This window comes from Lolium perenne, chromosome 4 (genome assembly GCF_019359855.2).
Source record: "Lolium perenne isolate Kyuss_39 chromosome 4, Kyuss_2.0, whole genome shotgun sequence".
Taxonomy (NCBI): Eukaryota; Viridiplantae; Streptophyta; class Magnoliopsida; order Poales; family Poaceae; genus Lolium; species Lolium perenne.
The window spans coordinates 106,012,095-106,082,354 of NC_067247.2; the positions used below are offsets into that span (position 1 = coordinate 106,012,095).

Sequence of the window (70,260 nt, forward strand, 5' to 3'; positions counted from 1 at the left end):
TTAGTGTTTTCAGGAGTATTCATTTTAGCAATAGTAAATAAAGCAAACTAGATAAAGTAAATGCGAGTAACTAATTTTTTTTGTGTTTTTGATATAGAGAACAAGACAGTAAATAAAGTAAAACTAGCAACTAATTTTTTTGTGTTTTGTTTTAGTGCAGCAAACAAAGTAGTAAATAAAATAAAGCAAGACAAAAACAAAATAAAGAGATTGGAAGTGGAGACTCCCCTTGCAGCGTGTCTTGATCTCCCCGGCAACGGCGCCAGAAATTTGCTTGATGCGTGTAGTTGACACGTCCGTTGGGAACCCCAAGAGGAAGGTGTGATGCGCACAGTAGCAAGTTTCCCTCAGTAAGAAACCAAGGTTTAATCGAACCAGTAGGAGTCAAGAAGCACATTGAAGGTTGATGGTGGCGGAATGTAGGTCACGAGGGACTTTATAGGCGAAGAGGCGGCATCGGAGGAGCACCAGGGCGCCCTCCCCATAGGCCGGCGCGGCCAGGGGTCCACCCGCTCGGCCCTGTGGTCTGGGGGCCCTGGGCCTCCACTCCGTCTCCCCTTCGGTGTTCTGGTCCGTCTCGGTGAAATAAGATGTTTGGCTTACGTTTCGTCGAATTCCGAGAATATTGCTCGAACAGCCTTTCTGGAACCAAAAACAACAGAAAACAGGACTGGCACTGTGGCATCTCGTTAATAGGTTAGTTCCGGAAAATGCATCAAAACGATGTAAAGTATGGATAAAACATGTAGATTGATGCGTGTAGTTGACACGTCCGTTGGGAACCCCAAGAGGAAGGTGTGATGCGCACAGTAGCAAGTTTCCCTCAGTAAGAAACCAAGGTTTAATCGAACCAGTAGAGTCAAGAAGCACATTGAAGGTTGATGGCGGAGGAGTGTAGTGCGGCGCAACACCAGGGATTCCGGCGCCAACGCGGAACCTGCACAACACAATCACAGAACTTTGCCCCAACGTAACAACGAGGTTGTCAATCTCACCGGCTTGCTGTAAACAAATGATTAGATGTATAGTGTGGATGATGATGTTTGTTTGCGAAGAACAGTAAAGAACAATTGCAGTAGATTGTATTTCAGATGTAAAGAATAGGACCGGGGTCCACAGTTCACTAGTGGTGTCTCTCCCATAAGATAGCAGATGTTGGGTGAACAAATTACAGTTGGGCAATTGACAAATAAAGAAGGCATAACAATGCACATACATATATCATGATGAGTACTATGAGATTTAATCAGGGCATTACGACAAAGTACATAGACCGCTATCCAGCATGCATCTATGCCTAAAAAGTCCACCTTCAGGTTATCATCCGAACCCCCTCCAGTATTAAGTTGCAAGCAACAGACAATTGCATTAAGTATGGTGCGTAATGTAATCAACACAAATATCCTTAGACAAAGCATCGATGTTTTATCCCTAGTGGCAACAGCACATCCACAACCTTAGAACTTTACATCCTTTGTCCCAGATTTAATGGAGGCATGAACCCACTATCGAGCATAAATACTCCCTCTTGGAGTCACAAGTATCAACTTGGCCAGAGCCTCTACTAGCAACGGAGAGCATGCAAGAACATAAATAACATATATGATAGATTGATAATCAACTTGACATAGTATTCAATAGGGATTTCTATTTTCGTGCCCTCGGGTCGTTAGTTGTACTCAGTTTTCCCCAGCCCCTTAGTTTTTCCTCAGTTTTCCCCAAGCCTTTGTCTGAAACCCGCAGAAAGAGCTCAGACGGAAGGAATCCGTTTATTTGAACGTTCGGTGCTGACGTGTGGGGCCGCGTCGTATGTGGGGCCGCGTCGTGTGGGGTTGGTAGGAAGGGACCGTGTGGGACAGCACGAGACCATGTTTGGTTGTACGTGAGAGCTGGGTTTTGTCTCTCTCGACCCAAATTGGCATTTTTAACAGCACCTTTTCCCCTCTTTCTCTCTCCGTCTTTTTCACCAAATTAGTATCAAATCTAGAGAAGCTTCTATTTCTGTCTTTCTTCAATTATTTATGCCTTTTGGCCCTCGTTTTTCCCCAATATGGCAGCAAATCTAGTAGCAAATCTAGAAGCTATTATATGATAAATTCACGACATAATCAGAAAACTAAGTATAATACATAGGTAAACTGCATACAGCAGCCAAAAGCAGCCAATAACATTGTTAATGTTCACGACAAACTAAGCTGAAAAAAAATACAAGACGCACGCAATGTATGGCCAACAAGAAGATTAGGATACCCCAGGATGAATGAATTTGTTATTCATTCCTTATATATTTCTCCGTCGCTCCAGCCGTGCATTATCCCGAGGAAATATTCATTGAACTCCCGCCGTCTGCAGTGTGCGGCCAATACATCCTCCAAACGGTATGGCTTGTGTTCATTTCTCAGACTGTAGATTCCTAATCTATGCACATATTGTGGCGACTCATCCCAGGAATTTGTATCATGAAAGTACTCTCTGGTATAACCCAAATCCGCGTAGTAGATGCAGCCAGGTCGAAGAGTCGGGTGCACTCTGGTGTCGACGGAGATACACCGGATATAATGCACGAACAAGGCATGAATGCCAATGTTACTGACCGGATGGAGAGAGCGGCTCTGAGTGTCCACACGGTACACCACAGGCGTGTTTTTCATCAACACAAGCAGCAGATCACCATCCGACTTCACAAGGTAGAACTTGTCACGTCCAAGTTCTGGAAATGAAATTAGTGTCTCCATCTTGACACTGCTCGCGCGCTGCTGCTTCTGTACATTGGTGCACACTATTCTTCCGGACTCAAAATTGTCCGAAGCTATTGCATACAGTTCACCATTGAACGGGGTAATGCAACGCATACTATGGTTCTTGATCGAAAATCTTCCTTCTCCCCAACCATGTTCATATATATCCTTAGTTGGAGTGCTCTCATCGACCCAACCAAGTTCCTCCGGGTAATGTCTGCAAGCGAAGACCATAGTCGGGGAGTTGATTGCAGCGACTGAATCCAGAAAAACAGTTGGCATCTGCGCCTCAAACATAGTGTTCGATGTCTTTGTGAGTGGGTTCAGAAGCCGTATCTTGTGCGGTGGGTTCTTCTGGGCAAGCACGATGACGCCACGGGAAAAGCCGACGAAGTAGAATCTAAAATATATTGATGAAGATAACATTCAGCACTAAGATTGAAAATAAGAATAGATTAACCCTATAGATATGGAGGAATTTGAACCTTGCACGAACTGCAGATAGATCTATGGTGACGTAGCGGGATGTGCCGAGATGGAGGAAGGTGAACTCAGCGGCGCGTGGAAGGGCGTGGTCTAGCATGATCCATTCGTGCAGGTGCACGTCAGGATCAGGTAAACCTGAGCGCCAATTTCTACAGACTTGCCTCATAGCAGATTAGGTGTCCACGTACTCCTCATTCGCCAATAAGCATTTGCCGATCTTGTGAAGTGGTCCGTCAGCCGTGAGACAGGCCCAGTTCACGGAGGCGCCGCGCTTGGATGCGCCGCCCTCGGAGGCGACAGGCTCGGCGGCGACGGGCTCGGCGGCGACGGGCTCGGCGGCGACGGGCTCGGAGGCGACGGGCTGGGAGGCGACGGGCTCGGAGGCGACGGGCTCGGGGGCGATGGCCACCGGCGCATTCTTCTTCTCCATCGCCGGCAGGGGAGCACTCGTACGGCGGTTGGGGCTTTTTGGAGAAGTTGATGGGACGTGAGAGGGGTGGTTTCGTGCGTGAGCGAGAATGAGGCATCTTTGTGTCCGAGAGGGAGGGAGACTTACGCGTCCTAAATGCGACCCGCATCCTACGCATCCACTATTGCACGTCTGCACCGCGACACGCATCAACAATGGCACGTCTTCCACTTCTGCACCGCAACACGCGTCCTCGAGTCTAACCCTGGAAATTTAGATATACTCAGGAATACCCTCGAGTCATATACTAGCATTTTTTGTGTGCTCAGTTTTCGACTTGAGTGCTAATACTGGCTAGTGCAATATACTCAGTTTTACCCTCAAGTGGCTGGTCAACAGAGAGTCAACAAATGGGATTAACTAGTTAAATGAGTTATTTAATGTGCAAAAAATTCCCAAAAAGAGTGGCACTTACTCATGGAGTCTTTAGCACAAATTGCCACTTCTCAAATCATAGATAAATCATAGATAAATCAAGTTTTACCACCAATTGCCACTTCTCAAATCACCTAGTAGCTATGAAGGTGCATGGTTTTCCACAATAAGCCCTACCCAAAACAACTTTCCCCAAAACATACTTTGTCTGAATGAGGCCTTAATTTTCACACTCATGTATATTTGTATTGCAAATAGTTTGAGGTAGGCCAAGATGGGTTTCATTGTACCAAACACGCATTTTCCATTTTTTAAATCTCATATTTGAATCCCTTAGTCTGTTTACTACTCACTTGCCCTTGGTTTCTTGATACTACTCAGTTTTGCCCTCTCCCTTCACAAATTCTCACAGACGCCCAACATTGCCCTGATTGGTCTAGCCGATGTCACGCGGATCGTGCCCGCCGACCGTTGATCGTAGGATTTAACGGGCAGGATAACCCCTATCTCTCTCTTTCTCTGGTCGGGGCCACCACCCTCTCTCTCTCTGTCGGCGGTTAGCTTCCACCCTCTATGTATGCTTAAGGGCGGTTACCTAGTACGCTAAAGTTTGGTTTTCTGTATTATTTTTCACGAGCTAAATTATAAACTCTTTTAGCCATTATTTTCACGCAAAAAAATGATACACCATCACCAATTTGTTGTAGCCATTAATTTTCACGCAAAAAAATGATACACCATCACCAATTTGTTTAGCCATTATTTTTCACGCAAAAAAATGATACACCATCACCAATTTGTTGTAGCCATTACTTTTCACGCAAAAAATGATACACCATCACCAATTTGTTTAGCCATTACTTTTCACGCAAAAAATGATACACCATCACCAATTTGTTTAGCCATTACTTTTCACGCAAAAAATGATACACCATCACCATTTCTTTTAGCCATTACTTTTCACGCAAAAAAATGATACACAATCACCAATTTGTTGTAGCCATTACTTTTCACGCAAAAAATGATACACCAACACCAATTTGTTTAGCCATTACTTTTCACGCAAAAAATGATACACCATCACCATTTCTTTTATCCATTACTTTTCACGCAAAAAAATGATGCACCATCACCCATTTCTTGTAGCCATTTCACGCAAAAAATGATACACCATCACCCATTTCTTGTAGCCATTTCACGGTAAAATGATAAACTATCACGAATTACCATTTCTTTTAGGCATTACTTTTCACGGTAAAATGATAAACTAAATCACGAAGTTCCATTTCCGTCAAAATAGTCCGCATTACTTTTTTGTTGAGATATATACCCCCACAACGGTCATCTCCTCCTTAAATTATTGTGTAAACCCCCACAACGGTCACCTCCTCCTTAATTTATTGTGTAAACCCCTACAACGGTCATCTCTCCCTTATAAACACCCACAACGGCCATCCCTTGTGTCAATAGGTTCTGCCTCTCTCTTCTTCGTTCACATACACTTGATCATCCATTGCCATGGCTTCCACGTCTCGGACGCGGACCGGAAGGGGAAGGGGAAGGGGAAGGGGAAGGGGCGGCCGGGGTGGTGGATCATCATCATTGCCACCACCAACGTCGTCAACACTGTCATTGATCATAGAGGAGTTCTTCATCGTCATCTACGAAGACCCTTTGGTCAAGAAGGTACGTACGCGTTCACACATATATGATGCATGTGATTAATTATGGGCATGTTCTAAAAAACCTTTAATTTCAAACGATCGGCGCTCGATCTCTTTGCAGGCACTCCCAAAAAAGTTTGCCGACTATCTTGACGGCCGGGGAGCCACTAAGGTGTATCTGCGAGCAGCTGACTGCGGTCCTCGTCTCTGGACCGTGGAGGTCCTATTTGACGGACAAGGCCGGATGTATCTCGACAAGGGCTGGGAGAATTTCGCCATCGCGCACGGTGTGGATTTCGGCTGCTACGTACACTTCAAATATGAAGGCGATGATGTGCTCACAGTGAAGGTGTTCGACGGAACAATGTGCAGGAAGTACTACTACTCAGACGACGAAGATACTGACGATGAAAGTGACGACGACGTGAAGCCATGCATCCATCCCCTTTAGATAAGGGGATTATGACCAAGAATATATATGTAGCTTCATATGCATCGATTTAGAGATCTACTAGCTATTTTCTATATATTTAGAGATCTAGCTATTTTCTATATATTATGCACAATGTTTAGCATAAGAGTCACTTTAGATTAAGCTACGAAAATAGTCACCTGCCATGGGCTGAGGCAGCCCCACAGAGCGGCTCTATATTATATTCTCTAAATAAATAGACAACCCCAGCGGTCATTGGCTGCGGAGGCCCCACAGAGCGGCAATATATGATTTTCTATAAATAAATAGATGACCCCACTGGTCATTGGCTGCGGCAGCCCCACAGAGCGGCAAATATATGTCTTTTCCTGAAAAATAGATGACCCCACTGGTCATTGGCTGCGGCAGCCCCTCAGAGCGGCAATATATGACTTTTCCTGAAAAATAGATGACCCCACTGGTCAATTGCTGCGGCAGCCCTATAGAGCAGCCCCATGTGTCAGCACGAGACGGGTCAGAGAGGAACTACCCTCTGTGCAGCCCCACCAGTCAGATTAACGGTAACGGTAAGGCCTCTGACCTGACGGCAACCCTCCCGTCCGAGCGTCTGCGAGGGGTTTCAAACTAGAGGGAGGGGTAAACTGAGGAAAAACTAACGAGCTGGGGAAAACTGAGCACAACTAAGGACCCGAGGGCACGAAAATAGAAATCCCTATTCAATATTCATCGGATCCCAACAAACACAACATGTAGGATTACAAATAGATGACCTTGATCATGATAGGCAGCTCACAAGATCTAACATGATAGCACAATGAGGAGAAGACGACCATCTAGCTACTGCTATGGACCCATAGTCCAGGGGTGAACTACTCACACATCGATCCGGAGGCGATCATGGCGATGAAGAGACCTCCGGGAGATGATTCCCCTCTCCGGCAGGGTGCCGGAGGCGATCTCCTGAATCCTCCGAGATGGGATTGGCGGCGGCGGCGTCTCTGGAAGGTTTTCCGTATCGTGGCTCTCGGTACTGGGGGTTTCGCGACGAAGGCTTTAAGTAGGCGGAAGGGCAGGTCAGGGGGCCACACGAGGGCCCCACACAACAGGCCGGCGCGGCCAAGGGCCAGGCCGCGCCGCCCTAGTGTGGCATCGCCTCGTGGCCCCACTTCGTAAGTCCTCCGGTCTTCTGGAAGCTTCGTGGAAAAATAGGCCCCTGGGCGTTGATTTCGTCCAATTCCGAGAATATTTCCTTTGTAGGATTTCTGAAACCAAAAACAGCAGGAAACAGCAACTGGCTCTTCGGCATCTCGTCAATAGGTTAGTGCCGGAAAATGCATAAATATGACATATAATGTGTATAAAACATGTGAGTATCATCATAAAAGTAGCATGGAACATAAGAAATTATAGATACGTTTGAGACGTATCATAGATATCGTCATAAAACTAGCATGGAACATAAGAAATTATAGATACGTTTGAGACGTATCAACGGTGTTGCTGGACATGGCTCGCCTTCTCGTGCCTCTAAAGGTCTTGCTTCCCCATGGCTAAAACATTTTGAATGCCAAGCCGGCGCCGGCACTGGTGCCAAATGCTGAGATGAAGGACAAGGACAACAACTTCAACGAGGTGCGGGGTTGACAACGACGACTGTGATGGTTGTGATGGCGCTGACAACCTTGACTAAATCTCTTTCTACCAATAGTTAGTTTTTTTAAATGTTTTTTACTTCAAATTCCGCAAACTATGTACAAATTTGAATGGACTTCGGCTTCTTTTCAAGTTGTTGAAGTTTAAAATTTTTGTGGGACGACAGTATTGGGTTCGTCGGTGTGGAACACTCTCCGAGGGAGCTAGTGCCAGTGCCCCCAATAGTTTCGTTGCCGACTACTATATGGGGTGCGTCAGGGCATCTCCAACCGGCTGACCCAAACGGACGCGCTGGGCCGTCCGTTTTGGGCCGTTTGGGTGGCCGAGCGGACGCGCGGACGGAGCCCCGCGTCCGCGCGTCCGTTTGGGTCGAGCCCTGCGCCCAACGCGGCAGGTTTGGGTCGCGGCCCCGTACAGTACTTTTTCTTGTAAATCCACTATAAAAACACAAAATAAATTGTAGAAAATATATAAAATAGTTCAAATGCTCAAAATTTATTACACATTACATTGTCCACGTAATCAAGGATAAAGTATTATTCAAAAAAATGAAAAAACGATACAAATGATCTAGGCTTCCGGATTTCCTTCATCATTGTTGTTTGCAGCATTGTTGCCTACATCTTTGCGGATGTGCTCGATCAAATCTTCCTGCAGCTGGTTGTGTACAGCTAGATCTCGAATTTCATGGTGTGCATGAAGAATTTCCTGGAATGATGCCGGGCCACCTTGAGGAGTAACCAACTCTCCCTGGCCCTCCCAGTCATTATCATAGAGTGAATCATCCCGCTCTACCTCAACAATCATGTTATGCATGATTACACATGCGGTCATCACCTCCCACAGAGTTTGCACATCCCAGGCTCTGGCAGGGTGTCTGACGATAGCCCAACGAGCTTGGAGGATGCCAAACGCCCGCTCGACATCTTTCCGGGCTGCCTCCTGCTCTTGGGCAAACCTTGCCTCCTGCTCTGAGTTGGGTTTTTGGATTGTCTTCACGAGTGTAGCCCAAGGTGGATAGATACCATCAGCAAGGTAGTACCCCTTGGTGTAGTGGTGGCCATTGATCTCAAAATCCACATCAGGGGACTGACCGTACGCTAGCCTATCAAACACCGGAGAGCGCTGCAGCACATTGATGTCATTGTGCGAGCCAGCCATTCCGAAGAATGAGTGCCTAATCCATGTATCCTGTGAAGCAACAGCTTCAAGAATGACTGTGCACCCCTCAGAATGGCCACTGTATGCCCCCTGCCAACCAAAGGGGCAGTTCTTCCACTCCCAGTGCATGCAGTCTATGCTGCCAAGCATCCCAGGAAACCCCCTGAAAGCGTTGATTGACAACAGACGAGCTGTGTCCTCTGCATTAGGTTGCCGGAGGTACTGTTCTCCGAACGAACCGATCACAGCTCTGCAAAACTTGTACATCGATTCCAAGCCGGTAGACTCACTCATGCGCGTGTACTCATCTACGAAATCACCGGCAACGCCATATGCAAGCATCCTAATCGCTGCCGTGCATTTCTGGTACGAAGAGAGGCCTACCTTGCCAATTGCATCCATTTTCGCGTGGAAGTAGTCGTCGTAGAGCTTGACGCCATCCATTATCCGGCGGAACAACGGTCTGGACATCCGAAAACGACGGCGGCCGGCGTGTACAATGCCTTGGGTTGGAAGTAATCGGTGAAGAGCTGGTCCTGGCCGCGTTCTCTTTTGCGGTCCAAGGCGGCGGCGCGCCCCGGCAAGGACCCCGAGTGCACGGGGATCTGCGAGACAATGTGATCGTGGATGATCAGCGCAGCATCCGTGAAAAATTCGTCGTCCGAGTCCTCGTCGGACGACGTGTCGATGAAGTTCTTGAAGAAGTAGTAGTCGTCGCTGTCCACCATGATCTACAGATGAAAAGGGACAAATTTTAGTATGCCCATTTCATCGAACACGTCGCACGCGGAGGCCATCCTGGGCGTCCGTAGGGACCTGCAGGCCATGGCCGTCTCGGCTGACTTGCGGTCTACAAACACGGTGCACGAGAGCTCACCTCCGGCGGCGGGAGGTCTCGCAACGGTGGGAGGGCAGCGGCGACGGCGACGGCGTCCTCCGACTCTGCTACGACGCGGCGAAAGCAGCGCGGGGCCGCGACCTATGCTTCCGGCCCGCTTGTCGGCGTGTCGACGACGGTGGCCGGCGTCGACGCCTCTCCCAAATCGCCGGTCCTTGGCTGGCGGCGGAGCGGCGGGAGATGTGTGCGAGGGGTTTGTGTTTTGGGAGACAGACAGGCGGGCCAGGGGCGGACAAGGGGAGGACGCGAGCGACCAGCATCCGGCGTCCGCGGCCATGCAAACTCGTCCCAGATTTGGGCCGGGTTTGGGTCGTCCCGGACGCCGCGGCCATCCGTTTTAGGGATGGGTCCGCGCGCTGGGCCGCGTCTTTGTCCGGTTCGACCCATCCGAACGCGCGGGCGCGGTTTGGGTCGCCCCGTTGGAGATGCCCTTAGTGAAGATGCTCTTATATGTCCTAGGAGGAAGTCGAGTATGTAAGCATGGCATTAATGTTGAATGGATGACCTTGAATGCATAACAGAACTAGGAAGAAACACCCATAAATTAGAAGCAACAAGAGGGAATCTACAAGAGAGCCATTGAAGGCCGGTCATCAGGCTGTGACAATGAGGCGGGGCAAAGGAACTTAGGAGACTCACATGCCTTGTAAAATTGAGAAGAAAATGCACGTGTAGTACATCCTACAAGACCCCCCTCCCCCGTGATGTTGCCGATGCCCGGTGATGACGATGATATGGTAGGATAGAGGTGGCGTTTTGGGGCTAGGGCCCATGCCGCCTAACAGGGCATGTGGTGTACTAATTTTCACATGCCGCCTAAGAGGGCATATGACAATGAGGCGGAGCAAAGGAACTTAGGAGACTCGAATGCCTTGTATCATCGAGAAGAACATGCACGTGCAGTACAACCTCCAACCCCCCTCCCAACCAACCCCCTCGGGACGCTGCCGATGCTCGGTGACGACGATGGGATGGTAGGATGGAGGTGGCCCCTATGCTTTGGAGATAGGGCCCATGTCGCCTAAGGCTGGTGCCAACGCGGGCGAGAGCTGGGGCGGTATCACCCGCGACGGGGCGATAGCGGGGCGAGTTGGCGGCGAGACGGCAGCGCGGGGCGACGGATCCACCGCCCGGCGCCGCTTCGCTACCGCCCGATCGCCGCGCCGCCGGGCGCGAGAGGGAGGCGAGAGCGGGGCGAGAAGGGGGCGAGAGCGGGGCGAGAAGGGGGCGAGAGCGGGAGCGGCGCGCTGGCGGGTGGGGGCGGTAGCGGGGTGAGAGCGGGTGGCGCGATTTGATTCGTCCACGTCAGCAAGCCGTTGGGTGATGTGGAGGAGAGAGAAGTGAGAGCTGGGACTATAGCCCGTGCACTGGCACCGTGGGGTGAGAGTGGGGTGAGAGTGGGGTGAGAGTGAGGGTAAAAGCTGACGTGACGAGGCTATAACCTGTGATGCATTGGCACCAGCCTAATAGGGCATGTGGTGTACTACTTTTCTCAATCATAAGTTTGTTTCATACTATTAACCAGAAAAATTTAGGATATGGTACATGTATTTTTAGTTCGACCAATATTTTGTCTAAAAAGGTTGTCAATTCGACCAAATTGAGAAACATATAAAACAACATCGACAGATGTTTGGATAGAAAATAATAAGTTTCATGATCCACAAAAAGATAGGAGTTAGAAAAATTAATACTCTATTTTAAATTACGTGTGCAGTGGAAAAAATCTAATCATACAAATCGAAGACTTCCACCACAATTTTTGAAACAAAGATAATACGGTCATGATCGCTAGTACGACTACAATTAAGATTCTGAAAAAAAGGTGCGACTGCAATTAACTCAGCGGTAGTTAAGACACTGCACTTCCGTCACCAAAGATCGCATCAATTACAGTTAGCACTTGTTCAAGATAAAATTAACAAAAATGATGATCAATTATTGTTCTCTGAGCCATGGTAGTACAGGTCTCTCTCCGCCAGTGTGCACGAGTTTTTTTTTTTAAATAAGGGCCTCCTCTTGTCTTCCCTTCCCCCTTCCCCCATGGGAGGAGAGGAGTGGAAGCAGCGAGAGAGAAAACAGAAGAGGAAGAACAGTTCTTCCCATTTCCCCTGGGTAATGGATCAGAAAATTCCACGCTTCCCACTTGTATAAATACACAAACCCACTACTTCCCCGGAACCGCAAATCAAGGCTGAACGCGACGCCTTTCTGGCGGTTTTCTGTTGCCAAGTTGGGGTTTATTTTTCGATCCGGGGGGCGGTGCTCTCCCTCGTCTTGGCGGTTTCCAGTGGAATTCCGAGTCCTTTTCTGTCGAGTTTTTGGTCTGAATTTCTTGCTGTTTTTCTCTTCATTCTCGTTGTCTCCTTCCCCCATTCCTTTCCGCCTGGAACCTGTCACGGTTCGGTTGGTTTACTGAGTGAGAGAAAGAGTAATCAAAGAACGAAATTTTGATTCCAAACTAAATCTACATTGAGGTGAATGTGTTGGAAGCAGCAGTCATCATAGTTGGGTTTGATCCATCCAAGAACGTTGCTGTCCGGGTGAGCTTTTGGCCTCTGCGCCGTCTCTGATTATTCTTTAAAGCTATACAACAAAAGCTTACGCAGAGGTTGCCATTTTTTTCATCATTAGTAAAGGCCTCTGCTGCCTGCACAGGTATTCCTAGGCGAGGCGATGCTGCGCAACAGATCGAGAAGAGCAGTTGGTGCCAAGCAAGGAGGAGGTCTCATGCCTCAGCCTGAGCAACCCCTCGCCACTGCCACTGCTCAATCTCCGAGGCAGATGAATCCGTCTTCTTCTTCTGCGACAGCTCCTGGGTTCCCTTCCCCGAGGCCGTTCATGGCGCTCCCGCAGGCCGGGTTCTTGGACGGTGCCGAGGGGCCGTCCTCATCCATGAGCCCCACCTCCATTCTTGAGACCAAGCAGTTCTGCTGCTCTGCCCTGCCCCCGTTCCTGTCGGAGAGAAGCCTCAGGAGGGCTCATATGGAGATAGCTGCTCCGGAGCCGGCCAGCGCCGGCCTCGCCGACGTGCTCCGGGAGCACAGTAACGCCAACACCGTCGGTGGCGGCAAGGTGGTGTTCGGGTCGCAGCTCAGAATCCAGGTCCCTTCCGGCAGGGCGGTGGAGCTGGTGTCCTCCCCGATAGAGTTCGGTGTCAAGAACCGGGACGCGCAGCTGGCCGTCCTGTCGCCGGCGAGGAGGTTCTTGCCGGAGGTGGTCAGCTCGCCTACCGCGCGGGTGTTCGCCGCCGGCGTCGCCCCGGGGGAAATGGCGATGTCGGAGGACTACACGTGCGTCATCTCTCGCGGCCCAAACCCGAGGACCAGGCACATCTTCGATGACTGCATAGTCGAGAGCTGCGGTGATATGCTCGTGGACAAGATGGACAAAGGAGCAGGCGGCGCTGTCGACGGTCAAGCCGTGCCGGCGAGCGGCTTCTTGAGCTACTGCCAGGCATGCCACAAGCAAATTGGACATGGCAGTGACATATTCATCTACCGGTGAGCTTTTTTTCTCTTTCACCCTGTAATGATGCTTACTGTATGCAGATCTTCAGTTTGCTTGCCGGTTCAGAAAGTATAAATACTAAAATTTTAATACGAAATAAACGTTAGTTTTAGACGTTGCATAGAACTGATCGGAATTGCATATATTTTGGTGATTGATCTTTATCGAAAAAAACATTTTGGTGATCTGTGCGGCTGTTTCTGCTGCTTGCTTACGTATACACGAATAGTCTGTTCATGCCAAATGTAAGTTGGTCTGAATTTTGCAACATGATCTTCTATATGTCAACCTTGGACAACAACACTTGCACTTCAGATACTGAAACACTAGCAACGTTAGCATAAAGTTCTGTATGTGATAGATGCAGAACAGTTTTTATTTACGGCTATCAGACATGGAGACTGCTTCAATGATTGCAAGTTTTATCCAATCACCAATTTGCAGATTGTTGATGTATATATCAAGATACTATGTTATATTATACTTCATCAAGATTATGTCAGTGTATATGCCATTCTTCGTTGATGAGTTCGATTCTTGATTCATCATACTTTAAAAGATTTTAGTAGGCCTTGTTTACTTGGAGTAGTTCTTTCATAGAGACTTGTTTTGATTCCACATTGCTGTCACATAGAAAACTATGCCAAATGAGCTCATTATCCTAATACGGGAGATTTGTTAACAATTTCCTAGGGACTAAATTATTTGGTTGGTGCTAAGTGCTAAACTAGGTCCATGTCCCAAGCCTCTTGTGCTCCTACTCCTGACCCTGACCCGGACCAGCTACCGTCATCAGAAAAACAAAAACAAAAACAAAAGAACACATCGTAGTTGCTAGTTTGTGCCAAAAGATTATACTGAGTTTGCTTCGATAGGACGGTGAAAGGGATCTGTGCCATGTCTTGTTCTTGGTTCTCTTGCTTGCTGCATGGTCCATGGATTGAACCGATAAACTGAAGCTTAGAGATGTGCTAAAATATTTTTAGTTTCACGAATTCAAATGCTATCTTCTTGATCAGAGTAGTTTTACCTGTGCTTGCACTTTGCACAAAGACGTAACATGAACAGATTGCCACCCAAAGCTCTGTGCTTATAATAATTCAGCACTTGGGCCATTGACATTCTTTTGTGATATAATTGGTTCTTATCTTTCTTCAGGGGTGAGAAAGCATTCTGCAGCAGCGAGTGCCGGTACCGGGAAATGCTTTTCGACGAAGCAGTGGACAACTTGCGCTAGCTAAACGAGGGAGGGTATTTCGTAAGAGAAATTCAGTGGAGGAGAAGGCTTGATCCTGAATAACCTGAGATGAGATTTTTTTATTTTATTTTTATCAACTTTGCAAGGACAGATGATGTTTTTGGTCATGGAGGATGGAATGATTTAGTCTTTTGCGGATTAAAGACCTATGCCCACTTCTGCAAGAGGTTGCACTGTTGGAGTTGGAGATTGATGTCCTGGGGCTACTTGTTCATGTGACATTCCAGTTAGTTGAAATTCGATGCTCATGTTCAATTCTGCCCTGTGGTGCAATTTACTTTTGGCTAGATGTGATATGAAACCTTTTGTACCAGGATGTACTCTGAGATTTTGTTCAATAAACTATTAGGGAATCAAATTAGTTCATATGGCTCTTTTAACATGTTCATGTGATTCCAGTTAGCTGAAATTTGGCTAGATGTGATATGAAACATTTTGTACCAGGATGTACTCTCAGATTTTGTTCAATAAACTATTAGGGAATCGAATTAGTTCATATGGCTCTTTTAACAGTTCCACTCATTAAAAACAAGTAATCTGTCAATCAATATATTGGGTCTTTTATCACTATCAAACTCTTTACTTGCTTATTCATCAAAAGAGAAGATGGAACTGGAAAAAAAAATGCACCTCTTTCAGTGATTCAGGGCACAAAGCAGAGCCAGGGTCAGTCAGCCATCTTGAAAAGGGTTCATAGGTTTGGGTGGAGCGTGTTAGTCTGGCTGTAGCTAGCAGCTTTGAAATGGCCCATCAGTTGTACTAAAATGCAGCATCCCCCACAAGCATAATGAGAGCTCAACAGCTCCTAATCATCACACTGTTTGTGTAATCGGTGAGTGCTGGACCAACATGATTATGATTGTCATGCCATCATTCATTAGCGAGTTCTGTTTTGTACTGTTGGATATCTTTTCTTTTGCTTTTGGTTGCTGTTGCTGCATTATTGGGGTTTGTACGGCTGGGCATAAATTTAAGCACCTGTACTTTGGGACCGAAATCATGGTTTGGGGGATTTGAGCTTTTGGACCCCTGATAGGTTTCCTCTTCTCCATTTGCGTTCTGTTACATCTGATTGCTGATACGCTAGTTTGTCTGTATTTTGGAAGAAGGCTTATTTTGCTTTCCGAGGAAATAAAGTGTTGTACTGAAGTTCAATTTTCTGTAATGTTTCTACACAGTTTATGTAACCTGAATTATGCACTCTGGACAGCTGCTGCTTCTTAGAGCTCCTTTGATTCATAGAAAATAAAGTGTTGTACTGAAGTTTGATTTTCTGTAATGTTTCTACACAGTTTATGTCACCTGAATTATGCACTCTAGACAGCTATTTTCTGGAGGGAGATGTGGACAACTAATGTTTTGCTGATACACTAGTTTGTATCTATTCTTAGACTCACACTGTTCGGGTCCTTTGATTCATATATAGGAAAACAAAAGCATAGGATTGAGATGTCATGTCTACTTAAATTCCATAGTTACATGAAGTGTTTTTGATTGTAGCAAAAGAATTTTTTAAGAGGTATGATATAATGTTTTTGCCTATAAGATTTACACTACAAGATTCTTGTATGATTACTTTCTATAGGATATGTTCATATGAATGAGACAACCTATGTAGATTTTTTTTCCATAGGATCCAAATCCTGCACAATACTTATAAATCAAAGAAGACCTTAAAATGATTTTTTTTGTTGAAAGGGCGGAGTGTCATCATCATCTATAGTCTCTATCCTAGTAGCTATATTATTTAAACTAGTAAAAGAGTTCTGAAGTTTAGTACTCTGAAATCACATTATTTGTACTTATTGCTGATCTTGACAAGGTCATCGTCCATGATATATTCAGGCAGGCCGCCGGTAGTGAAATACGGGCGACATACTATTGCATGGAACTTTTTGGGTGCGCCGTTTAGAATTACATAGTGGCACCTAGATTCATGAATACCTGATAAATAGCCGGCCCCAAAATCCGTATTTACAGTTTTAAAAAAATTCCGAACAAAAAATTTTCATGTAGAAAGGATGCATATATGTATGTGCCTGCCTTTTTTCATATGACAAGTAAGAAACTCTGCCTTCCCGAAAATTCTATTACTTAGTGGTCGCATAGCTATGTAACTGAACTCAAGTAAATTTAATTAGCTTCAAGAATATCCATGTTCCAAAACAATAGCTTTAGTGCGCGCGCCCTACTATTTTTTAACGCGTATAGGTTGTTTGCTACTAGTGCAAGAGCGTTGGCCCACACTGTATCCATGGGTGAGAGGACGGGGAGATCCCTGCCGGCGCCGACGATGGCGATTCTTTGCCCGGCCGTGCCCTATGGTGTCGGCGAGGGAGGGGGAGGGGAGGGGGCGCTCGCAGCGCCCATTGTAGGATAAGTAAAAGGGGGTGATCCTAGGATTAATGGACCCTGGGAACCAAACATTAGTCATACTCATTGCTGAACAAATTTTGTAATCTGTTCTTGAAAAGGTCTTTTTTTTTGAAACGGTCAATTTTTTTTTTTGCCTTATATTGATATAGGAGAAGCAAACAAGAAGATGGCGAGCGCCATAGAAACAAAAAAGAGGTGGGGAGGAAACCCCCATCCGAAAAGGAAAAGGGAAATCAGCCTACAAGTTCCGCCAAGTTCTTAGCGCCGGCGAGGATCCAGTCCTTCTCTTCCTCCCTAATCTTATGCATGACGACCGAAGGTAAAGATAATTTGTTGTTGAAAACACGCTCATTCCTCTCCTTCCAAATCTCCCAGGTGACAAGGTCATCATCCATTGCATACATTATTTTACTCGTGGACAGTGGCGGAACATGAGAAACAACTAAGCACGGGCCGGTACTTACAATGCCAAGCAACTACTCCCTCTGTCTCGTAAAATTTGTCTGAGATTTGTCAAAATTTAGATATATCTAAATAGTACATAGATACATCCAATTTTTAATAAATCGTAGACTTGTATCATCAAACAGAGGAAGTACAACAAGTACAAACAAATAACAGATCTTTTAGAAATTGTGACCTTGAAATCATAGATAACAATATATTTCCTATGTCCCAAATTGATGACTTAACTTTGTCTAGATACATTTTAATGATTAGACATTTGTATCTAGAAAAAGTTGAGTTAATTAAATTGGGATAGAGCCTTTCGAAACAAAGATTATATATTATTTGTTCTCAAAATATCATGTGATGGCACGGTCATAAAATTCGTAACTGCAACATGACTTTATATTGGATTTTTATTCGGCATCCCTCGGTGACTGTGGGTCACAGCCACACATACACGTCCAAGAACGGGCAACACCCTGATCCCAAGGTTAGCAAAAGAAACATTTCTCTCCTCCATATCATCATTTCTTTTTCAGATTAAGTTATTTCACTCGATTTTTTTTAGACATTCAAAATAATGCAAGAAAATTATTTTATTCAACTAAAAATGTTACCGATTACATAATAATTAATAAAATTGCATAATAAATTTTAAAAATTACATAATAAATAAAAATTCTACTCCTCTTCCTCTTCTTCCTGCTCCTCCTCCTCGTCGTCATCATCTTCCAGACCAAGCTCTTTTTCCACCATCTTGATGGCCTTCGCATGTTTGCGCTTTTCTGCTTCGTTCATGTCGTTGGTTGATCGGTCTTTCATTTTGTTCCATTGCTTGAATAGCTTAGCCTTCACTAAACCCTTCATCATGTTCCTCATCGCGAAGGATTTACTTCCTACCTCACTGCTTGATGAGGAGTCCTTCCCCTTCCTCCTACCCTTACGTGCCGCGGCCTTGGCCCTATCGCGGCCCGTTGGACGCTCCTCCTCCGTCGTTGCCTCGCTAGAGCTGTACTCACCAGAAAGTCCTAGACGGCTTCTCTTGGAAGTGGACTCGGTTCCACTACCAGGACCATGTTGTCCTTTCCACTTCGCTTCATTGCGAACAGCTTGCCACCAGTGGTGTCGTCTGAACGGCTGAGTCACTCTTTTGTCATTCGCGTACCTCTCCATTGCCGCCTTCATGACCATATCATCGTCTGCTCCACTCTGACGTAACGCTGATTCTTGGATGTGGAATGCATTGAACAGGGACACCTCCTTGTTGTAGGCGTTCCAATAATCCTTTAGCTGCTTTGAGGTCTGATGACGGGCAAGATCCGAGGTAGAGTTGAAGGTTGCAGCTATCTGACCCCAAAAACTAGTGCCGGTCTTGCAATTACCGGCAACAGAGTCCTTGGAGTTAAAAAGCCAAGCATTAACCTACCCCGAAATAGATATTGTTAGTGAAAAATCCAAGCAAGAACCAACCCCGAAATAAATATGTGATGGGTAAGTAAAGTACCAGTTTTTCCTCTTCCGCAATTGTCCAGTCAAGCCTCTTTGCACGCGGTGGTACGATTGTTTCCGCGGCATTGGACTCGGAGCTTGGAGCACTGGCTTCAGGAGGTGGTGGGGGGTACAGACCATATGGCGCGTATGGATACGGAGGTGGAGCGTATGAACCGTACGAAGGTGGTGGGTAAGGAGGTCCAGTACCACTCCCGCTACCTGTAGGTGGAGCATGTGGAGGTGGTTGGGGGTATGGATACGGAGGCGGAGGGTATGAACCATATGGCGCCGGAGGTGGAGCGTATGGCCCATATGGCCCCGGAGGTGGTGTGCCGGAGGAGTATAAAACTCGGGGAAGCGGCGAAGAACCTACATTGGTGCGACGATGTGTCGGAGAGACATCATCTAGGTGTGTTGGTGACCCGTCCAACGGATCCGTGAACGTGGTCAAATCTGGTGAAGTCCAACCGGACATGGTGGAGAAGATTTGAGAGAGTGAAGGAGATGAATGAGATGAAATGGGTGTGGAGTGAGTGAAACCATATGGGGGGTATTTATAGGGGGTGGGGATGAAATTTTAGGGTTTTTTGGCTTTTTTTCGGATTTTTTGAACCAGCAACGGCTACCCCAACGGCTAGCTGACGTGGACGAATCAGATCGCGCCACGTCAGCTAGCCGTTACGCCCTCTCGCCCGCCTCTCGCCTCCCTCTCGCCCCCACTCTCGCCTCCCTCTCGCTGCCAACGCTGCCGCCCCACTCTCGCCCGCCTCTCGCCTCCCTCTCGCCCCCAACGCAGGCGGTAGCCGGGCGGGAGCGGGCGATACCGCCGGGCGCCCGCGCCGCCGCCTCCCGCTCTCGTCTCGCCCCTCTCGCCTCTCTATCGCCCCGCCTCGGGCGCTACCGCCCCTGCTCCCGCCCGCAATGGCACCAGCCTTAGAGCATCAATCTCCATGGGCCAGATATGATGGTAACAATCTTTTGCAAGTTTGAAAGACCGGGCCAGGACCCTGTATGGTCCCAAGGACGGTCCGCCAATGTCGTGGATGATTCTGAGACGTGTACAATACGTCTAATTTTCAGGTCAAGTAACTAGTTTGACAAGATCCCTCTGGCTAGAACAAGTTCGGGAAGGAATCACGGTTTCAGATTTTAACTTGTTATACCAGTAGAAATTTACACGAAGACCGAAATGCCGCCGCGATCACCCGAGCCGTGGACGGTCGGACGAGAGGAAGCTGTACACCGCGGCGTCCCTGGCGTCGACGCCGCCGGGGCCGCGGCGCACGATGTAGCTGCGCAGCACCCCTTCCCTCTGGAACCCGGCTTTCTCCAGCGCCCTCTGCGACCGCGCGTTCCCGACGTCCGTCACCGCCTCCAGCCTCTCCAGCCCCGGCAGCTCCTCGAACACCCTCCCCACCACCTGCACGCGTCGTCAAGAACGCAACTCAGTGGCGGCGAGGCCACACGCCGCCGCAGCGCTGGTGATGAACTGCTAATAGCTTACCATCTTGATGGTGGCGGTGGCGATGCCGCGGCCCCAGTGGTCGTGCGCCAGCGCGTAGCCGAGGTTGGCCCGGTGGCCGCCCTCGTCGGCGTAGGGCCATACGTTGACCTGCCCGACGGGCCGCCCTCCGTCGACGCAGATGGCGCGGAACCACGGGTGGCCCAGCACGGTGTCCCTGATCTGCGCCACAGCCTCCTCCCTGGTCGCGCACAGGGGACGCTTCAGGTGGCGCATCACGCGGTCGTCCGACGCCCACGCCATGAACGCGTCGACGTCCTCCAGGCCCAGCGGCCGGAGCGACACCGCGGGCGCCGGTTGGGCGCCCGAGCCCTCCACCTGCCGCCCCTGATGCCGCGCGTCGCCCTCAGGCTCCATCGCTCGCTGCCTTGCCTTGCCCGTCGGCGCAATCACTTGGCGCTAGTACTATATTTGATCGTTATTATGTGTAGCGATGCGATTACCAATGAGTCAAACCAAAATGGATTAGGGGATGATGCTAGAACTAATACTAGTTTAACAGCACAAGCAAGCCAGCAACATTATATTTGCTTTGCGATAGCTATTCCTTATTCAATTCATATGGTTATTTTGGCGAGGTTGCTCACATGGTTTCTTCGATTATGACACTGGCACTGTCAGGGGCTCAGGGCTACCAGTTTTTCTCCATCTTGGTTTTATCATCCAAAATACATAATACAAATGTTCCATTCCAGTTGTCCTAATCAACTTTTCATTCGAGGGAAAGGTGTAGTTACTTTTTAAATTTTGGCATTGCATCGTAGGATTCCACACAATAATATCAACTTTTGGCATTGCGTCCTAGGATCCACACAATAATATATCTTAGCTAGGAAGATGGGTCAATGCTTCAGTAATTACGAAAATCTCAGCCTTTTATATGTTTGAGTTTGGAGGAAGGAGATGTACCCAGGCAAGAAGATGATGCTAGCCGATAAAGTCAACACATCAACTTAAGACCAAAGCATATAGACCCTAAGAGCAAGTATAATAAGGCTGGTGCCAACGCGGGCTGTAGTGGGGGCGCTAGAGCCGGCGTCGGGGCGAGAGGCGGGCGAGAGAGGGGCGAGACGAGAGCGCGGGGCGGTGGCGCGGGCGCCCGGCGCTATCGCCCGGCGCTATCGCCCGCTACCGCCCGGCTACCGCCCGCGCTGGGGGCGATAGCGAGGCGAGAGGGAGGCGTTAGGGAGGCGGCAGCGTTGGCACGTCGGGGCGGTAGCGCTGGGGGCGAGAGGGAGGCGAGAGGCGGGCGAGAGAGTGTAACGGCTAGCTGAGATGGCGCGATCTGATTCGTCCACCTTTGGAGTGCTGCTCAATCAGCTTGGCGCAAAGATGTCGAGTGTGCCTTTGGAGTGCTGAAGGCTAGGTTCAACATTCTAGCAGTTCCGGGACGCTCCTACTCGAGGCGTACTCTTGGGTTGATCATGCGTGCATGTATCATTCTGCACAACATGATCATCGACGATGAGCGTGGTACAAATTTGGAGAACCTCTATGAGACAGTTGATTCCAATGTCGGCCCGGCAATACACAACCATGCACCACCAAGCATAGCAGCCAGGATACAGATGGACAACGAAATGAGGGACTCACCGATGTATACACAGCTCCAGCATGATTTGATTGAGCATGTGTGAGCTAATGCCTAGATTATGTAATTTTTTAAAAAATTTATGTAATCTTTTCAAAATTTTATGTAATTTTTATTATGATGTAATCGGTAACAATTTTAGTTCAATAAAATAATTTCCTTGCATTATTTTTAATGTTGTAATCTGAAAAAGAAATGCTGATGTCGAGGAGAGAGAAAAGCTGATGTGGAGGAGAGAGAAGTGAGAGCTGACACTATAGACTGTGCATTGGCACCGTGGGGTGAGAGTGGGGTGAGAGTGAGGAAAAAAGCTGACGTGGCAGGCTAGAGTGGTGTGGTGCATTGGCACCAGCCTAAGTCCTAGTCAGTTGGCTATAAGGGTTAAAATAATATATTCATGCTTAGTTGGAGGAGTGAGAGGAGGAGAGAGAAGAGGAGTGGGCTCTCATGCAAGAGCCAGCTCTAGCACGTGCTCCTAGGCACTTTGTGAGAGTGAAATGTGGGTCATTCATTGATAAAGTAGTACATAATTATAGCTCATTATTATACATGTTGACTCTATGTTAGCTACAAATGACATGGCACATGGCTTATAGCCAGCAACTGGTTATACTATTAAACTTGCTCTAATAGGACCGGCACAGATCTTTAGGGTGCAGCCCAATGATAACTTGCCACTTGACCAGCAAAAAAAAGGTTGCAATCACAGTTGCTTCCACCCATCATATGGTTGCCATCACCTTCGCATTTGCGTAACACAAATATCAAAATAAATTAGCAAGTATTACCTCCATCCCAAGGTTTAAGGCCTATATTTTTTCGGAAAGTCAAACGAAGTAAAGTTTGACCAAATTTTTAGAAGAATTTATGAACAAATATGATATTTTGTAGGTACCATATAAAAATATATTTCATTATCTATCTAATGGTATTGATTTTGTACTTTTTATGTTAATGATTTTTTATAAAAACTTAGCTAAACTTAACATAGTTTGACTTTCTGAAAAAAATAGGCCTTAAGACTTGGGATGGAGGTAGTAACGGCCAAATCATGCAAGATGCGATGGAACAACTTAAGGACCGGTGTGCTGGATTATTTGTAAGCTTACAAATAATTCGCCACATTCTTCGTAAGCAAGATTCGGAATTTTGAGAATAGGACAAGGATTTCATTCTGAATACCAATCCCAACCAATCAAGGCACAAAGACAAGACTTTGACACGTCGACCTACCGGCTTCTCACAAGCTTATAAACTACTCTTCGTCGAAGCGTGAGTCGGATAAGCCGAGGCAACATATCGACCCGACCCCTAAAGGTCAGCTCTGCATGAAAAATCATCATCCGTAAAAAATAACCACACGCATCCAAGGGCATCAGATGAGCCGCCCATCGAGTTTCTATTTAGCATGGTGTGTGTCCTGTGGTGTCTAAGGATGGCAATGGGCAGAGTATGGGAAGGGTAGAGCAATACCATACCCATACCCGTATAGTTAATGGGTACAAACTTCTACCCATACCCGTACCCATGGGTATAAAACTTTACCCATACCCATAACCGGCGGGAACCCGTACCCATTGGGTACCCGGTGGGTAAGTTAAATTGTACAGAAGTCAATCACAATTTTACATTTATCGATAACAATTCGATTAAATAAATAATTATCTCAACTCAATAATAAGTAGTTAAGTACATAACAATTGACATAATATAAAAATCACAATCTCATATTCTAACTCATAAGTCAACAGAAGTAGACGTGTCACGTAAGAATTTAACAATAAACGGGCAGGGTATGGGTACTACCCATGGGCATAAGAGTGTACCCATACCCTGCCCATGCGGGTACGGTACCCGCGGGTACCCGTACCCGTGGGTAAAATTGCCATCCTTAGTGGTGTCGGTTTGCGAACCCGATGTCATACCTATGGCAAAAGACAGCCGAATTAAAGAAGAAGACTCCCCTTTCCTCACAGACATGTTGTGCCCAACGGTGGCGAGTAGGAGATGCGGTTGACATGAGGCCTGGCCATGATGATGGGTTCGCCTCTTAAGTCACCAGTAGTGATGGGACAGAGACCTCATATATCTGGTGTACATATTGGGACTTTGGGAGGCAGGTTTAGAGTGTCAATTGATGAGGAAATGCGAGCAATTTAAAACATAAGAACATAATATTCTATTTTCTGAGGGCACTTCATACAATTAAAATTTCGTTATTAAATGATTGGACTAAAAATTAAACCGGTAATAATATAATTTTTTTGCGGAACTGATAATATAGAGACGGACATTAGTGTAAGATAAGACGTGGGAGCCCAAAACAACCAGAGCATTCGACCTAGAGCCCATGGGCTAACTAGTCATTATGGGCCTGTACGGGCCTGTTCCTCTCGCGATCCGTGTCAACCAAGCTGAACATAACCATGTCCCTGGGCCTCCCCTTGAGCACGACGAAGCTCCGCAGCACGCCCTCCCGGACGAACCCGGCCTTCTCCAGCACCCGCTGCGACGCCGGGTTCTCCACGTCGGCCACGGCCTCCAGCCGCACCAGCCACGGCCACTCCGCGAACGCCGCCTCCGCCGCCGCCCGCACAGCGCGCGTCGCGATGCCGCGGCCCCAGTAGCCGTGCGCGACGCGGTACCCCACGGACGCCCTCGACGAGCGTCGCCCGCCCCTCTCCTCGGCGGGGTCGGGCTTGACGGAGATGGAGCCCACGACCGCGCCGGCGCCGCCGACGCAGATGGCGCGGTACCACGGGTGCGGCAGGACGTGGTCGTGGATGTAGCGGCGGGCCTCGTCCACGCGCGCGTAGGCTTCGCGGCGCTGGAAGAGGACGACGCGCGGGTCGGACGCCCACGAGAAGAGCGCCTCCGCGTCGGCCTCGGTGAACTCGCGGAGGGTGACCTCCTCCATCTCCGGTGCCGGGCGCTCCATTTTCTGCTACCCTCTGTGGAGACGAGAGTTGCCGTGCCGAGCTCCGGTTCGTGGTATTTATGCGGACGAGCCGGCGAGCTTGACTGGACAAGCTGCGGTGTTTGACTTGATTGCTTGAGAGCTAACGGAGACGGAGACCATGGGTGCCTTCTTTGTTTATTATCTGTTCCTCGGCTCAGTTAGACGTCCATTGAGATGGCTATGGCTTGTTTGATTTCACGAGTAAGTTTCTGATTCAGATGTAATACAAGTTTCTTGACAGCAACTCGTTGTCAGCAAAGCATATGAGTAGGCTAACTATTTGGAGATATACAAAAGAAGCGCTGCTTTCTGCCTTCTGTAATGCTGAGGCCTTCTTTAGGCCCAAAAAGCAGCAGCCCAAACAAACAGCAAAAAATTGCAAAGCACTTGTGAGAAGCGCTGCCACGAAACGCACTACGAGCCGCGAAGCAGGTCCCGAGCCGCTTCCCGCGCGGCAAATGACCAAACTATCCCCTACCCTTCATAGTATTTACCCCACAACTGCCACCGCATATATGTGCTCCATACCCTTCCAAATGACACCCGGCCCGACACCCCTCCCCCATTTTCCCCTCTCCCATCTCCTTCTCAGCTCGCGCGTTTCCTGTTCCCGGCCGCCGCCGCCGTTCCGGCCGCCGTTGCCGTGAGTGAGGACCCGCCGAGCAGCGCATCTCCTTCTCCCCGTGGTGCCGCTCCTTCCCTCCAAAGGAATCGGGTCGGGACAAAGGGAATCGGCGCCATCTTCATCCGCTCAGGCCGGCGTTGACCTCCGTCGCGCCGCCGTCCATGAGATCCCGCCCTTCGACTTGGTCAAGATCTGCTCAGACGCGAGTCCTGCTCCTGCCGACGCGAGTCCTGCTCGCTACCGAAGCGAGTCCTTTCCGGATCGAGTTCATCTGCAGCAGATCGAGTTCATCTGCAGCAGCCCCACCACCTCCCGTCTTTTGGAATCTTTTTGTACATGGATGACTTCAAACCATTTGGTGTACAAGCTAACAGCGCCACTGCTAATCTTTCACGGAAGATTCTCCACCAACGATGATTAATTACTGTAAAAAAACGATGATTAATTCTTCTATGCTCCTTGCTCAAACACTCTTGGAACTATCCAGTATAAGGAATTGTACTATCTTATGATGAATATATATACGATGTTATACGTTTGATAATATGGATATCTCTTGTAACATTATTTACACTTTTTTACAAAAGCCACGAATAGTCTGTCAATAAATTCTAACCAAACACTCCAAAATTATTCCAATACAAATCGTGTTTAAAATTATTTTTGCGATACAAGATAAATTGAGGTAATTCGGTTATTAAACATGATACTTATATATAATATTATTAGACAAGGTAATTATATAGTAAAACAGTTAGAAATAGTTATTTCGCTTTTATATGACATATTCAGCACGTAGGGGGTATTACAGACATTTCACTCATAAAACCAACAGCAACAGCTATAAAAAGCGCTCCTGCCAAACATCAAATCTTTGCTTCCAACAGCTGCTTCCCACAGCTGTTTTTTCACAGCCCACCAGCTACAGCTGATTTTCAAAAGCTGCAGCCCAAACAAACAGACCCTTAGTGGTCCACCCGAAACCGAACTCAGGTAACTGAGAGGGGTACTAGCAAATCTCAGCTGTCATGCCCTTCACAACAGAGAGATATTGGCAAATCTCAGCGTCTTTGTGTTTTAACCACTGGTGAGTTTCAAAGGGGGCGGACCATGATGTCTACGTTCCCCCTCCTTTCCTGTAGACAGTGTTGGGCCTCCAAGAGCAGAGGTTTGTAGAACAGCAGCAAGTTTTCCCTTAAGTGGATCACCCAAGGTTTATCGAACTCAGGGAGGAAGAGGTCAAAGATATCCCTCTCATGCAACCCTGCAACCACAAAGCAAGAAGTCTCTTGTGTCCCCAACACACCTAATAGGTGCACTAGTTCGGCGAAGAGATAGTGAAATACAGGTGGTATAAATAAGTATGAGCAGTAGCAACGGTGCCAGAAAATAGCTTGCCGGCGTGTAGTTGATGGTGGTAGTATTGCAGCAGTAGTAACACAGTAAAACAGTAAACAAGCAGCGATAGCAGTATTTAGGAACAAGGCCTAGGGATTACACTTTCACTAGTGGACACTCTCAACATTGATCACATAACAGAATAGATAAATGCATACTCTACACTTTTGTTGGATGATGAACACATTGCGTAGGATTACACGAACCCTCAATGCCGGAGTTAACAAGCTCCACAATAATGCTCATATTTTAGTAACCTTTAGTGTAAGATAGATCAACAGACTAAACCAAGCACTAACATAACATGCACACTGTCACCTTCATGCATATGTAGGAGGAATAGATCACATCAATATTATCATAGCAATAGTTAACTTCGCAATCTACAAGAGATCATGATCATAGCATAAACCAAGTACTAACACGGTGCACACACTGTCACCTTTACACACGTGCAGGAGGAATAGAACTACTTTAATAACATTGCTAGAGTAGCACATAGATAGTAGTGATACAAAACTCATATGAATCTCAATCATGTAAAGCAGCTCATGAGATTATTGTATTGAGGTACATGGGAGAGAGATGAACCACATAGCTACGGCGAAGCCCTCAGCCTCGGGGGTGGATTACTCCCTCCTCATCATGGAGGCAGCGATGGCGGTGAAGATGGCGGTGAAGACGGCGGTGGAGATGGCTCCGGGGCAATTCCCCGTCCGGCGGGTGCCGAACAGAGTTCTGTCCCCGAATTGAGTTTCGCGACGGTGGCGGCGCCCGGAGTCTTTCTGAGTTTCGTCAATTGGTACTGCGTTTTTAGGTCGAAAGGGCTTTTATAGGCGAAGAGGCGGCGCAGGGGGCACTGGGGGCGCCACACCCCAGGCCGGCGCGCCTAGGCCTGGCCCGCGCCGCCATGTGGTGTGGTGGCCCCCGGCCCCTCTCCGACTCTTCTTCGGTGTTACGGACGCTCGGGAAAAATAGGAGGTTTGGCGTTGATTTCGTCCAATTCCGAGAATATTGGCCGAACAGCCTTTCTGGAACCAAAAAGCAGAAAACAGAACTGCACCGTGGCATCTTGTTAATAGGTTAGTTCCGGAAAATGCATGAAAATGATATAAAGTGTGAACAAAACATGTTGGTATTGTCATAAAACAAGCATGGAACATCGGAAATTATAGATACGTTGGAGACGTATCAGCATCCCCAAGCTTAGTTCCTACTCGTCCTCGAGTAGGTAAACGATAAAAGATAATTTCTGAGGTGACATGCTACCAACATAATCTTAATCATACCATTGTAAAGCATATGAGATGAATGCAGCGATTCGAAACAATGTAAATGCAATGAGTAAACAAGTGAATCATATAGCAAAGACTTTTCATGAATAGTACTTTCGAGACAAGCATCAATAAGTCTTGCATAAGAGTTACTCATAAAGCAATAAATTCATAGTAGAGACATTGAAGCAACACAATGGAAGATTAAGTTTCAGCGGTTGCTTTCAACTTGTAACATGTATATCTCATGGATAGTTGTCAATGCAAAGCAATATAACAAATGCAATAAGCAAGTATATAAGAATCAATGCACAGTTCACACAAATGTTTGCTTCTTGAGGTGGAGAAAGATAGGTGAACTGACTCAACAATAAAAGTAAAAGAATGGTCCTTCAAAGAGGAAAGCATCGATTGCTATATTTGTGCTAGAGCTTTGATTTTGAAAACATATAGAGAGCAATAAAAGTAAGATTTTGAGAGGTGTTTGTTGTTGTCAACGAATGGTAGTGGGCACTCTAACCCCCTTGCCAGACAAACCTTCAAAGAGCGGCTCCCATTTTATTTTATTTTTGTTTGGCACTCCTTCCAACCTTTCTTTCACAAACCATGGCTAACCGAATCCTCGGGTGCCTGCCAACAATCTCATACCATGAAGGAGTGCCTTTTTATTTTAGTTTTATTATGATGACACTCCTCCCAACCTTTGCTTACACAAGCCATGGCTAACCGAATCCTTCGGGTGCCGTCCAACAATCACGTACCATGGAGGAGTGTCTATTTTTGTTAATTAATTTGGGACTGGGAATCCCATTGCCAGCTCTTTTTGCAAAATTATTGGATAAGCGGATGAAGCCACTAGTCCATTGGTGAAAGTTGCCCAACAAGATTGAAAGATAAACACCACATACTTCCTCATGAGCTATAAAACATTGACACAAATCAGAGGTAATAAATTTTGAATTGTTTAAAGGTAGCACTCAAGCAATTTACTTTGGAATGGCAGAGAAATACCATGTAGTAGGTAGGTATGGTGGACACAAATGGCATAGTGGTTGGCTCAAGTATTTTGGATGCATGAGAAGTATTCCCTCTCGATACAAGGTTTAGGCTAGCAAGGTTATTTGAAACAAACACAAGGATAAACCGGTGCAGCAAAACTCACATAAAAGACATATTGAAAACATTATAAGACTCTACACCGTCTTCCTTGTTGTTCAAACTCAATACTAGAAATTATCTAGACCTTAGAGAAACCAAATATGCAAACCAAATTTTAGCAAGCTCTATGTATTTCTTCATTAATGGGTGCAAAGTATATGATGCAAGAGCTTAAACATGAGCACAACAATTGCCAAGTATCACATTACCCAAGACATTAATAGCAATTACTACATGTATCATTTTCCAATTCCAACCATATAACAATTTAACGAAGAAGAAACTTCGCCATGAATATTATGAGCTAAGAACACATGTGTTCATACGAACCAGCGGAGCGTGTCTCTCTCCCACACAAGCATTTATTCAAACAAAAACAAAAATAAAAGCACACAGACGCTCCAAGTAAAGCACATAAGATGTGATGGAATAAAAATATAGTTTCAGGGGAGGAACCTGATAATGTTGTCGATGAAGAAGGGGATGCCTTGGGCATCCCCAAGCTTAGACGCTTGAGTCTTCTTGATATATGCAGGGATGAACCACCGGGGCATCCCCAAGCTTAGAGCTTTCACTCTCCTTGATCATGTTGCATCATACTCCTCTCTTGATCCTTGAAAACTTCCTCCACACCAAACTCGAAACAACTCATTAGAGGGTTAGTGCACAATAAAAATTAACATATTCAGAGGTGACACAATCATTCTTAACACTTCTGGACATTGCATAATGCTACTGGACATTAGTGGATCAAAGAAATTCATCCAACATAGCAAAAGAGGCAATGCGAAATAAAAGGCAGAATCTGTCAAAACAGAACAGTTCGTATTGACGAATTTTAAAATGGCACCAGACTTGCTCAAATGAAAATGCTCAAATTGAATGAAAGTTGCGTACATATCTGAGGATCATGCACGTAAATTGGCTTAATTTTCTGAGCTACCTACAGGGAGGTGGACCCAGATTCGTGACAGCAAAGAAATCTGGAACTGCGCAGTAATCCAAATCTAGTACTTACTTTTCTATCAACGGCTTAACTTGGCACAACAAAACACAAAACTAAGATAAGGAGAGGTTGCTACAGTAGTAAACAACTTCCAAGACACAAATATAAAACAAAGTACTGTAGCAAAATAACACATGGGTTATCTCCCAAGAAGTTCTTTCTTTATAGCCATTAAGATGGGCTCAGCAGTTTTAATAATCCATTCGCGGGAAATAGTATTTGAAGCAAAAGAGAGCATCAAGAGGCAAATTCAAAACACATTTAAGTCTAACATGCTTCCTATGCATAGGAATCTTGTAAAAAAACAAGTTCATGAAGAGCAAAGTAACAAGCATAGGAAGATAAAACAAGTGTAGCTTCAAAAATTTCAGCACATAGAGAGGTATTTTAGTAACATGAAAATTTCTACAACCATATTTTCCTCTCTCATAATAATATCCAGTAGCAACATGAGCAAACTCAACAATATAACTATCACATAAAGCATTCTTATCATGAGTCTCATGCATAAAATTATTACTCTCCACATAAGCATAATCAATTTTATTAGTAATAGTGGGAGCAAATTCAACAAAGTAGCTATCAAATATAGGAGGCATATTGTAATCATAATCAAATTTACTCTCCATAACAGGCGGTAACAAAAGACCAATATCATCATAATCATCATAAATAGGAGGCAAAGTATCATCAAAGTAAATTTTCTCCTCAATGCTTGGGGGACTAAAAAGATCATGCTCATCAAAACCAGCTTCCCCAAGCTTAGAATTTTCCATATCATTAGCAACAATGGTATTCAAAGTGTTCATACTAACATATTACATGGGTTTTTTAATTTTCGGATCAAACCATCCATGTCTTAAATCAGGAAATAGAGTAAAAAGCTCATTGTTGTCCATTATGCCAAACTAGTGTAAACAAGAAACAAAAAGATGCAATTGCAGGATCTAAAGGAAATAGCTTCGAGTACTTACAACGGCGGAAAATAGCTTGGTAGCCGAGGTCCGGAGTGTGAGTACCTTTTACCTTTCCTCCCCGGCAACGGCGCCAGAAAAGTGCTTGATGTCTACGTTCCCCCTCCTTTCCTCGTAGATGTTGTTGGGCCTCCAAGAGCAGAGGTTTGTAGAACAGCAGCAAGTTTTCCCTTAAGTGGATCACCCAAGGTTTATCGAACTCAGGGAGGAAGAGGTCAAAGATATCCCTCTCATGCAACCCTGCAACCACAAAGCAAGAAGTCTCTTGTGTCCCCAACACACCTAATAGGTGCACTAGTTCGGCGAAGAGATAGTGAAATACAGGTGGTATAAATAAGTATGAGCAGTAGCAACGGTGCCAGAAAATAGCTTGCCGGCGTGTAGTTGATGGTGGTAGTATTGCAGCAGTAGTAACACAAGAAATGTAAAGAAAACAAGCAAATGATAGCGTATTTAGGAACAAGGCCTAGGGATTACACTTTCACTAGTGGACACTCTCAACATTGATCACATAATGTAATAGATAAATGCATACTCTACACTTTTGTTGGATGATGAACACATTGCGTAGGATTACACGAACCCTCAATGCCGGAGTTAACAAGCTCCACAATAATGCTCATATTTTAGTAACCTTTAGTGTAAGATAGATCAACAGACTAAACCAAGCACTAACATAACATGCACACTGTCACCTTCATGCATATGTAGGAGGAATAGATCACATCAATATTATCATAGCAATAGTTAACTTCGCAATCTACAAGAGATCATGATCATAGCATAAACCAAGTACTAACACGGTGCACACACTGTCACCTTTACACACGTGCAGGAGGAATAGAACTACTTTAATAACATTGCTAGAGTAGCACATAGATAGTAGTGATACAAAACTCATATGAATCTCAATCATGTAAAGCAGCTCATGAGATTATTGTATTGAGGTACATGGGAGAGAGATGAACCACATAGCTACAGCGAAGCCCTCAGCCTCAGGGGTGGATTACTCCCTCCTCATCATGGAGGCAGCGATGGCGGTGAAGATGGCGGTGAAGACGGCGGTGGAGATGGCTCCGGGGGCAATTCCCCGTCCGGCAGGGTGCCGGAACAGAGAGTTCTGTTCCCCGAATTGGAGTTTCGCGACGGTGGCGGCGCCCTGGAGTCTTTCTCGGAGTTTCGTCAATTGGTACTGCGTTTTTAGGTCGAAAGGGCTTTTATAGGCGAAGAGGCGGCGCGGGGGCACACAGGGCGCCACACCCTAGGCCGGCGCGGCCTAGGCCCGGCCCGCGCCGCCATGTGGTGTGGTGGCCCCTGGCCCCTCTCCGACTCTTCTTCGGTGTTCGGACGCTTAGGGAAAAATAGGAGGTTTGGCGTTGATTTCGTCCAATTCCGAGAATATTGCCCGAACAGCCTTTCTGGAACCAAAAACAGCAGAAAACAGGAACTGGCACTGTGGCATCTTGTTAATAGGTTAGTTCCGGAAAATGCATGAAAATGATATAAAGTGTGAACAAAACATGTTGGTATTGTCATAAAACAAGCATGGAACATCGGAAATTATAGATACGTTGGAGACGTATCAGACCACTCAAGCTGCAACCAAAGATGGTGCATCCTTTCAGGTTTTAGCTAGTATTTGATGTATATCTCCAACATCTTCGTCTCGACAAATCCCATATTCGCTCTGCTCTACGGATCCAATTTCACGCCCAAGACCAGTTTCGCCTCCTCGTTCTTGAACTCCTAACCTTGCTCGTGAACCTAGATTAGCCAGACGCCAATCATCAAACTTTAGAGCTTTAATATCATGGATGACGTTGCCATGTTCCATAGAAGTATGTCCAAGCAGACCACAAACTTTGCACCGTTGCGGGAGCTTTTCATAGTGCACAACGATAATTTCCTCTGTCCTTCCCGAGAGATCGAAACAACTCTCTTCAAAGCGTTCAACACATCAATCTTCAAGTTCCTGGACATAAATGCAATTAATCTAACTCAAGCGATTTCCTTCCTCAATATTTTTATCGCTAGAGGATGGTAGCTTTCTGGGAAGTTATAGATCTCTATCTAGATCGACATGTGTTGTAACTCAATCAATGGCGGCTTCATGAAGCCATCATAATCCCCCGTCAATGTCGCATTGTTCCTGATCGTCCATGGGACAGCCTTCAGGACTCTCCACCAATCGCCTAAAAACAAAAATTGTATCACGTACATATTTGGTCATAGAGCATGAAACCTCACCGCTTGCGCCAGTCCCCATGCTGCTCGTCTTGTTCTTGAAGATCCAAAATTTGTTGTACTCAGTTGTGTGCACCCTCGCTACTGCTAACTCATGTGGCATCCGTTCGCCTTAAAAAACCATGTGGTCAAACTCCTCACCGGCAGGTCCAACTTCTACATCATGCACTCCATCTCACTCTTTTTTTGAAAGCTACTACATCTCACTCTTACTCTGAGACGCAAACCCGGTTCTATCAGAATCCATTGTAGATCAGAAAAAGTCTCAACGTCGGCTGAAGTCGGCGAGAGAAGCTAAAACTGCAGACGGAAAAAATTATGTCAAACACTTTGTTTTGTCTTTTTTTAGATTACATTTTGTTGTCATGTGGTTTATATTTTAGACTTTTAGAGTGAAAAGGCAAGGGCTGTAGCTGTAGGTATCAAAATTCTGCCGAAGATAGCCCATGGGTCTAAACTGCGCACACTTACCTAGCCCATTTATGTTAGGCCTCCGCTTAATGGGCTGCCACGCTCAAAAACCCAATATGCCCCAGCCACATCCGAGAACCAGATCCAGACAGGAAAACCCCAAACACCAAACGAAGCTAGGCGTAGCCATGGATCCCCTCTCCGTGCTCCGGGAGTACGCCGGCCGCGGCGACCTGGACAAGATAATCTTCTCCGGCGACGACATCCTCTTCGGCTCCGACTACTCCTTCCCCGCCAACGTCGCCACCGCCTTCGCCTCCAAGCAGTCCGGCCGCCCCTACCCCCTCTCCGCCGCCGTCTTCCTCGCCCAGCACAACGACCTCAAGCACACCGACTTCCTTCAGGCCGCCCGCCTCCGCCGCATCCCGCCCGTCTCCCTCCCGGACCGCAAGACCTTCCTCGACTTCCTCCAGTTCGGCCACAACACCCTCCCCACCGAGCCCCTCCTCCCGTCCTTCACCCAGGAGGCCCACCCGCCGCCGCCGCCGCCGGAGGAGCCCGACGACGACGAGGCCTCCACCGCCCACGTCCGCGCCATCGAGCGCCCCCTCAAGGACCGCAACTCCATCCTCGACGCCCGCGGCCGCGACTTCCTCGCCATCTACCACGCCGTGCTGCGCCGCGAGGAGGAGCGCGTGCGCAACAAGGACAGCGCGCCGTCCGCGGGCCGGACCGAGCCCTCCGCGGCCGCGGCCGCCCTCGCGAACCCCAAGGCCGACAAGTCCCTCGGCGACGGCTTCGTGCCCATCATACTGGTGCCCAGCGCCTCGCAGACGCTCATTACGATCTACAACGTGAGGGACTTCCTCGAGGACTTCGTCTTCGTGCCCAGCGACGAGAAGGTGCGCGCGCTCAAGGGGAGCCCAAAGCCTGAGTGCGTGACAGTGCAGAAGAAGCATGTCCGCAGCGGAGCTGGGGGTCCAGTGGCGTTCGAGGTGAGGGACAAGCCGGCTTCACTCAAGCCCGACGATTGGGCGCGAGTCGTGGCCGTGTTTGTCCTAGGGAAGGAGTGGCAGTTCAAGGACTGGCCCTTCAAGGATCATGTGGACATCTTCAACAAGGGTGAGGATTTCTTGCTTAATTTTGTAGTGCTTTACTGTCCTTTGTATATCTGCAATCTGCATAAGGATCTCAGAGCTTCATTTTGCTCAAGAACTACAAGTTAAACACATCAGTGGTTGAAGCAATTCAAGATTTCGTACCGAGGTTCAGGGAATTCTAACAAATTGTCCATCAACATTGCAGAGAGATAGGGTAGTTTTTCTGTATAGGTAGTAGTATTAGAGTGCTTAGTTTGTTATTCCAATTGGGTTGAAATGCTTGTTCTGCCATTGATATTGACTTAAGAGGAAGAAACCACAGCTACTGTAGTGTTCAATGTCGCATCAGGTCACATTTCTGATGCTAGTTCTTTGTTAGACTGGGTATCATCTGTTGACAGCATCAGGTCGCATTACTGATGCTAGTTCTTTGCTATAATGGGCATCATCTGTTGGTGTCAATACCATCGGTACAACAGCATGGGGTTTATTATGGGCAGGGGCCAAGTTCCCTAGTGTGATTAAATACCATTGGGAAGATGAGTGAGCGGAGTTACTTGTTGGAAACTTGGAATGAGGGTACAACATAGGTGAGAGAAACAATATTTGGGGAGTATAACAGATTATTTCTCATTGCTTAATTGAGATGGATGCACAGTTACTGGATATATATGTTAGACTTATCCATACATATGGCAACTAACCTAATCATATCTTATTAAAAGGACTCAATATCTAATTAATAGGAACCTTTCTAACAATAGGATATTAATTCCAACTAATGGCGTATTATAGGGTTGGCTGCACCCAATGTCCCTATCCCTAACAACGCTCCTAAGTAACTTGGTCAGAAATGGCAAAATACGTTTCATAATGCAGTGTGAATCTGTAGATTGCTCCATTTCTCATTCAGCCTGGAGTATCTGTACTATCTGTGGCCTAACCTCTTAAACTTGTTTCAGTTATTGGTTTCTTTGTACGCTTTGAAGATGATAGTGTGGATTCAGCGAAAGTGGTCAAACAGTGGAATGTGAAAATCATATCTGTGAGTCTAAGAGAAATCTTAGTTTGTTTTGGTTGCTGTAGCCAAATTCTATTTGCTCTCACTGACTGCCGCTTGATTGTTTTACGGGCTTATGGTGCAGATAAGCAAAAATAAGAGGCATCAAGACAGACCAGCTGCTCTTGAGGTATGGGAGCGGCTGGAGGAATTTGTGCGGCGCACACTTAAGTGAACTGTTTGTGTGTACTCTAACTGCATGATCTTGTAAGTTGTCTCTCTCGTTTCTTATTTGATACGAAGACCTTGAATTACTGGTAAATTGGGCTATTAAGATAGGTTATAATGTGTTGTCTTAAATGATAATTTCTTCTCAGTAACCTTGGATATACACGTGCGTTCACTAATAGTTCAATGTAGTTCTTTGTAGGATAAATGGTCTACTACCTACGGACCTATCTTTTATTAAACATTTGGTGACGTAGAGTCCTGCAGACAACTAAGACTAAAACATCACATTGAATATGCATGATAATATGACATTGCGTGTTCAAATTAATTTTCTGAGCGTACAAAGCCATCTGTTGAGTGTAACTTCTTTTACTGTCATGTTCAATAAAGAAACATGTGATTCGCGCTGGCAATTTTAGTGGTTGGCTTGTTTCTATTTGCTATATTAAATGTTGGATTAATTCTGAAATCGTATGAACTACTAGCATCCTGGAATTGTTCTTTTAATTGAGTTGGGATTACCATTTGGTAATGCTGAAGGATATTTAATTTTAATGCACCATTTTCTTGTTCAAATAAAAAATATACTCCCGCCGATCCATAATAAGTGTCAGGGATTTAGTTCAGACAGTTATTGTGGATTGGTGGGAGTAACATTTTCAGTTCTACTATGCGGATGATAGGTCTTTATTGAAGTTAAACTTTTCCAACAGATTGCGGAAGTGATTCTGTAAAATAATTGAACTTATAATTTCACTATCTAGTTGGAAAATTTATGATCCGTCAGACATATCGTCGATAATGTGCTGGCCGTGGCAACTAGGCTAGGATATGTAATTGCATCATCCTCATAATAGTATTTGTTAACTGTTTGCTTTCTACCCTGCATTTGCTGAGCACATTAATCTTACATGTTTCTAGTTAAGGATATATATTTTCTCCTCAGGTTTTCCATTAATCTTAGCAACTGTTTTCGATGGTCTGTGCCCTTATTTATACTATCTTCTCAATATTGTTTCAAGACGCTGTTATAGACCTAAACACCATGTTGAGTGATGGACGTGGACTTGCTGGCTGAGTTGTCGACAAGCAGAACAGCCACCCCAAGATCCCAGCCTTGTATTTCACGGTGATGGCCGATGACGGAATGAGATGACCCATGAGGATTTGTAGCTGACGTGCATTTCGGTGGCTAAGCTCTGTTGTAGCCTATTCAATCTAACATTTCAACTGCAGACTGATGATGTGGTGGTACGCTACTTAATATGTAGAATTATCGGAGATTATATTGTCATGCACTTGACCTTTTCTTTCAAATTACTTGTGTGGAAATTGGAACACGCTAGCACCTAAGGGTTATCCATCGAAGAAACTGTATTTGATTCAATTGCTGTATCCAACCTGGGCCATCAGAATTTTAACTCCAGAGCATTTGCTTTGCTTCAACATTGAGGCTGTATGTATTCATATAACAACATAGTATAGGACAGTGTAGTCTGAATCTACAGTGTATCGTATGGTACATCAGCACATTCTTTGTGGTATGTAGGTAGTAGTAGTATAGTGGCTAAGCAGGTTACACAAACATGGCAGAAACATAAGCGAGAAGCACACTGATCAACACGGTGCCAGCGGCAGAGCTTCGTGCACCCGCTGCGTGCATCAATTCCGGGAACTTTGAAGTACCCTGTGAATCTTTTGATCCAGCGCCTACCTTCCCTGTGGCCGTGGCAGCGGCAGGAGAGTTGTCATCTGGCACCGCATCTGCCCCGGTGGACGACGTGGTTGCGGGCTCGGCGACCGGCGCCGCTGCAGGTGCTGTTGCGGCAGTCGGATCCTGTTGAGCCGCAGCTGGTACCGTGGCATTTGCGGTTGCCGGCGTCGAGTCATCTGTCGAAGTGCTTGCACCGAGGATATCTGCAGGTACATTTCATCCCATTTTCTCAGATTTTCGTCAGTACAAACATTTTGCAGTAGGACATTGTGCAGTAGTAAATGCTGGTATGCGAGGTCACGCACCATCGCATGGGTCGGTGGGCAGGTTGCACACGTTGGGGATCATGCCCTGGACCTGGCCGAGGACCAGGCCGAAGGGGCTGGGCGCGAGCTTGGACATGGCGCAGAGGCACGGCCCCTGCGACTGGAAGAAGGCCTGGAGCTGCGCGCAGCACGACGGCAGCGACGCCGAGCCGAGGCCGAAGACGTAGCCGATGCACGGCGACAGGCTGATCGGCACCGGCGCGCACGTGGGCATCGCCATCGGCTGCACCGCCGTCTGCGGCTGCGCTGCACACATCGTCGCCGTCGCCGCGGCGAGCAATGCCAGACAAGCCACCTCGAGCCCACGCCGAGCCATCGCCGATAGTTCTCAGTGGATTGGATTGATTCAGGCAGGTTTCGGTGGAGAACTGACGATGACGAGACGAGGGGAAGAGGGTTTATACGGCGAACTGTTGGGAAAAACACGAGACCCTGACGGGTGGAAAGCTTGGGAAACAGTGGCGGGTGGATGGGCCGGTCTATCTAACCGGCGGTAGCAGCCCTGGGCAGTCCGGCGATGGTTTGGAAGCTGCGATCAGCTGCTGCTTTTCGAGGATCACCGGTGAACTGATCGGAGAATGTTCTGTGTCAACTTCACCGGTGCCACTGCCGGCCCTCTGGGACAGTGAGAGAAAGGTCTACCGGCCGCTTGGATTTGCTGCAGAATGTGATTATGTCACTAGCATATACTGTGCTTTGGGTTCTGCTCTTGGAGAAGAGGTTGGTGGCCAACCCGGCTAAATTGGTTAATTCACATCGCTGTGGCTTTCAGTTAGTTTTGGTGATGTTGGTGGCACGGAACATAGCAGGACCTGCAGTTAGGGCCACTTCTTTTGGGCTTATAGAGCAGCTTCTAGGTCCACAGAAGCTGAAGCCCAAAAGAAGGGAAAATTTCTGGCCTGCTTCTCCCCACCGTGAAGCCCCATTCCTGTCTCTACGCAGAAACTGCCATCGACCCGTTTCTGAGACGTTTCCCGAGCTTCTACCGAACAGGTATATCAATTGCCCCTCCTTTTCTTCAGTTTTACGGCCGAACTGCCACTCCCAGGATTCCCAGCAGCCAACAGGTTTGACTCAAGTGAAAAGAGAAAAAAAAAAAGCAAACAGGGAACAGGTACGCAGAAATTCCTCTTCCCAGCCACGCACGCGCACGAGAGACATGCGTATCTAGGGTTCGTCCGTCGCCGCTCCTCACCCCGGCCGCCGCCGCCGCTCCTCACCCCGGCCGTCGCCGCCGCTCCTCACCCCGGCCGCCGCCGCGACGCCTCTCACCATCCTACTCGAGCTCGTCCTCCCCGCAGCAGAGCGTCCCCAGCCGGAACCCAGCCTCATCCTCCCCAACCGGCGACGATGACCTCCAGATCCTGACGACCTCGTCCTCCCCGCAGTAGCTAGGTTGAGCTCGTCCTCCCGCAGCAGCACGTCCCCAGCTATCCTACCCGCAGCAGCGACATCCATCTCGTCTTCCACAACCTGTAAACTACTTCAGCCGGACGATGTCGTCCTAGCCTACTTTAGCTCGTTTTGCTTGCAATTATTGTCTCAAATCTCTTGTAGAAATGCTCCCAACCAATAGCTCGAATTTCGGTTGTTAATAGGACGAAATATGTGATGTCAATTGTTCTCTGGAATTTGTTTGTATTGCTTACATGAACTGTCTTGAACTTAGCATTAGTATTTTTTACACAAATCATCTGTTCGAAATTCTGGGCACTTGTGTATGCTATGAAATTCTGGGAGGGTTTGGTATAAATTTTGGTACATATTCCATATTCTAGTTATCGTTTTTTTATTTGGACATGTAATGAATTATACTGCAACTCCATATTCTAGTTATCGTTTGACTTATCATAATTTTTCTCATTTGTTCATATGTTATTTTCTGCTAAAAACTATCACTCGTATGGTGCCATCACTTATTTAGAGCATATATCAAATTCGAGGGCATTACAGACATTACACAACTCAACACACTATATAAGCTAGATTTCCACAAGCCCAAAAGAATAGGAAGGATAATTTCTAAGAGCTTCTCTCCACCACAGTTTCCCCCCACCGAAACACATAAGCCGGCTTATGCATAAGCAGAAGCTTAAAAGAAGTGGGCCTAGCCTGTTGTCAGGGCAGGGACTGTTCCATTGCCTCGTTTGGTTGTCAACCAAGGTCTAATCCAAGCATGTGTTGCTCTCAGCAAATGGTTCTACGGACAGGACGCGTAGTACCGCCTCCGTTCCATATTTGCTCTCACAGATTTGTCCAGACACATTTTAGCCTAATATTACTACATAAATCTGCCTACATTTTGCATAAATCTGCTATAAGTATTTAGGGCCCTTTTAACGCTTCTCTGATGGGTTGCTGGTGTGCGTTAAATTCATGCATCCATCGATCATGCATGTCTAACTAAACGCATCGCAGGCAGAAAATGGTTCTCTTCCACTAGAGAAGTTCACTTCACACAGTACTAATGATCCGTGCAAGGTTATCAGGGGTGTCCCCATTGGCACACTGCAATCCCTTTATAAATTAGTTATGGTAAGCAAATAATCTGTAGAAATGACACTGATGTAGTGGAGAATTGGATGACCCCGGTGGCCTTCTCGGCTAGCTAGTTTCGCAGCGGAGAACGTTGGCATTTGCCACGGGCGGGATCCAGTTGATCCTGTGTCGATCGCCGCTCAGCTCTCCGGCGAGGCGGCGAATGCGCGCCGGTGGTCGACGGCTACAACCTGCGGTACAGCGCGCGCGGTAGCCTCCGTCGTCTTGGACGGCGAGCGCAACCATCCTCTGTCGCGTGGCACAAGAGCCGGACGTCCTGGCCTCTGGCTTCGACATGCACTACAAGTCTACAACCCCTGGTTTTGGTAAGAGTTTTATCTCCTCTGGAATTTGAGTTGCGCCAAATCCGTACAATTTTGATGGAATTTGCGCCCCCCCAACATTTGTTGCAATCTAGCCCAAATTCAGGTGTCGCCGAAATTTTGACTGAAAACCACTGAAACCACCGAAAGTTCAGAGAACCCTCGCCTTCCCTGGAGGCCACACCTTGCGAACGCTGTCTTTCTCTCTGGTTCTGGTTCGCAATATTAGTGATCGAATCTCGACTCTCGAGTGGTTGTTTTCCATGTTAAACCTTCCTCAAAATGTTCTTGTATTTTTTGTCTGATGAACTAACAGGAAAAACACGTTTGCTACAGGGTTACAGCTGGAGGAAGGAAATCCAGCACCGTGAGACATTGGAGGAAACCAAGTTGCCCGATGAAGCTAGCCTGATGATACCTGAGGCGGCTCTTTGGAGCGCGGCGGGTGCTACACATTTGGGTTCTATCATGCCGCGAGAGTGATCTTTTGTTTTCCGAGTTTGTACTCGGCTTGTAACAAACCATAACTCTTTCTTATTCAATGAATGGGGCAAAGCTTTTGCCCCCTTTCAAAAAAAAAAAAAAAACCCACAAAGTTCCGTGGTCATTTCTTCATCAAACCTCAGAGGCATGGCCTTGTATGTGCACGATAGAACCTGACTATATTCGACCAAATGGAACTCTATTGGGCCAATCCACAGTTGCAATTGAATTTATTCGTGTTTGACTATTTGTGACTTGTAATGTTTCGCTTAATGGCATGTATAATAGATTGACGCCAGCCTTTTATTAGAGGTGTCCATTAGATTTTTTATATTCATGTCGCTAAGGGATGATCTCTTAGAAGAGAAAGCTATTTTATGCGTTGTACCATATGTCATTCTCTTAGAAAGTTAACTCTTACTAATAACTAATTAATTCTCATTCATTGCTAGTGATGATACATTGTACAATTGTTTATACCTAGTGCTTTCTCTATATGATGTGGAGGGTTAAAAAAGGCATGCCTTCTTTGCCATTGTACATGCTCTAATCCGCACCTAGATTGCCGTGTGAGCAAACGATTGGGTAAGAATGGGGTTTTCACGAGAAATCTTGATTTTACATCCATATCTCTCTCTTTCTAGGCAGTGCATCGACCACCGGCTTCGTCAACTCTCACTCGACTACGTCCGACCGTACCACGATCTTTTAATCATCAACCCTGTAGTAAGAAACCAATCTTGTGAAGTACTCCATAAAATAAGTGATTTGGATTTGTCTAGATTTGTATATATCTAGATGCGTTTTAGTGTGTAGATACATGTGAATCTAGATAAAATTGTGAATCTAAATAAAGTTGAATCACTTGTTTCCGGACAGAGCAAGTATTATAAAGCGCGATCTCGCTATGGGGTATGGGTCTTTGTTGGTTTTATATACCATGTTAGATTTTGTCATTAGTTTTGAAACGGGGCGAAAGCTTTGCCCCATTCCATTAATTAAGAAGAAGTTCGAACGCAAAGTTTGCACTAAAATATTACAAGCCGGCTCACTTGACGGAAACAAAGCCTACTCTCCCGGAATGATCTCTCTCAACTTCTTAGCCCCCGCGAGGATCCAAAAACTTGCCTCGATATTGATATTTTCAAGAATTATAGGAGGCGGTGCATGCTTGTTTCGGAACACCCTAGTGTTTCTCTCATTCCAAATCTCCCATGAGGTGATCAAAACACTAGAGGCAAAGGCTTTTCGGTTGGGCAAAGCACTCGCGGGAGGCTAATCCACCACTTCTTCGTAGAGAGCAAAGACCATTGTTGGATATGAAGATAGTGAAGACCCAATCAATCATTGATAGAACCAAACGCGAAGCGAGAAGCGGCACTTAGTAAGAATGTGATTGATAGACTCTTGTTCGCTCTTGCAAAGCAGGCAAGCACCACAATTTGGCCAACCGGTCGGTCATCCAAAGAGAAGCTCTCAGCCATAGTATTCTCGGCAACCCACGCGTTCTCATGCAAAGCTTGTGAGATGCACACTTCTTTCTCTTACAGGATGCGAAAACAAGTATGTCGATAGAAGCAATGCCATCAAGCCAAGGTGCCTCCCAAAAAGGAGTTTTTCTTTCCATCTCCCAAAAAGTAGTTTCGGAACTATAATTTTTTTTTTTGCGAAACAGTTTGGGAACTATATTGATACTGGTCGATGCTATATTAATATTTCCAACAGACTACATGGTGTGGAACAGAAATACAAACTCGATGACAACAAACGACACGTCTCACGAATTCAGAACAAGCCCCGGAACTACGGAATGAGATCAGAGGACGTGAGCGGCCAGGAACGAGGCAGCCATGGCCATGACGACGGCAGCAGAGATCCCGTTGCGATCAGCCGCCACGGCAGCCGAACCAACCATTTCCGGATTCTTCTTCACCCCACCACCGGAAGGCGTTGCCGGGTTCGTGTCGGCCACCGGCGCAGCAGCTGCATCGGTAGGAGTCCCCGACGATGGCGCCGTTGAGCCACCAGCCGGAGCAGAGCCCGACGTCCCTGTCACGGCTGCAAAGCATACTACATCAGTAGCCTGAATCTTGTAGAGCAGAATTTCTGTACTAGCTAATAACTGACAGCACGTAGCCACGTACCGGAGCATGCGTTGGGCGGCAGGTTGCACGCGGTGGGCAGGATCTGGCCAATGACGGAGCCGAGCTGGGAGGGCACCGCGGCCACGGCGGCGCAGAGGCAGGGCGCCTGCGACTGGAACATGGCCTGCATCTGGGTGCAGCACGCGTCGGACGGTGACGAGGAGTTGCCGATGAAGTAGCTCACGCACGGCGACAGGGAGGCCTGTACCGGCGGGCAGCTCGGTCCGCTCGGCACAGGCACGGCCGGCGGCACAGGCACGCTCGGCACTGGCACGGCCGGTGGCACCGGCACGCTTGGCACTGGCATGGGTGGTGGCATCGGCACGCCCGGCACTGGCATGGCTGGTGGCATCGGTACGGTCGGCACGGGCACGGGCACGGCCGGCGGCACCGGCGGCTGCTGCGCGGAGGACGCTGCGCACATCGCGGCCATCACGGTGAGGGCCAGGCAGAGCGTGGACGAGCGGCCGCTCCGGCGCTGAGCCATTTGGTCGGTGATCGGTGGTCGGTGGATCAGAGCGAGCTGGTGGGTTTGGGCTGCGCGTTGCTTACTGTACTTGCGATGGATGAACGTACGTGCAGATGCAGGGCTCGTTTTATACTACGTGCTCTGGACATGTTGTTCGCGCGAAAGAGAAAGAAAAAGGTGGCTCGCGCGGTAGCACTGGGCAGATGCACTGCTCTATCTAACCTGGACTAGCTGCATCATACTGCACCTTTTAGCTAGGACGCGTTGCTTTTCCATCGTGTTGGTGTGATAACTCGAATGTTAGCTCGGACATTCTCGCAAAATAATCCGGCTTCCTCTTTTCATTGTTTGTCTGACCTAACATCTGGCCTGTTCGCAACGACGGAAAATATAGGGTGTATACCATCCCAAAACTCATGTACTCCTTTCTTCGCATAAAAAGATGTCTCAACTCTGTTTAAATTCAGGTAAGAAAAAGTTTACCTAAAAATGTGGATATAAATATACACTAAATCGCGTCTACATAAATCCAAATTTAGACAAAGTTCAGACATCTTTTTAGGACGGAGGGAGTACATTATTCATTCTTCTTTAAGAGACTATTGGAATCAACCAACTGCTCGCCTACCTCTCCCGAGTTCCGAGAGAACTTCTCTCTCAAGCTATATCCTAAGAGCGTCTCCAACAAGGTTGTAAAATGGGGCATCAAAAAACAGTTTTATGGCACCTGATTTTGTGCGTACAACTTTTTTTTCACTTAAACTTTTTCTGCAAATTCAGGTGATTTAGAATTGGGCACTTGATCTAAATTCCAATGCCTCCACCCATGGAAGCTTTAGTGTTTCAAAAATAGTTTCATCGTCAACACTACAAACACCACAAAAAATACATAGATCACTTCTACTGGACTCATGGCATTTGATTCCTAAGATTGAAGAGCCAAAAAAATTTAAACTCTGGGTCATCTCATCGGCCACGTCCGGTGGTCGCGACCCCTTTGTATTCGGCGGCACCACAACGGTGGAAATAGGCATTGCAATGATTTGTTGTTGTCACGATGACGCTCAATTGCGGTGGAGCTGGGAGACGTTGGCGTGAAAACCAAGAGGCGGAGGGTGCGGTGCTAGGGAACTAGGCAGCGGGAGGTCCGGCAGGGACAGACGGGGTTTTGGAGTTCCAGAGGTGGCCTCCACGGCAGAGCTTCGACCGGTGCCGGCGGGGATAGTCGGGGGTAGTTGGGGGGATAGGAAATGATAAAGTGAAGGTTGGGCCACATCGAGGTGTTGTATTTTATTTTGCGTCATCCCCCTGGTGATGTATATTTGTATCACTAACCGCTAATTTTAGGGCGTGCCCAAAAAAAATTGAGCCGCTTTTTTGTTAAGATCACTTATTGGAGTTTTTTTTTTCTCTGAGGTGCCCTATATGACATGTTTTTTTAGTTTACATTAATTGTTGGAGATGCTCTAACTACGGGAGTCCGCGCCATGGATGGACAACCTCATGTTGTGCACTACTAAGCTCTCGAAGATATCAATGTATATAGTGACAATTAATCAGTGATAATGTATTGGTGAGTTGGATTCGTTGTCTAAGACCTCATATCGTCGATAATTGAAATGTGGATTTTAAACAGACTGTACTGGGTGAAATAGTGAATTTTGGCATGTAATCGGACTCAAGGTGCCCGAAATAATACACTCGGGAGGTCGTGTACTCGACACTAGCCGATTAACACATTAGCTTTTTCATGTGAGGCGGTTGTGGAAATGAAATCGCAAATGCTTGTTAAATTAAAGATTTTTATTTGATATTAATTTGGGAATTTCATACTTACTAGTTTAATGCCCCTGCGCTTCTACTACTCCTTCTTTTAACTCAACATATGTAAACGCATATGAAAACCTAGATGATGTAGAGGATATGCGAACTTCCAACTCAAAATGCTCGTGTATTATTGCCACAAACATTTTCGTGAAAACGCAAAAGCCTTGCGTTTCGATGCATTGATAGATAAAGAAGAGTTTATGTACAAGTCCGAGGACGGACACACCACGCCGTACAACTCGACCCAAGAAAAAGGAAAAAAACCTAGACTAGGGGAGTAACTGGCGCACAACCCGGGCTCCCGCGTCCGCCCAAAGTCGCGCGTCAGCAGCGATGTCGTTGAACAAGGATGTCACCGAAGGCCGCGCATTGTCGAAGACCGCCGCGTTCCGATGCTTCCAAATCCACCATGCCGTGAGCATGATAACCGACGAAGTGCCCTTGCGCAGCTGGCGAGGGGTAGTCCGCACCACAAGCGACCACCACTCCGCGAAGTCACCCTCAGCCGTGGGTGGGCCTGAGGTGGATCGGATCCACGACAGAACCTCAAACCACACCGTCCTAGAGAAGGAACATCCTGTAAGGAGGTGCCTCATGGTTTCAGCAGATTGATCACATAACGGGCATCTCGGCGCATGCGGCAGTCCCCGCCGTGCCAACCTCTCACCCGTCCAGCACCTGTCAAGACAGGCCAACCAGATAAAGAACTTCACCCCAGGTGGCGCCCAGGATTTCCAGTTGAGCTTCCAAGACCCTGAGATGATTGACCCCTGGAGGCTGAATACTGTCCATCCGTCGTCCACCGCCAAACCAACTTGTCCGGGTCCCCAGATAGTTGAATGTCCCTGAGTCTACCCCACAACTGGACATAATGCCAGGGCGCTCGGTGCACCTACTATATCGGGGATCCAGGTGCGGTCAACCAGCGCTTCATGGACCATGCACGCCTTCCGTCGGCGCTTTGGAACCAACGCGTATACCTCCGGCGCCATCTCTTTGATGGATCTGCCGTCCAACCATCTGTCCTCCCAGAACAGGGCGGATTCCCCGTTTACCGACTACCATGTAGGTAGAGGCCGCAAAGACATCCAGCTCCGTCCTCGAGAAATGCATGTCCAACTCGCGCCAAGGTCGCAGGGGGTCGGTGTGCATCCTCCAGATCCAACGCACCCTGAGGCTGATGGCCGTGCGTGCGAGATCTGGGATTCCCAACCCCCCTAGCCGAAGCGGCCTACACACCCTCGCCCAGTTGACGTGATAATGTCCGCCATTGGCGTCAGCCCTACCAGCTGATACGTCTAATTTGCATCACTATTTTATATCATAATTTGCTGTTATTCATTGATACATTTCATATTTGGAGATAATACTTATGTTATTTCATCTATTTTGCATGTTTCATGATTATCGGAGGATCGCGCACCGGAGCCAGGATTCTGCTGGAAAAAGCATCGTCAGAACGCAATATTTCGGAAGATCAACAATTGACGGGAATTACACGAAAACTCCTATTTTTCAGATGACGAAGGGAGCCAGAAGGGGGAGCTGAGGAGGGCCGCCATGGGCCCCCCTCACAGGCCGGCGCGGGCCCTGCCCTGGCCGCGCCGCCCTGTGAGGAGGGGGCCCACAGCCCCCTCTCGCCTCCTTTTCTTCGCGTACGCCTTCGTCCCGAAAACCTAAGCCAGAGGGGGTACGTCGAACAGAGCCACAGCCGCCTCTGCGGGGCGGAGAACACCAGAGAGAAAAGAGCTCTCCGGCGGGCAGGAATCCGCCGGGGAAATTCCCTCCCGGAGGGGGAAATCGACGCCATCGTCACCGCCATCGAGCTGGACATCATCTCCATCACCATCACCATCATCTTCATCATCATCACCGCCGTCTCCACCGCTGCACCTCGTCACCGCTGTAGCAATTTGGGTTTGATCTTGATTGTTTGATAGGGGAAACTCTCCCGGTGTTGATTTCTACTTGTTATTGATGCTATTGAGTGAAACCATTGAACCAAGGTTTATGTTCAGATTGTTATTCATCATCATATCACCTCTGATCATGATCCATATGATGTCTCGTGAGTAGTTCGTTTAGTTCTTGAGGACATGGGTGAAGTCTAAATGTTAGTAGTGAATTATGGTTGAGTAGTATTCAATGTTATGATATTTAAGTTGTGGTGTTATTCTTCTAGTGGTGTCGTGTGAACGTCGACTACATGACACTTCACCTTTATGGGCCTAGGGGAATGCATCTTGTACTCGTTTGCCAATTGCGGGGTTGCCGGAGTGACAGAAACCTGAGCCCCCGTTGGTATATCGATGCAGGAGGGATCGCAGGATCTCAGAGTTTAAGGCTGTGGTTAGATTTATCTTAATTACTTTCTTGTAGTTGCGGATGCTTGCAAGGGGTATAATCACAAGTATGTATTAGTCCTAGGAAGGGCGGTACATTAGCATAGGTTCACCCACACAACACTTATCAAAACAATGAAGATTAATTAGCCGTATGTAGCGAAAGTACTAGACTAAAATCCCGTGTGTCCTCAAGAACGTTTGGTCATTATAAGTAAACAAACCGGCTTGTCCTTTGTGCTAAAAAGGATTGGGCCACTCGCTGCAAATGTTACTCTCGCACTTTACTTACTCGTACTTTATTCATCTGTTACATCAAAACCCCCTGAATACTTGTCTGTGAGCATTTACAGTGAATCCTTCATCAAAACTGCTTGTCAACACCTTCTGCTCCTCGTTGGGATCGACATTCTTACTTATCGAAGATACTACGATACACCCCCTATACTTGTGGGTCATCAAGACTATTTTCTGGCGCCGTTGCCGGGGAGTGAAGCGCTATTGGTAAGTGGAATTGGTAAGGGAAATTTCTACTGTTTGTGTTGATTTTATTTCTGCCTGCTGCTATAACTCATTATGGAGAGATCTTCTCTTGAGTGTTTATTTGGGAAATCTACTACTACTGCAAAGGTAGTGGATGAGGCGCCAGGTAAGGAAGAATTACCATACAAAATACCTATGAAAATTATTGAACGTGTAGTGGGTAACCGTTATACAGGGGATGGAACTGTCCACCCTGGAGATCATTTACTGTTCTTACATGAATTATGCGGTTTATTCAAGTGTGCAGGTATTGCTATGGATGAAGTGAGGAAGAAACTATTCTCTGTATCGCTATCTGGTAAAGCGGCGCATTGGTATAAATTACTGGATAATGGGGATTCTCTTGAATGGAATGATATTGTGCCCCGGTTTTATTCTAAGTTCTATCCTCCAAGTGAGATTCACAAAGATCGGAATCGCATATATAATTTTTGGCCTCATGAAGGAGAGAGTATTGCCCAAGCTTGGGGGAGATTGAAGTCTTTAATGCTCAAATGCCCCATTCATGAGCTTCCTGGTAATATTATTATTGATAATTTCTATGCAAGACTTTCTTTTCAAGACAAGACCTTGCTGGATACTTCTTGTTCTGGATCATTTACACGCAACAAGGAAGAGTTTAAAAGGGACCTTCTTAATCGGATCCAAGAAAATGCGAAGGTTGGGAGAACGACAAGGATAGAGAATCGGGTATAATTTATGATTATAAATGCATTGAAGCTTTTATGGATCTCGATAAATTTCGTAATATGAGTGCTACTTATGGTCTTGATTCTCAAGTTGCTGCAAATCTTTATAAAGCTTTTGCTTCTCATTATGAATTGCCTAAGAAGAACTTTGATAAGTATCATGAACCGTATAAAGATAAAATTGATTCATCTATAAATAAATGTGTTGTAGTTGAAATTATTGATCATGTTATTCCTGAAGCTTATATTAAAAAAACTCCTTTCCCTGCTAAAATGAAGGAGTACTCTGTTATAAATAGTGCGGTTCATAAAAGTGAAAAGAAACCTATAGAACCTGAAGAACAAGTAAAAGTTGAACCTACTGTCGCAATTGTTAAAGATCTTGTGACTGAAAATGTAGAAGATGGTCATATTATTTTCTGTGAAGATGCTTCTAATATTGTTTCGCATCCTAATAAGTCTAGGAAAGCTAGTGTTCCTATGCTATCTGTTAGAATTGGTGATCATTGTTATTATGGATTATGTGATATTGGTGCAAGTATTAGTGCTATTCCTTATGAGCTTTACACAGAGATTATGCACGAAATTGGCTCTTGTGAACTTGAAGATATTGATGTGGTTATTCGGCTGGCTAATAGAGAAACTATCTCTCCAATTGGTATTATTCGAGATGTGGAAGTTCTATGTGGTAAGATTAAATATCCTGCTGACTTTTTGGTACTTGGTTCTGCTGCTAGTAAATATTGTCCTATCATTTTTGGTAGACCTTTTCTGAATACATGTGGAGCTATTATAGATTGCAAGAAAGAGAAAATTTTGACTAAATTTGCTGGTGAATCTTATGAGTTTAACTTCTCTAAATTTACCAAAACTCCCTATAAAATTGATTCGCCTAATAGTGATTTTAAAGTTGAACAATGTGCATCTATTGATCTTGCTCCTAGTAATCCTTTGCAGCAACATTTGGAGAATAGTGAGAGTGAAGTTTTTAGGGAAGAAAGAGATGAGCTTGATGAAATTTTCCTTCGTCAACCTATTCTTAAACATGATTTACCGGTAGAAGATCTAGGTACAACACCACCACCAAAGGAAGATCCTGTCTTTGATTTAAAACCATTGCCTGATAATCTTAAATATGCTCATATTGATGATAAGAAAATATATCCTATTATTATTAGTTCTAAGCTTTCAGAGTTTGAAGAAGAAAGGTTATTGGAAATACTGAAGAAACACCGAGGTGCTATTGGCTACACTCTTGATGACTTGAAGGGGATTTCTCCCTCTATTTGCCAACACGCCATTAATATGGAAGATGATGCGAAGCCTGTTGTTGAACCTCAGCGTCGTCTAATTCCTAAGATGAAGGATGTGGTAAGAAATGAGGTATTAAGACTCCTTGAAGCTGGTATTATATATCCTATTCTTTGATAGTAGATGGGTTAGTCCTGTGCATTGTGTTCCTAAGAAAGGAGGAATGACTGTTGTGCCTAATGATAATGATGAGCTCATACCTCAAAGAGTAGTTGTAGGTTATAGAATGTGCATTGATTATCGAAAAGTTAATAAGGTTACTAAGAAAGATCATTACCCTTTACCATTTATTAAACAAATGTTAGAAAGGCTATCTAAAAATACTCATTTTTGCTTTCTTGATGGTTATTCTGGGTTTTCACAAATTGCTGTTAAAACTAAAGATCAAGAGAAAACCACTTTCACTTGTCCCTATGGAACTTATGCTTATAGGCGTATGCCTTTTGGTTTATGTAATGCTCCTGCTACTTTTCAAAGATGCATGTCTGCTATTTTTCATGGCTTTTGTGAGAGTATTGTAGAGGTATTCATGGATGATTTTTCTGTCTATGGGAATTCTTTTGATAGTTGCTTGCGAAACCTTGATGAAGTTTTGCAGAGATGTGAAGAAACTAACCTTGTTCTTAATTGGGAGAAATGCCACTTTATGGTTAATGAAGGAATTGTATTGGGACATAAAATTTCTGAGAGAGGTATTGAAGTTGATAGAGCTAAAGTTGAAGCAATTGAGAAGATGCCCTATCCTAGGGATGTTAAAGGTATTCGTAGTGTTCTTGGTCATGCTGGGTTTTATAGAAGGTTTATTAAAGACTTCTCTAAGATTTCAAAGCCTCTTACTAATCTTCTTCAAAAAGACGTACCTTTTGTTTTTGATGATGATTGTAAGGAAGCTTTTGAAACTCTAAAGAAAGCCTTAACAACTGCCCCTATAGTTGAACCTCCTGATTGGAATTTGCCTTTTGAAATTATGTGTGATGCTAGTGATTTTGCTGTAGGCGCTGTTCTTGGACAGCGAGTAGATAAAAAACTGAATGTTATTCATTATGCTAGTAAAACTCTTGATGCTGCTCAAAGAAATTATGCTACTACTGAAAAAGAATTGTTAGCTGTAGTCTTTGCTTGTGATAAATTTAGATCATATATTGTTGATTCAAAAGTTACGATTCATACTGATCATGCTTCAATTAGATACCTTATGACAAAGAAAGATGCTAAGCCAAGGCTTATTAGATGGGTACTTCTTTTGCAAGAATTTGATTTACATATTGTAGATAGGAAAGGTGCTGATAATCCTGTTGCTGATAATTTGTCTAGATTGGAAAATATTGCTTATGATCATGTTCCTGTTAATGATAGTTTTCCAAATGAACAATTGGCTGTAATAAAGGTGAATTCGCGAGATAGCCCTTGGTATGCTGATTATGCTAACTTTATTGTTTCCAAGTACTTGCCTCCAACCTTTTCAGCTCAGCAGAGGAGGAAATTCTTTTATGACTTAAGGCATTATTTTTGGGATGACCCACACTTATATAAAGAAGGAGTGGATGGTATTCTGCGAAGGTGTGTTCCCGAATATGAACAACAAGAAATATTGAGTAAATGTCATGGTAGTGCTTATGGAGGACATCACGCCGGAGATAGAACCGCGCAAAAGGTTCTGCAATCAGGTTTTTATTGGCCAACTCTCTTCAAAGATGCAAGGAAGTTTATTTTATCTTGTGATGAATGTCAAAGGGTTGGTAATATCTCCAGACGCAATGAAATGCCTATGAATTATACTCTTGTTATTGAACCGTTTGATTGTTGGGGATTTGACTTCATGGGACCTTTCCCCTCTTCAGAAGGTAACACTCATATACTTGTTGCTGTTGATTATGTTACTAAATGGGTGGAAGCCATACCTACAAAAAGTGCTGATGGTGAGACCTCTTTAAGAATGCTTTTAGATATTATTTTTCCTAGATTTGGAGTTCCTAGATATATTATGACAGATGGAGGTTCTCATTTTATTCATGGTGGTTTTAGAAAAACTCTTGCTAAATATGGTATTAATCATAGAATTGCTTCTGCTTATCATCCTCAAACTAGTGGGCAAGTAGAATTATCAAATAGAGAGATTAAATCTATCTTGCAAAAGACTGTCAATAAAACTAGAAAGAACTGGGCTATTAAATTGAAAGACGCACTATGGGCCTATAGAACTGCTTATAAAAATCCTATGGGTATGTCGCCCTATAAAATGGTTTATGGAAAAGCTTGTCATTTACCTTTAGAATTAGAGCACAAAGCTTATTGGGCTGTTAGGGAACTAAACAAAGATCCTAAACTAGCCGGTGATAAGAGGTTGTTGCAATTAAGTTCTCTAGATGAATGGAGAAGTGAAGCTTATGAAAATGCTAAACTCTTTAAAGAGAAAGTTAAGAAATGGCATGATAGAAGAATTATCAAAAGAGAATTTAATGTTGGGGATAAAGTCCTATTGTATCGGTCTCGTCTCAGATTCTTTGCAGGGAAATTACTCTCGAAATGGGAAGGACCATATGTCATTGATGAGGTTTATCGGTCAGGAGCAATTAAAATTAGTTCTCTCCAAGGCAATGCCACGCAAGTGGTGAATGGACAAAGACTCAAGCATTATATCTCAGGTGATTCTTATAATGTAGATGTTGATGTTATTCGAGTGGAAACACCGGAGGCTTTCATCAAAGGTCAAATTAGTAGTCCGCCAGAACTCGACTTTGAATAGGTAACAGTACAGGTAATAAAAAGTTCGCGATTTACTTTCCGAACATTGTTTTTGCTGTTTTTGGAAAATATGAAAAATTACGAGATCAAAACGGAGTGGAGGAGGCGCACGAAGGCGTGCCCCCATAGGCCGGCACGGGCCCCAGCCTGGCCGCGCCGCCCTATGAGGACACCGCCTCGTTGTCCCTCTCCGACTCTTGTTCGACCTGGTACTTTCCTTCTGTCGTAAAAATTACTGCTATATAATCCCGGACCCCGGAGGTCCGTATATCGTTTTCTCGACGTGTTTTGTTTCGAGCTGTTTCTGCCAGGATCTATTTTTGATCTAGAAGCACCATGGTCTCCAACAACAAAGACAAGGAGCCTATGGAGGAAGATATTCAAGGTTTCGAGCTGAAAGAAGAATTCAAAGAGGAAGTGGCGGAGACGTCATCAATAAAAAGGAAGCGGCAAACTATGAGGAGTAAGCCAATATTGGTGGGATCGGTTAACACTGGACGTTCTTTTTCTCATAACTTGCAGGGACCTCTACCGCCTGCTCTTAGCCTCGACTCTTTCCCTTGTGTGGAAGAGGCATTACGGGTTACCGATGAGTTTTGTGATCAATACCGTGCGCTGAGAAGGGAAGTGGAGATTCTTCTTGAGGAGAACAACCGACTTCGCAGAATGCTGGAGTATTACTCAATTCCTACCACAAGGCTGCCACCGCCACTTTCAGATAACAATGAATCTCTTCGAGCCTTAGTGCAGAATTGCCAAATTGAGAAGCTGAAGCTGAAGGATATCCTTAAGGATCGCAGGAGCGGACCATCACCACCACCGCCAAAGGATTAATTCATCATCGGTATTGGCATCCCCTTGGTTTGTTCCAAGCTTGGGGGAGTGCCGCGGTATCACATCATCACTATCTTTTACTTTTTATTATCAAGTAGTGTCATACCATGAGTAGGGAAGTTATCATATAAGATGGGTTGCAGTGTGGAAGTATCTCTCCTTTAGTTTGTCTATGTATCCCTTGGGGTGAGTTATCGTTATGAAATATTAATGAGAAGTCTTATCATTTACATATTGCACACCTTATTTTAGTTTGCAATTTCTATTATATGATTGATCTTGATTTTAGTATTGGTACCACTTTGGGAGCATTGAGTAAATCTATTTGGTTTTGGCAAACTTAGCATTGGTCAATAGCAACAACACCTTGAGGTTTAAGTAGAAAAGAGAAATACATATAGTTGTTTCATTGTCTTCCTTTCTTGTTAGCTCATAGCTTATTATTCTGAAGTTAAAATTGTTTGTGCTTGCAAGAAAGATGCATGATTATGTCTATCACATGTATATTCGTTTGTTTCCCTCAACTCTTATGCTTGCTAATTAACCTTGCTAGCCAAAGACCTGTACTGAGAGGGAATGCTTCTCGTGCATCCAAACCTTTAAACCAAAACCCATGCCATGTGTGTCCACTATGACTACCTATTATGTGGTATTTCCTGCCACTCCAAGTAAATACTTCATGTACGTGCTACCTTTAAACAATTCAAAACTTTATTACTCCTTATTTGTGTCAAAGTTTTATAGCTCATGAGGAAGTATGTGGTGTTTATCTTTCAATCTTGTTGGGCAACTTTCACCAATGGACTAGTGGCTTCATCCACTTATCCAATAACTTTGCAAAAAGAGCTGGCAATGGGATTCCCAGTCCCAAACTAATTAACCAAAATAGACACTCCTCCATGGTATGTGATTGTTGGACGGCACCCGAAGGATTCGGTTAGCCATGGCTTGAGAAAGCAAAGGTGGGGAGGAGTGTCGTCTAAAATAAAACTAAAATAAAAAGACACTCCTTCATGGTATGAGATTGTTGGCAGGCACCCGAGGATTCGGTTAGCCATGGTTTGTGAAAGCAAAGGTTGGAAGGAGTGTCAACCAAAAATTAAACTTTATGGGAGCCGCTCTTTGAGAGTCTGTTTGGCAAGGGGGTTAGAGTACCCGCTACCATTCGTTGACAACAACAAACACCTCTCAAAACTTTACTTTTATTCTCTTTATATGATTTCAAAACTGAAAAAGCTCTAGCACATGATTTAATCCCTGCTTCCTTCTGCGAAGGGCCTGTCTTTTACTTTATGTTGAGTCAGTACACCTATTTCCCTCCATCTCAAGCAAGCATTTGAGTTGTTGTGATCAAACTTTTATATTGTGATTTGCTTCATCATGTCTTTACTCTTCCTTGTTTAGTACAAGTTTTATCTGAATGAATATAGCTTAGCAAGTTATCAATGATCATTATGATTGAGTATGCAGGATGAGCCACATAAGCTTTAATATGAGAGCGCTGCTCAATAGATAAATATAATCTGTTAACTGTTCTCTGACCAAGAACAAAGTTTGCCATCACCAATTATGATTTCTTATGCACCTTTATTTGTGATTACCTTATACTTGTTTCAAGTTGAGTCATATGAGGAAGTTGTTTACTAGAATGTCTTGTGTGAATGAACATGATGCTTCTTGTCCGTATTTGATTTATCGACTCTTCACTCCATAAACATGTGGTCTTGTTTACCGAGTTCAGTTTCGCTTGGGGACGAGCGAGGTCTAAGCTTGGGGGGAGTTGATACGTCCAATTTGCATCACTATTTTATATCATAATTTGCTGTTATTCATTGATATATTTCATATTTGGAGATAATACTTATGTTATTTCATCTATTTTGCATGTTTCATGATTATTGGAGGATCGCGCACCGGAGCCGTGGATTCTCGGAAAAAGCATCGTCAGAACGCAATATTTCGGAAGATCAACAATTGACGGGAATTACACAAAAACTCCTATTTTTCCAGATGACGAAGGGAGCCAGAAGGGGGAGCTGAGGAGGGCCGCCATGGGCCCCCCTCACAGGCCGGCGCGGGCCCCCCTCACAGGCCGGCGCGGGCCCTGCCCTGGCCGCGCCGCCCTGTGAAGAGGGGGCCCACATCCCCCTCTCGCCTCCTTTTCTTCGCGTACGCCTTCGTCCCGAAAACCTAAGACAGAGGGGGTACGTCGAACAGAGCCACAGCCTCCTCTGCGGGGCGGAGAACACCAGAGAGAAAAGAGCTCTCCGGCGGGCAGGAATCCGCCGGGGAAATTCCCTCCCGGAGGGGGAAATCGACGCCATCGTCACCGCCATCGAGCTGGACATCATCTCCATCACCATCACCATCATCTTCATCATCATCACCGCCGTCTCCACCGCTGCACCTCGTCACCGCTGTAGCAATTTGGGTTTGATCTTGATTGTTTGATAGGGGAAACTCTCCCGGTGTTGATTTCTACTTGTTATTGATGCTATTGAGTGAAACCATTGAACCAAGGTTTATGTTCAGATTGTTATTCATCATCATATCACCTCTGATCATGATCCATATGATGTCTCGTGAGTAGTTCGTTTAGTTCTTGAGGACATGGGTGAAGTCTAAATGTTAGTAGTGAATTATGGTTGAGTAGTATTCAATGTTATGATATTTAAGTTGTGGTGTTATTCTTCTAGTGGTGTCGTGTGAACGTCGACTACATGACACTTCACCTTTATGGGCCTAGGGGAATGCATCTTGTACTCGTTTGCCAATTGCGGGGTTGCCGGAGTGACAGAAACCTGAGCCCCCGTTGGTATATCGATGCAGGAGGGATCGCAGGATCTCAGAGTTTAAGGCCGTGGTTAGATTTATCTTAATTACTTTCTTGTAGTTGCGGATGCTTGCAAGGGGTATAATCACAAGTATGTATTAGTCCTAGGAAGGGCGGTACATTAGCATAGGTTCACCCACACAACACTTATCAAAACAATGAAGATTAATTAGCCGTATGTAGCGAAAGCACTAGACTAAAATCCCGTGTGTCCTCAAGAACGTTTGGTCATTATAAGTAAACAAACCGGCTTGTCCTTTGTGCTAAAAAGGATTGGGCCACTCGCTGCAATTGTTACTCTCGCACTTTACTTACTCGTACTTTATTCATCTGTTACATCAAAACCCCCTGAATACTTGTCTGTGAGCATTTACAGTGAATCCTTCATCAAAACTGCTTGTCAACACCTTCTGCTTCTCGTTGGGATCGACATTCTTACTTATCGAAGATACTACGATACACCCCTATACTTGTGGGTCATCACCAGCCCATAGGAATCCTCGCAAGATTTTGTTGACCTGCTTGAGTGCTTTCTTATCAAGACTCAGCACCATCAGCTGGTGCAACGGCCACAAACATATAAGCTATCAATTGTCACCTTACTTTAATTGTTTTACATGTTTTACTACAAAACTGCATTCACATTTCACTTCAAGAAGGGAATATGTGGCTTTGATTACCGTAGCTTCTAATTATGAAGGCAAAAGTATAAAATATAACCAACTCTAATATAATAGTATAGCTAGCAATAATTGTGCCAAGTGAAATTGATAGGGCAACATTTGTATAGCTTTTGTGTTAAAGAGTATCGTCTGTTCTTTGAGTACTTGAAATGTACGTGTTCGTGGCATGCAACACATTTAGCATATGGATTAATTAGTGATGCTGTATTCAAAAAATTGTCATTCAGCCTAGTTGACAACAACTGGGCTTTACTTCTGTAATCTTAACTAGGTATAATGGTTGATGGCTATGTCTTGTGCAAATGCCAGATGCAATAAGATGATTGTATTGTGTAGGAACAACATAAAAAATGGTATTTACACATTAGTTTTCACCTTTTAGCATAACGAAGAACGCCAAGGAAAATTGCAAATGGTCGACGCCAGTCCACATGTTCAAACCGAATTTGGCTTTTCGAATGAGGTTATATCATTGGAGACGAGGTTGCAAGACAGCGTAAGTAGAGAAATTGAAAAAGATGTTAGGCACGAACAATCGATTGAAACAGAAGATCACACAAAGAGAAGGTGTAGGTGATGGTTTTGCACACTTGGTGAAAATGATGCCGCGAGCGATGATTTTAGATTGTCTTCAGTAATTGCCATATAGGTTTTCGTCTTTTTTTGTCTAGAGGGCGGTGCAGGACTGCCATTGACCTTGAGTGGCGGTTCCTGGCGGTTAGGCTGGTGCCGACGACGGGGGAATGAATGTTGGTGGTCATGACGGCGGTTGTTGTTTCCTCTCTGGCGACAACGCTTCTCTCACTCTCATCGCAACTTCTTCTCGGAGGGTGAGCTTCGCTACGCCAACGGGCGCGCATGTGCCACGAGCCATAGTGTGTAACTCCTGCTATAAACGAGCTGATTTATTTAAGAAAAAAAGAATCTCAATATTGACATGGAAGAATGAGAAAATCACGGCTGGACCGTAATATTGGACAACCCTTTGGAGAACTCATGTTCAAATTGATCCTGATTTTCTTGGGTAAACTGAGCCTGCCAATAAAGCGCGCGCACGTTTCTTTACATGGTCCTCCCGGTAAGAAAAAGTTCAGTCCGTTGGCTCGACGGCCCGGTGAGACATGATTTACTTGGGGTGTGAGGTGACACGAGAATTACAACGGCAAGTTCCGCTAGAAAGACAGCGATGAGAAAAGAATATGCCGTTTGGGTTTAATCTTCGGAATCCAATGCTACCACTTCTACAGTGTGAACGTAGGCATGTTCAAGCGCGGTGACTAAATTACCCACTGTAAACAACAATAACCAAATTCGCCGTGCGTTTTACCCTACGCGAATATTAAAGCGCGGTGATTAGACGCACGGTGACAACAATTTCGAAAATATCCGACTTCGTCGATGGGAGGCGGCGTATCTTGGTCCAAAACAGCACGGGGACGTTCCCCGGTCGACGTGCCACAACGACATATGCCTCGCTGCTTGCAGTAGGCCTGTTCATCGACTCACAAAGCCTCGTTGGCGATGGTGCTTGTTTGGATCTTGCAATGGTGGAGGTTCGGTGTCTCTTCTTGCGTTCGTCTCGGCGGCGGTGGAATTAGACGGCGGCCGCTGGCTATGGTGGTTGCAGGAAACTCTAAGGATCGTTTTGTATTTCTCGATCTTTTAGGATTTTATCTGCAAATTCAGGATAATCATTTTATCCCGGTTTGTCTTTTAGTTTTCACATATGTTGCTTCATGTAACTTGGTTTTCGATTGATGAAATATGTGGTTGCTCTAAAAAAAAAAAGGACGACATCCGAAATTTTGTGTCAAGTACTTGTGTTATTTAGCTGTTGGACCTCACATCATTCATCATTGAATGTGGATTTTCAACAAAATCTATTGGGTGAAACAGTGAATTGGCATGTAATCGTACAAGGTGCCCAAAATAATACACTCGGGTTGTCCATGTGCTTGACACTAGCCGATTTACACACTAGTTTTTTGCAAGACGGCCGTGTAAGTGAAATCTCAAATGCTTATTAAATTCAAGATTTTTCTTTGGTATAGATATAGGGATTTCATTCTTACTAACAAAATAATTTGCCATGTGAAATTGGTAGTGCAACATTTACTAGCATGGATGCATTAATGATGCTGTATTCACAACAACAACAACAAAAAATGTCATTCAGCCTAGTTGACAATAACTGGGCTTTACCTCTGTAATCGTAATACAATACGTCCATAGTAACTGGCTCGAGAAGTTATAGTGGCTAACAAAAAAAAAGGTGTCCAAGTTTTGGTGACAAACACGTTTTTGCTTTCTACCTCATGACCTCCTGTAAACTTAATAATGTAACGGTTGATGGCTATGTCCTGTGTTTGTATCCTCAATGCAAAGGCCAGAAGCAATACGATGTTTTCATTGTGTAGGAGACACACAAAAAATGGTATTTACACATTAGTTTTCACCTTTTAGCATAACAAAGAACTCAAAGGAAAATTGCAAACGGTTGACGTCAGTCCACATGTTCAAACCGAATTCGGTTTTTCGAATGACGTTGTATCAATGGAGACGAGGTTACAAGACCGAGTAAGTAGAGAAATCGAAAAGATGTTAGACCCGAACAATCGATTGAAACAGAAGATCATACAAAGAGACGGTGAAGGTGCTGGTTTTGCGCACTTGCTAAAACTGATGCCTCGAGTGATGATTTTAGATTGTTTTCGATAATTACCAGATTTGTTTTCGTCTTATACTCCCTCTGATCCATATTAGTTTCCACTAATATAGATGTATTCTAGACATATTTAGTTCTACGTACATCCATACTAGTGGCAAGTAATATGAATTGGAGGGAGTAAGGATATGTTTTTTTTTTGCCATCTGGCTTTTTGTTTGCCCAATTTCTTAAAAGCACAACTGCGCCATTTGGAAGATCTCAGCGTATCCTGCTATGCTGCCGCAAGATCCCTCAGGCACGTCTTCAACCTCTAGCACCACCTCCCTCCTGCTCGTCTTCAACCTCTAGCACCCACCCACAGAAAGAAGGAGTGAATGTGGAGGCTTGGAGGGATTCTAGGGGCGGCGGCTGGCCAACGGATGCGTGATTTCCAGAGGGCGGTGCGGGACCGCCGTCGGTCGTGAGTGGCGGTTCATGGCTGTTAGGCCGGTGCCGGTGTCGGGGGAATGGATGTTGGTGGTCATGACGGCGGTGGTTGTTTCCTCTCTGGCGGCAACGCTTCTCTCCCTCTCGTTGCAACTTCTTCTCGGAGGGTGAGCTCCGGTACACCAACGGGCGCGCGTGCGCCACGAGCCATTGTATGTAACTCCCGCTACAAACGAGCTGATTTATTTTAAAAAAAGAATCTCAATGTTGACATGGAAGAATGAGAAAATCACGGCTGGACCGTAATATTGGACGAGCCTTTGGAGAACTCAGGTTCAAATTGATGCTGATTTCGTTGGGTAGACTGAGCCTGATAATAAAGGCGTGCGCACGTATTTTTACATGGTCCTCCCGGTAAGAAAAAACGTTCAGTACATGATTTACTTTTTTTTTGAGAGAAAAACATGATTTACTTGGGGTGAGGTGACACCAGAATTACAACGGCGAAGTTCCGCTAGAAAGACAGCGATGAGAAAAGAATATGCCGTTTGGGTTTAATTTCTGGAATCCAATGCTGTACCACTTCTACGGTGACTAAATTACCCGCTGTAAACAATAATAATAACCGAAATTCTCCGTCGTTTTCCTCTACGCGAATATTAAAGCGCGGTGAATACACGCCCGGTGACAACAATTTCGAAAATATCCGCGGGTTTTTTACCGTCCTGCCCTTCTCCAATCCCGAGAAAGCTGTTACGTTCTCGAAAGCCAGGGCAGAGCCAGCCCACACAAGGCAAGCCACTCTCACGTGAGAGGATCAGACCGGAAGCCGGATCCCGCGCGACCGCATCCCAGCCGTCCACGCAGGCCAGCTGGCGGGCCAAGCCTCAACGAACGGTCAGGATGGACCCGCGCAGCGCCGGCCGCTCCGCTTATCCTTGACGGCTCCTCCGGCTATATAACGCCGCCACCCGCTCTCCCCCGGCTCCATTCCGCTCCGCCTCCACCCACCCACAGCCAACAAACCCTAAGCCAGCGCGCGCGCGAGAGCGAGAGAGATCCAGCCATGGAGGGCTCCCTCCTCCGCCGCCTCCTCCTGGTGGCCGGCCTCCTGGCCGCGCTGCTCCCGGCCGCCGCCGCCACCTTCGGGCCGCAGCCGGGCGCGCCCTGCGAGCCCACCCTCCTCGCCACCCAGGTCTCGCTCTTCTGCGCGCCCGACATGCCCACCGCGCAGTGCTGCGAGCCCGTCGTCGCCGCCGTCGACCTCGGCGGCGGCGTCCCCTGCCTCTGCCGCGTCGCCGCCGAGCCGCAGCTCGTCATGGCGGGGCTCAACGCCACCCACCTCCTCACCCTCTACACCTCCTGCGGAGGCCTGCGTCCCGGTGGCGCACACCTCGCCGCCGCATGCCAAGGTACGCGCAACTCACCCCCTCTCCCTCCCCACCTCCCCCTCTATCTCGGCGCGCGTAGATTCAGTGCTCCTTCTGCGTTCTCCTCGGGCTGTAGATCGATGGTTTCGCGAGTTTCTGGTGTTCCATCCATGTGCTTCGTTTTTTGCTCGCTCCTTGTCCTGGATCTGCAACCGCACGCGGAGTGGGGTTCTCGCCGTTTGCCATGACGAGCAACCCGGCCTCGCGTACGGCGCCTTAGTTTTTTTCCCCTTGGGCACTGCTGATCGTACGCGCTCGCATGAGATCAAGCAGTGCGTACCGAGTTTGCTCGTTTTGTTTTTTGGATTTGCGGTTCGATCCTTCATGATTCCAGCGAGTTATTCGTCACCTTTAGTTTCTCGCGTGTGCTCGGATAAGTTCAGGATCGAGGAGCCCTCTTCAATCTATAGGGTTTCCGCTTGATCCTGTAAGATCCAGCGCCATGCAGAGGTCCTGGCTGCTGCTCCAGAGTTGTTCGTCCTGTTGGCTGATTGTTTCCATCGCTCCATCCGTGAGTTGCGGCCTTTTATTTTGCTGTTCCGTTTCGTCTCTGCTTTTTTTTTCGATTGCTATCCTTCGGTGCTTCTAGCATAGCCATGGATGCGCCCCAAGTTCTATTGAGGAATAATTCATTCCGAGACGTACATCGTCAAGATCTGGGAGCGGGCCATCGGTTTTCTGCTGTTTAATCACCCGATCTCTGCCATGCTTGGTTGCTTCGTTTGAAGCCAGAACGCATCTGCTCTTTTTCTGCTCTATCTTTCTGCCCTTGTCGTCTCTTGCGCAGTTGCTGCGCGGTAATTCTTGGTCAAAACCCCTCTGCCGAAGCCAGAGCAAAGCCTGCTTCGCCTGCTCTTCTTTGCCATCCTGTGTCCGACCTTCTTCGCTTCATGTTCCACGTGATCTCCGGACCAGAGCTCAGCGTTTTCCATGTTGATCCTCTGGTCCCTGCTGATTTTCGTAGCCTTCCTGTCCTCTCTGCAGGGAAAACCAGTTTTCGACAGCATCGGTTTTCGAACCTTGTTTCGTGGCGTTCTCGGCGTGCGTGCGTGTGTACGTAGCTAGTCTTGCGGTCTTGGCAACTGCTCTCTGGCCGTCTGGCAGAAACAGATAGCAGGCTGCTGCATGCAGCTTTAACTGAACCGGCCCTCTTTTTTTCTGATACTTTTCCTTGCCTGCTACTCGTTTCTTGGTGCGCACGTCACCTCGCAGTTGCCTTTTGTTTGCTGTGATTTTCGAATTTTGAAATACGGCAGAGGTATCAGTACTAATTAACGTTGCTTGCTGCTGTACACAGGACCCGCTCCCCCCGCCGCCATCGTCTTCGCACCGCCGCCGTCTCCCGCGCCTCGCCGCAAGCAGCCAGCACGTATGTGAAGATCGCCATCCTCCTCTCTCATTTTCGTACGTTGCTGGGTGTTATCATCTTACTTTACTCATGCGGCACTCACTCGTCCTTTCTGTCTGTTGCGCATGCAGATGAGGCACCTCCCCCGCCGCCGTCGACCGACAAGCCGTCCCCGCCGCCTCAGCAGCGCGACGGCGCCGCCCACGCCAAGGCCGTCCCCGCCGCCCCGGCTACTTCCCCGCTCGCGCCCACTGCTGCCATCGCCCCGGCGGCGCCCCAGCCACCACACTCCGGCGCGTCGTCCGAGGGAATCACCTGCGCCATCCTCATCATCATCATCGGCATCATCATCTGGAGCTTCCGCCAGCACTGAGGCGCGCGCGTCCCCTGCCCCAAGACTATGATCCAGTTACATGTTTTCTCTCCATTTGGTTCTGTCTCGAGTCCGTAAAAGACAGGTGGATCTTGAGATTTCTTCTGCATCGCGCGTAGTGGTAGCTGGTAACAGTAATGTCCGTGTGTCCTCGGCTGCGTAGTTCCTCTAGTTTTTGTGATCGATCGGTACTGGCTTGGCCAAGGCGTCGTCAGAGGTGAACATTTGGGTCTCATGATTGCTTTGCTCTAGTAAGATGAACCACTGCTATGTGATCGACATGATCTGAATCTGAGTCACTGAATTGATGCAATTTTGCTTGCTTTCTGCTCATGATGTGATGATGCTCTTGTTCAGTTGCTCAATCTCTGTTGATTCCTTTGATTTGTTGAGTATACCAGTTTAATTAGCTTTGCTATGTGGCTATGTGAGCTATGAATTGCTTATGATGATGCCTCTATCTTGCTCTCCTCTGAATTTTTCTCCACTAATAGCTATCCTCTGATTTGTGGGTTGCTTCTTCTCTGGGATGTCCAGATGCTCGATCTGTGTTCCTTTGATCTGTGGAGTTGCAGTTTAGCTTTGTTCTGTGGCTATATGTGTGCTATGAATGCCTATGATGCCTCTGTCTTGCTCTTTTTTGATTTGTGGCTGTATATTTATTCTGTGGGCACAATCTGTGAATGGTGTTGTGAAGCAGAAGTGTTCACAGAACAGGAGTTGGCCTCATGATTTTTCCATCTCAGTACAAATACAGGCTGTGGTTTTATTTGATCCCGGTTGCTTCCTGTTGTCTTCTCAATCCCTTCAACATTTGATACAAGGAGAACCCAGGGGAAATTTAAGGGCGAGCAGCTAGTTGGAAGCTAGCTCCTAGTCAAACAGAGTCCTCTGGTGTTTGAGATATACAATGGCTTTGTAGCTTTTGTAGTTGACTCAAAATTCGGTGCCTTTTCATCAATTAGTACTATGCAATTGCTCGCCTGCTATTACCTTTACCTCTGCCCCCTTCCATTTCTCTGGTGGCCGAAGAATTGAACTGTCACAACTGCTAGCTAGGAAGGACGCTAGTGTCTTATGGATGTGCTAGCTGGCTTGTTGTTTTGGAAGTTGAACTTGTGTTAAAAACAAGTGAGGAAGATACTGAAGACTCCATTGATTTTACAGAAAAACGGGAACATGATCCTCTTGGAAGAACCTTTAGATAAAAAGATGACACTATAGAATAGGTTGGCAATGATAAAAGAACACCTCGATTAGGATTCATAGATGGCCTTTGATGATCTACTAAAGGAAGTGTCGAGGTATCCGAGGAAATATCCGATGAAACCAATTTATGCTAAAACTTACATTTCAAACTTTATTTTTAAAATGTAAAAAGGATACGAACTTAATGTTGAGGAGGTGATCGTATACGATACAAACAAGTTGATTTTCAAGTTCAAATCCAGATCCATTTTGAAGGCATTACAAACACAATTCATCAACGAATAGTGACAAAAGGTACACCATTACTGTTCATGCATAATTTATTTCTCTTGCCACCTAAATGAATATAAGTTTGATCTTTAACTTAACATGTTATAGAACATATCCTTTGAACATAAGGTATTTTACTTGTGATTTTTTAAAATTTCCAATGTGCTTTGCACAAAGTTTTTCATTGTTAGTTTGCTTCCATCGGATGCTTTCTTATCGGAGAGGCCACTCACTTTTCAGTTGCGATCCCAAATATATAAAAAAAAACGCATTTTGCTAAAAACCAGGATTAAATTCTAGGGTTTCCCGGAAAATAATGGTGTCCCACGAAGCTACCACACCAAAATAATAATATCAAAAGGCTAAAAATAAGGAGCATATTTTGGAATAGCATACGTTTAATTAACGAACATAACATCGATTGTGTTGCTGTCTTAGAACCGATATAGGGAAATTTGAAGGAGATATGCCCTAGAGGCAATAATAAAGTGGTTATTATTTATATCTTTATGTTTATGATAAATGTTTATATATCATGCTAGAATTGTATTAACCGAAACATTAGTACATGTGTGATATGTAGACAAACAAGAAGTCCCTAGTATGCCTCTTAAACTAGCTTGTTGATTAATGGATGATTAGTTTCATAATCATGAACATTGGATGTTATTAATAACAAGGTTATGTCATTGTGTGAATGATATAATGGACACACCCAATTAAGCGTAGCATAAGATCTCGTCATTAAGTTATTTGCTATAAGCTTTCGATACATAGTTACCTAGTCCTTATGACCATGAGATCATGTAAATCACTTATACCAGAAAGGTACTTTGATTACACCAAACACCACTGCGTAAATGGGTGGCTATAAAGGTGGGATTAAGTATCCGGAAAGTATGAGTTGAGGCATATGGATCAACAGTGGGATTTGTCCATCCCGATGACGGATAGATATACTCTGGGCCCTCTCGGTGGAATGTCGTCTAATGTCTTGCAAGCATATGAATGAGTTCATAAGAGACCACATACCACGGTACGAGTAAAGAGTACTTGTCAGGAGACGAGGTTGAACAAGGTATAGAGTGATACCGAAGATCAAACCTCGGACAAGTAAAATATCGCGAGACAAAGGGAATTGGTAATATATGTGTATGGTTCATTCGATCACTAAAGTCATCGTTGAATATGTGGGAGCCATTATGGATCTCCAGATCCCGCTATTGGTTATTGGTCGGAGTGAGTACTCAACCATGTCCGCATAGTTCTCGAACCGTAGGGTGACACACTTAAAGTTGGATGTTGAAATGGTAGCACTTGAATTATGGAATGGAGTTCGAATATTTGTTCGGAGTCCCGGATGAGATCCCGGACATCACGAGGAGTTCCGGAATGGTCCGGAGAATAAGATTCATATATAGGATGTCATTTTATGTGAAATAAAATGTCGCGGAAGGTTCTATGGAAGGTTCTAGAAGGTTCTAGAAAAGTCCGGAAGAAACCACCAAGGAAGGTGGAGTCCACAAGGGACTCCACCTCCATGGCCGGCCAGCCCTAGATGGGGTGGAGTCCCAAGTGGACTCCACCATAAGGGGCCGGCCACCCCCCACATGGGAGGTGGGAATCCCACCTTTGGGTGGGAGTCCTAGTTGGGCTAGGTTTCCCCCTCCTATGGAAGGTTTTGGTTTCGGGTCTTATTCGAAGACTTGGACACCAACACTTGGGATCCACCTATATAATGAGGGGCCAAGGGAGGGGGCCGGCCACCCCAAGACCATAAGCTGGCCGCCCCCCTTGAGTGGCCGGCCACCCCCTCCCAAACCCTAGCTTTGCTCCTCCACTCCATATTGCCCGCGTAGCTTAGCGAAGCTCCGCCGGACTTCTACACCGCCACCGACACCACGCCGTCGTGCTGTCGGATTCAAGAGGAGCTACTACTTCCGCTGCCCGCTGGAACGGGGAGGTGGACGTCGTCTTCATCAACAACCGAACGTGTGACCGAGTACGGAGGTGCTGCCCGTTCGTGGCGCCGGAACCGATCGTGATCAAGATCTTCTACGACGCTTTTGCAAGCGGCAAGTGATCGTCTACCGCAGCAACAAGAGCCTCCTCTTGTAGGCTTTGGAATCTCTTCAAGGGTGAGACTCGATACCCCCTCGTTGCTACCGTCTTCTAGATTGCATCTTGGCTTGGATTGCGTGTTCGCGGTAGGAAAATTTTTGTTTTCTATGCAACATTATCCTACAGTGGTATCAGAGCCAGGTCTATGCATAGATGGTTGCACGAGTAGAACACAATGGTTTGTGGGCGTTGATGCTCTTGTTATCTTTAGTTTGAGTACTTTGCATCTTTATGGCATAGTGGGATGAAGCGGCTCGGACTAACTTTACATGACCGCGTTCATGAGACTTGTTCCTCGTTCGACATGCAACTTGTATTGCATAAGAGGCTTTGCGGGTGTCTATCTCTCCTACTATAGTAAAGATTCAATTTACTCTTCTATTGAAAACATTAGTATCAACGTTGTGGTTCATGTTCGTAGGTAGATTAGATCTCTCTCGAAAACCCTAAACCACGTAAAATATGCAAACCAAATTAGAGACGTCTAACTTGTTTTTGCAGGGTTTGGTGATGTGATATGGCCATAATGTGATGATGAATATGTATGAGATGATCATTATTGTATTGTGGCAACCGGCAGGAGCCTTATGGTTGTCTTTAAATTTCATGTTGAGTAGTATTTCAAAGTAGTTGTAATAGTTGCTACATGGAGGACAATCATGAAGACGGCGCCATTGACCTTGACGCTACGCCGACGATGATGGAGATCATGCCCGAAGATGATGGAGATCATATCCGTGCTTTGGAGATGAAGATCAAAGGCGCAAGAACAAAAGGGCCATATCATATCACATATGAACTGCATGTGATGTTAATCCTTTTTATGCATCTTATTTTGCTTAGATCGCGACGGTAGCATTATAAGATGATCCCTCACTAAAATCTCAAGATAATAAAGTGTTCATCCTTAGTAGCACCGTTGCCAAGTCTTGTCGTTTCGAAGCACCTCGTGATGATCGGGTGTGATAGATTCAATAAGTACATATGACGGGTGCAAGACAGTTTTGCACATGCGGATACTAAGGTGGCCTTGACGAGCCTAGCATGTACAGACATGGTCTCGGAACACGTGATACCGAAAGGTAGAGCATGAATCATATGGTTGATATGATGAACACTTTGAGTGTTCGCCATTGAAATCACACCTTTTCTCGTGATGATCGGGTTTAGGTGCGGTGGATTTGGTTCGTGTGATCACTAAGACAATGCGAGGGATATTGTTTTGAGTGGGAGTTCACTTAGGTTTTTAATTATGTTGAATTAAAATTTGAACTCAATTTGTCATAAACTTAGTCTAAACTATTGCAAATATATGTTGTAGAGATGGCGTCCCCAATCAATTTTAATCGGTTCCTAGAGAAAGAGAAACTTAAGAGCAACGGTAGCAACTTCACCGATCGGTTCCGTCATGTGAGGATCTTCCTCTCGGCGGAAATCTGCAATTTGTGCTTGATGCACCGCTAGGTGACCCTCCCGAGTAAGATGAATCCGATGAAGTAAAAGCTGTTTACGCGACTCGGAAAACTCGGTACTCTCAAGTTCGGTGTGCCATCCTGTGCGATCTGGAATCCGATCTTCAAAAACGTTTTGAGCACCATGATCCTCATGAGTTGATGAATGAGCTGAAAGCTATATTCGAGACTCATGCGGCGATGGAATGCTATGAAGCATCGAAACATTTCTTCAAATTTGTATGATGGAAGAAGGCAGCTCCGTTAGTGAGCACATGCTCGCCATGACCGGGCATGCGAAGAAACTCAGTGACTTGGGAATAGTGATTCCTAACAGACTGGGGATTAATCGTGTCCTTCAATCACTGCCACCAAGTTACAAGAACTTTGTGATGAACTACAATATGCAGAACATGAACAAGGAGTTACCTGAATTTTTTGGCATGCTAAAAGCTGCTGAGATTGAGATCAAGAAAGAGCACCAAGTGTTGATGGTCAACAAGACCACCAGTTTCAAGAAACAGGGCAAGTCTAAGGGAAAATTCAAGAAGGGTGGCAAGAAAGCTGCCACGCCTCCTATGAAACCTAAGAACGGCCCTAAGCACGATGCTGAGTGCTATTATCGCAAGGAGAAGGGACAACTGGAAGCGTAATTGCTCCAAGTATCTGGCTGATCTGAAGAGCGGCCTGGTCATGAAGAAGTAA

At 46.0% G+C, this 70,260-nt stretch overlaps 7 protein-coding genes across 7 annotated transcripts; 3 read left to right on the top strand and 4 right to left on the bottom strand.

The window, feature by feature from the left end:
• Positions 1-11,929: 11,929 nt before the first annotated feature.
• On the top strand, positions 11,930-15,011 carry LOC127293556 (FCS-Like Zinc finger 8). Its single transcript, XM_051323197.2, has 3 exons — positions 11,930-12,420; positions 12,536-13,380; positions 14,546-15,011. The coding sequence occupies exons 2-3, from the start codon at positions 12,554-12,556 to the stop codon at positions 14,622-14,624; spliced, it is 906 nt and encodes a 301-aa protein (XP_051179157.1). The 5' UTR covers positions 11,930-12,420; positions 12,536-12,553; the 3' UTR covers positions 14,625-15,011.
• A 4,891-nt stretch (positions 15,012-19,902) lies between these two features.
• On the bottom strand, positions 19,903-21,012 carry LOC127293557 (uncharacterized). Its single transcript, XM_051323199.2, has 2 exons — positions 20,467-21,012; positions 19,903-20,382 (listed from the first exon to the last, which is right to left on the bottom strand). Exons 1-2 carry the CDS (start codon positions 20,839-20,841, stop codon positions 20,164-20,166), a joined length of 594 nt encoding a protein of 197 aa, XP_051179159.1. The 5' UTR covers positions 20,842-21,012; the 3' UTR covers positions 19,903-20,163.
• Positions 21,013-24,239: 3,227 nt separating this feature from the next.
• Positions 24,240-25,150, bottom strand: LOC127293558 (uncharacterized). The gene has a single exon (XM_051323200.2). It carries the CDS (start codon positions 25,011-25,013, stop codon positions 24,435-24,437), a length of 579 nt encoding a protein of 192 aa, XP_051179160.1. The 5' UTR covers positions 25,014-25,150; the 3' UTR covers positions 24,240-24,434.
• Positions 25,151-34,255: 9,105 nt separating this feature from the next.
• Positions 34,256-37,881, top strand: LOC127293559 (protein CDC73 homolog). Its single transcript, XM_051323201.1, has 4 exons — positions 34,256-35,246; positions 36,187-36,269; positions 36,370-36,491; positions 37,478-37,881. Exons 1-3 carry the CDS (start codon positions 34,313-34,315, stop codon positions 36,457-36,459), a joined length of 1,107 nt encoding a protein of 368 aa, XP_051179161.1. The 5' UTR covers positions 34,256-34,312; the 3' UTR covers positions 36,460-36,491; positions 37,478-37,881.
• Positions 37,882-37,907: 26 nt separating this feature from the next.
• Positions 37,908-38,872, bottom strand: LOC127293560 (uncharacterized). The gene is made up of 2 exons (XM_051323202.2): positions 38,475-38,872; positions 37,908-38,372 (listed from the first exon to the last, which is right to left on the bottom strand). The coding sequence occupies exons 1-2, from the start codon at positions 38,809-38,811 to the stop codon at positions 38,032-38,034; spliced, it is 678 nt and encodes a 225-aa protein (XP_051179162.1). The 5' UTR covers positions 38,812-38,872; the 3' UTR covers positions 37,908-38,031.
• Positions 38,873-43,477: 4,605 nt separating this feature from the next.
• On the bottom strand, positions 43,478-44,530 carry LOC127348553 (uncharacterized). The gene is made up of 2 exons (XM_051374541.2): positions 43,984-44,530; positions 43,478-43,897 (listed from the first exon to the last, which is right to left on the bottom strand). The coding sequence occupies exons 1-2, from the start codon at positions 44,468-44,470 to the stop codon at positions 43,656-43,658; spliced, it is 729 nt and encodes a 242-aa protein (XP_051230501.1). The 5' UTR covers positions 44,471-44,530; the 3' UTR covers positions 43,478-43,655.
• A 17,828-nt stretch (positions 44,531-62,358) lies between these two features.
• LOC127293562 (uncharacterized) lies at positions 62,359-64,837 on the top strand. The gene is made up of 3 exons (XM_051323203.2): positions 62,359-62,765; positions 64,081-64,152; positions 64,263-64,837. The coding sequence occupies exons 1-3, from the start codon at positions 62,420-62,422 to the stop codon at positions 64,502-64,504; spliced, it is 660 nt and encodes a 219-aa protein (XP_051179163.1). The 5' UTR covers positions 62,359-62,419; the 3' UTR covers positions 64,505-64,837.
• The last annotated feature ends 5,423 nt before the right edge of the window (positions 64,838-70,260 follow it).

Excerpts from the sequence above, each read along its gene's own strand:
- LOC127293557 (XM_051323199.2), bottom strand. The coding sequence starts at position 20,841 with ATGGAGCCTGAGGGCGACGCGCGGCATCAGGGGCGGCAGGTGGAGGGC. Across the intron at positions 20,383-20,466 it reads CCACCGCCACCATCAAGATG|GTGGTGGGGAGGGTGTTCGA; the intron begins GTAAGCTATTAG and ends CGACGCGTGCAG.
- LOC127293556 (XM_051323197.2), top strand. The coding sequence starts at position 12,554 with ATGCTGCGCAACAGATCGAGAAGAGCAGTTGGTGCCAAGCAAGGAGGA. Across the intron at positions 13,381-14,545 it reads AGTGACATATTCATCTACCG|GGGTGAGAAAGCATTCTGCA; the intron begins GTGAGCTTTTTT and ends ATCTTTCTTCAG.
- LOC127293560 (XM_051323202.2), bottom strand. The coding sequence starts at position 38,811 with ATGGCTCGGCGTGGGCTCGAGGTGGCTTGTCTGGCATTGCTCGCCGCG. Across the intron at positions 38,373-38,474 it reads GCCCACCGACCCATGCGATG|ATATCCTCGGTGCAAGCACT; the intron begins GTGCGTGACCTC and ends ATGTACCTGCAG.
- LOC127293558 (XM_051323200.2), bottom strand. The coding sequence starts at position 25,013 with ATGGAGCGCCCGGCACCGGAGATGGAGGAGGTCACCCTCCGCGAGTTC.
- LOC127348553 (XM_051374541.2), bottom strand. The coding sequence starts at position 44,470 with ATGGCTCAGCGCCGGAGCGGCCGCTCGTCCACGCTCTGCCTGGCCCTC. Across the intron at positions 43,898-43,983 it reads GCCGCCCAACGCATGCTCCG|CCGTGACAGGGACGTCGGGC; the intron begins GTACGTGGCTAC and ends TATGCTTTGCAG.
- LOC127293559 (XM_051323201.1), top strand. The coding sequence starts at position 34,313 with ATGGATCCCCTCTCCGTGCTCCGGGAGTACGCCGGCCGCGGCGACCTG. Across the intron at positions 35,247-36,186 it reads TGTGGACATCTTCAACAAGG|TTATTGGTTTCTTTGTACGC; the intron begins GTGAGGATTTCT and ends AACTTGTTTCAG. Across the intron at positions 36,270-36,369 it reads GGAATGTGAAAATCATATCT|ATAAGCAAAAATAAGAGGCA; the intron begins GTGAGTCTAAGA and ends CTTATGGTGCAG.
- LOC127293562 (XM_051323203.2), top strand. The coding sequence starts at position 62,420 with ATGGAGGGCTCCCTCCTCCGCCGCCTCCTCCTGGTGGCCGGCCTCCTG. Across the intron at positions 62,766-64,080 it reads CCTCGCCGCCGCATGCCAAG|GACCCGCTCCCCCCGCCGCC; the intron begins GTACGCGCAACT and ends TGCTGTACACAG. Across the intron at positions 64,153-64,262 it reads TCGCCGCAAGCAGCCAGCAC|ATGAGGCACCTCCCCCGCCG; the intron begins GTATGTGAAGAT and ends TTGCGCATGCAG.